Source organism: Dermacentor variabilis, unplaced genomic scaffold (assembly GCF_050947875.1).
Source record: "Dermacentor variabilis isolate Ectoservices unplaced genomic scaffold, ASM5094787v1 scaffold_14, whole genome shotgun sequence".
Taxonomy (NCBI): Eukaryota; Metazoa; Arthropoda; class Arachnida; order Ixodida; family Ixodidae; genus Dermacentor; species Dermacentor variabilis.
In genome coordinates, this window is record NW_027460302.1 from 2,602,539 (window position 1) to 2,674,627 (window position 72,089).

The 72,089-nt window shown below is 47.5% G+C and overlaps 2 protein-coding genes across 3 annotated transcripts; one reads left to right on the forward strand and one right to left on the reverse strand.

Moving 5' to 3' along the window:
• The first annotated feature begins 26,730 nt into the window (after positions 1-26,730).
• LOC142567758 (uncharacterized) lies at positions 26,731-27,705 on the forward strand. Its single transcript, XM_075677929.1, has one exon. The coding sequence runs from the start codon at positions 26,731-26,733 to the stop codon at positions 27,703-27,705; it is 975 nt and encodes a 324-aa protein (XP_075534044.1).
• A 5,110-nt stretch (positions 27,706-32,815) lies between these two features.
• On the reverse strand, positions 32,816-38,429 carry LOC142567680 (uncharacterized). Of its 2 annotated transcripts, XM_075677853.1 has the most exons (4): positions 38,298-38,429; positions 37,262-37,330; positions 36,127-36,207; positions 32,816-33,804 (listed from the first exon to the last, which is right to left on the reverse strand). In XM_075677853.1, exons 1-4 carry the CDS (start codon positions 38,344-38,346, stop codon positions 33,692-33,694), a joined length of 312 nt encoding a protein of 103 aa, XP_075533968.1. In that variant the 5' UTR covers positions 38,347-38,429; the 3' UTR covers positions 32,816-33,691. The 2 variants fall into 2 exon arrangements, 1 of the variants encoding a protein (XP_075533968.1); XR_012825212.1 differs by lacking the exons at positions 36,127-36,207; positions 38,298-38,429 and having other exon boundaries at positions 37,262-37,774.
• Positions 38,430-72,089: the final 33,660 nt, after the last annotated feature.

Consider the following 72,089-nt stretch of genomic DNA (forward strand, 5'->3'; position numbering starts at 1 on the left):
AAATAAATAATAGTGGAAATTTCAATCAAGAAATCAGTTGACAGTGCAGCTGCGTATTCATCTAGTCGTTCCTTCTGTGTCCATGTTCCTTAAGTTTTGCTGCTACAATCCTCAAAGAATAACCAAGTAGCCCAGTTAAACACCCTTTTGTCAATATATGATATTCTGTTGGCTGCTGGAGCATGTAGTGTGTATGTAAGTGTCGAAACCATTATTTTAAGCTGTTGTATTGCATAAGGATGTGTCAATATTTGCAACTTTGTAATTATGCATCGAATAGTGCCCTATTCGATTCGGTGGTCACCTTTTGTAAATGTGAATATTTTTTTCATACGTTTCGGGTATTTCAAAATGCCAACTGCACCCACATAAACACTAAATTGCAGAAAAGTACGGTAAATTTTCACCATGACAGGCGTGCTATAGCCATAAAACATGAGAACTTGCGTAGAGGAGCAGGCTAGGTTACTCAGGCAGCCACACTTTACAGGCTCTACAGTGATCATTTGCATCCTCTGAAGAGCCCTGTGCATGCGAATAAAGTACTTGTTTGCTCGTATGCTCAGTTTGGGGTGTTTTTCAAATACAATACTTAGTGAGGTACTATACTATTACAGAAATTTGCTAACTTCAAAAATACAGTGATATAAACATCAGTTTATGTTAATTATGATAATGGCTATTCATTTTTAGAAAAGTGTTCGATTCAATTTGCTTCTGGCACTATACTATTCGGTCCCAAAAACCCTTATTTGCTCACCTGTAATATTGCATCTTTTTTGTGCTGTCTTTCACATGCGCATTGCAAACAAGACTCAAGTAAATGTGCACTCAGAGCATATTACATATAACTAAAAAAAATTCCCAGTGGGCTAGTTGGTTTGACATAACACTGTTGCACAAAGTGACTAAAGGACAGGACTTAAGAGAGAAAAACAATGCACGACACCCAAGTGCAAACTAACAAGTGTTTTATTTTTGGAAAATGAGACCTTCATATAGCCTACTCGCATGTTCAAGGATGTTCTTCCCAGTCTAACCATGCCATCTATTGTCAGTCATTAAGCTAATCTCTTTGCTGACTGATATAGATGGCACATGGGGTCATCTTGATGTTGTAGGCTTCCATGACTTCTTTTTCTTTGGTTACTACATTTCAGCAAGATCCCCATCCTGTGGAAGATACGGCATGAAGCGCAGTGTATGGCAAGGCTTCTGGGTGCTTGTATCAGACTGTAGTTGTATAGGTGGTCGCACAGTCAATCATTTACGCACCTGCCTGTTTGGCCCATGTAATCAGCCCCACGTGTCAAAGGTATCTTGTAGACCATGTCTATCGTGCATTCAGTCAGTCCTTTAACGTGGTTTATAGTGCACGCATTCAGGGTATTCCTTTTGCTGGTCATTCCATTTACTTTTGAGCACATTTCCTTTAGCTTTTGTCGTGCTGAGAGGACCACTCGTTCGCTCGGTTAAACGGAGCGAACGAGTTCAGCAAAAGATGAGAGCGAAGGCAGCATGGGGCAGTGGGAGATTAAAAAATCGGCAAGTGAGAAGAGGCATGAGGAGGAAAGTGGATAGGAAGGTGCAGCATAACCATGAGGCAGAAAGGAGAGGAGTGTATGGCAAAAGTGTGCAAATAAAAGCGAAGTGCAGTGACGGTAGCTATGAGATGGTGCCAGAGTAGCACGCAATGTCTGGGAGGTTTGTTGGCGGTGGCTTCTGTGAACCACGCCCACGCGTCACGCATGTGCTGGCTCATGCGATCTCCAGATTGGCAAGGCAGTGGTGCCACACTTCGCTCCATTTGCAACATGCCACACGAGACCGATTGTCCATGCCAACAAAATGACAACACATGTAGAGCTGCACTCAAATTTCATATTAGGGAGTATCGTAATCGTCTCTGATTTTTTTCTGTCAATTGCATGTGCTCTGCAGTAATAAACATTGCAGAAGCATCGCTGATCGTTTATGCTCTTATGCCTCTCAATATAGGTATTGTATCAAAGCAGATTCCTTGCTTTGTACATGTTTGTTTCCAGAGCTGTCTCTGCACATTTTACACTTTATGAAGAGGGGAGGCTAGGGAACAGCTTAGAAGTTATATCACTGCTCCACGTATTGCAATCATTCATTTTGTGCTAGGTGTCATGTGCTGTAATGTAAGCTATGCAAATGCTCCTTATGCAATTTTTTGCACATGTGGCGACACAGCAAAACACCTTCTCTGCCACTGCCCAACTGTCGCATATCTGTACACGTGTACATGTGTGATAGAGTTTCCCTTTCTGTCACGCGGGTCATATTGCGATCACATCAACCTCGCTCACTATGTGTATGTAATCATTGGCCGCCAAGCTGTGGTGTACTTTTTGTCCTTATATTCCTTGGCCGTCATTCTGCCACGTTAAGTTGCTGCCATTCAATAAAACATGTTTCAAGTTCAGTCTGCCTCTTCGTTCACGGAAGCCCTGGAACACGACACCAACCTTTCACGCTAACAATGTGTTCTGTGAGCTGTACTCCATCTCAGTAGTTCCTTGCCGCACTGGGGAAGCTGCAGGGATCCCTAGTTAATAGGAAGGCTGAATGCCCCTCAAGGTGTCTTCATTGCACCGCACCGTCTGCTCGGTGTCTGCTTTCCGTCCTGTCAGTACATGCTCCATTGTTGGAGGATTGATGAAAAAAATGTTTTGATGCCATAACCAGAAGCTTTGTTTACGTGCATGCGACAGCAGAGCTTCGCTTCACCTGTACACTTTCCCTCCATTTACCTTGCAGCCACCTTAATGAACAGCAAGTATGAATGCCCTCATAAATGTTCACTTGCGGCACAGCGTCTGCTCGGCGTCTACTTGCTGGAATGAAAGCAGTTTAGGAAATAATCTAAAGCTATATTTTACTGACTACAGCATTTATCATGGATGTGAAGAGGGTGTTGCGACAGAAAGCCTGTGGTGCAAATTCAAGGAAATTTACTAGGATGCTGATCAAAAATTTTATAGTTGTATAGTGCAAAACCACATTTACATACAGGAATGACATGACACTGGCCATAACTTAAAGCAACGGTTCATGGGGCCCACATATATGGGCACATAAACATGATTCTCTATGCAAGTTTGCCAGTTGCAAGTTTGACTTGAAATGTTAGTCACTTTTTAGATGGAAGTGACATGATGACATACTGGTAATCAATGCCTGTTATTTCTTTATTCCCACAACGATCAGTTGTATAATACTTGTGCTCAGATACAATAACGCATCTCTGAATCACAGATATCACATCTTATCTGCCCTATGCAATTTTGCCACATGAAATGGGAAACTCGTTGATATAATCAGTTACGGATTATGCCAAAGTGTTGTGCGGTTTCTTGCAGTTTTGTCTTTCATGAGTATTTGCGTACTGTGAAAAATAGTACCCTGATGTTCTAAATGTTATGTATACTATATGACAATACTATTCTTTTTCCGTGATCAGAGGAGGCTTTTGTGTCAATATATAAATTGGAAGTTTTTTAACAAAGAATATGTGACAAGTACTTGCATGTGAACAAGCGTATGCAGCCTTCCAAAGGCAAGCACGGTTACGAATGTATCTTTTAGCCATATTGGCACAAAACTTTTCCATGGGCTTTTTTTTGCCTAAAGCCAACCACCCATCTCAATCTAGCAGATTTATCTTTTATGTGACAAGTGTCTGCTGTTTTCCTTGCAGCAAGTCCTTTTACATGTGTCCGCAAAACATTGGCCCTTCATTATGTTTGTTTTTTCTACAACTTTCATGTTTTTTTGGAAACAATTTATTTTGCATTTTTGGAAGCTCTTCATACGGCAGCCATTATTTCTTGGAAAGCTTCTTTGCAACGAGGCTCTAAAGTTGTTGATACACTTTTAAAGTATTTTTTTATATAACATTAGTAGCCTTGCATTTAAAACTTATCCTTTGTCCCCAATAGTTAGCTCCATTTCGCACTAGTTGATTAAGATGTAGTACCTAAATATACGGAAATAAATATTGCTACTACAAGTACTCACGTCGTTGTGTCACTATTCAATATTTGACACTTACTATTTTTGTTCAATTTCTGTTTGAAAAAAATTAACATTCGCCCACCTCACAATGCATGAAGAGGCGCCCAAGCCATATTTGTGATGCAAAAAAGAGGTGAGGCATGCAGACAGGACACAAGAGTAGAGAAGTGGACTTCTCTACTCTTGTTTCCTGTCTGCACACCTCACCTCTTTTTTGCATAAAGTATCCTTACCAACTAGCTCAGCTTTCTGTCGTTCTAAGCCATGTTTGTGCTTTCTGAAGTCTTACTTTGCTGCATATAATAGTGGCAAAAAGCAGCTTTTCAGAGAGAACTTGATTTTGTTGTTCTGCGTATTCTGTTCTTCTGCCATAAGTATAGTGAACTGATAACTATATCGCATACACACAGCCTCTCAATGGAACAGATATTTATTTGATACACATGAATTCGCACCCTGTTCATCTAGATTTCAAAATATGCTGATTGTGGCTAGCCTCTAGTATGTACAGAGGCATGTCTACGATGTGGTCTGAGGGTACATGTGCAGTGCTACTGTGAAGCTAGTTATAGTTCTCACAGCAATGCACCAAGTAAGGTTGTTGCTTCAATGTTATAAAGTAAGACAGCATCAGCTAGGCTGTAAGGGCGACGAAAATGATTTGTGCAATTCACCAAACATACAAACAGAATATAATATGACTATAATGCCATGTGCTAGTTAGTATACCAAGTGATTAAGAGAATGATGTAAGGGCTGTTTGGTTAATCTGGTTTAATTGTCGTGTTAAAACACAGGCTGTGAAGGTAACTTCAACATGTCGAGGTTGTCAACATGTCTAATTATTTACGAAATTGGGGAGGTGGCAGTGAGACTTCCTGGGAAAGCAATACCTCAGTTGTACTGATGGTATGGTTTGAATATATAATTTCATCATTGCTTGTTTAGAAATATGACGGTGGGTTAAAACCTATGAAATGCCACAACAGCAAGGCTGAACATCCATCCTTACTTCTCAGAGGCTTAAAGAATGATAAACAGTTATGCTTTAGAGCATATTTTGGTAACAAATATATGCCATCTTCATTTCAGTGGAATGGAAATAGGTGATTGAGCACAGCCATGCTATTGTAGCATGCGTGAAGGAATACAGGAGAGCCTGGGGGCTAATATATGTTAATAGAGTGAACGAGTAGCTGTGACTGGCAAGATTATTTTACTCCACAGAGGATGCTGCAGTAAAGTTTGTGCAACTGTAAGCAATACGAGAATTAGTGAAAGATTACTTGTAATATATGGATTTGTATGGCAGATGAGAATGTGCACCCGATTTGCCACTACGCATTTTTTCTATTTTATGTTCAGCACAGAGTGTGAGTCACTATGGCTTCTTAACTGGAAATTTCTGCGTTCCGTTTCACAGTGTTTATGGGGCTACCTGCATTCATTTGGCTACTTATGAAGTGATTGGATAATAGAACATGCCCACATTACAGATTTACACAGAACATAATATGAATTCATCATAAAGCTCCACCCAAGAAACTGTCCGTTGGTTATGAAAACAAAAAAAGGCAACAAACATTCCCTTACTTTCTTGTGCTGCCCCGCACATGCTGCTAATTAACTAATGTCTACGATGCAGACATTCTGTTCTTTCATTAGGGGTAGGTGCAAGTTGCCCCAAAACAATGAACCTGCATTCATTGCCTACAAGCTACGGCATGTTGGAATTGGTGTTACAGCAGGCATAGCAAATGTTCTCCCCTACTTGTGTCTTGTGCACCATACGAGCCAGCATTTCATTTCATTGTCGTGTACCTGTTTAAGCTGTTACTGATTCAGAAAGGCAAATATAAAACGACTTACTACATCAACTATTTCGCATGCAAGATCACTGCACTCATTGCAAAGCTTATTAGAGAGTTTTAGATCAGGGGGTGCAATCGTTGAGGCTCGAAGTACTAGGGGGCCTCAATGCTTGCGTCCCCTTAATGTAGATCTCTATAGTCGCTTGATAATGTTGCTTTGCTTTGAGATGAAGTATACGTACTGTGCACCTGTTTGTTAGCCTATGCACTTCTCTTTCTTTTTAATGTGGTTGTGCATTAGCTAGCTAGGTTGTCACTACATGAATGAGATTAGGGCCATGCCCAACGCTATCAAATAACATTACTTTGCTATAGCTCACTGACTGTGCAAGCTTCTTTTTTATCTAGGGAAAAGAATAAAAAGAGAATGCATGCATAAATGATGTTGACAGCAGCAAACGGTCTCAAGGCAATCATCCTTGATTGTCACCATTGCTGAGAGAGCAAGCATGCCTGTATTCACTTTGACCACAGGCTGTACACTGTTTAAATGCTGATAGAGGTATGGATAAATAGTGAAGGGGCAGCAGATTGGCCACCCAGGCCATTATGCATGGGCATTGCTGCCTTGTGTACCCTGTAAACCTCTGTCATCTCTTAAGGCATGAATGACATAACACTACTTCTATTGGCAGGGACATTTTTAGCACCAACAAGAAATGTAAACATTAGGTGAATTCACGCCTATATGTGGTGTCTTTTCAGCAATATGAATTAATATTTGTTTTCATGCAAACATTCTTCTCTTGAAAACATATCTGACAAGCATCTCTGCCTGAAGAAGTAACTGTGATATGTACATATCACTTTTATGTCTGTCATAATTGTAATCAATTGCTCAAGACGTAGTGATGGCTAGTTGTTTAGTCTTGACTTAACATGGCAGTGCACTTTGAAATAATGACGTAACATAGAATGAACAAATGCTAGCTCTGTGCGCTCCTGTACTTTCATTCGGTGTAACATCATTGTTCAGAAGTGCGATGCCATATTACATCATCTAAGTAATTGTAGGCTCACTATTAACTTGACAGCTACTAAAGAGACCTCAGCAGCAAAGTGCAACAAATCAACAAGCCACTGTTGATGATTCACATGCGTGCTCGGTGACGAAGTGACTTGTCAATCAACACAGCTGTATTCCGTGATAATAGAACCATCTATATAGGAGTATGTTAATAGATAATGCTGCGGCGCTTCAGCGTGCTACGCTGTTGCTGTGACAGATCCCTTGCTCATTGGCTTAGATATACCTGTGTGTTCCTGTATGCGCGTTCTTCTAAGCTGTTACGTACAGGGTCTGGCCCTATCCGTGAAAGGGATGTGCATTGGTTGGTGGCAGAAAACAGACCGAGTTTATTTTCTACAACAGATGCAGATCAGAGCCGCATGTGTTTGAGGGGGCAAACTCTCGATCCCTGTCTAGTGGCCGAGACACTGGGGGTGATGGAGAACTCTTGGAACTCGACTCGGGGCGGGATGGCTTCCTGTTTCGTCTGCATTGGTGCCTTATCCAGCCGAGGAGTGGTGGTGCATCGCTTGTACAAAACACTTGCCTCCCTTCTCAGATGGAGTCGCCGTAGTGATCCGGAGGGTGTCGTTCCCGCTGCGGGCATGACTCTGCAGTTGTGTTTGGCACGGTCTCAGGGGCAGTGCCGATCTCTGGTTTGGTCACCGATGATTGCGAAGGCTCCAGCATTCCTGAGAGAGTGGCCTCTGACGACGTGGAGTTATCTTCTTTTATCCCAAGCATAAATGGGAGCGGGACACTGCTCGCGGTTAGCGTACAGCCCTTATTCTGTGTCGCCGAATCTTCTGTGGAGTATCTCAAAATACCAGGCTTGATGTGGTCACATTGTCATCGCACTAACCTGTTGGGGCCTTTAATGAGCCACGATCTGTGGCCTAGCTTTTCCAAAACCATTCCCTCTGTCCAGATCGGATTCCCTCCAAAGTTTCAAAAGAAAACTGCTTGTCCGACAGCGAGTACTCTCGACTTTGTGTCCCTGTTGCAGTTGGTATGGATTTTGTTCGCTTTTGCTTGGGGCTGAGTGTACGTGAGAGCTGTATCCAGCTCACGCCCGAACACAAGTGCTTCTGGCATTTCACCCGTTGATGTGCAGATGGTGGTGTGTTGCTTTAGAAAAAGTGGGCCAGCCTACACGCGAATGTTTCGTCCTTGTTTTTGGCTAATGCTTGTTTTGTTTTAAAAGCCATCCTTTCTGCTTGGCCATTTGTTGTAGGATGGTACGGTGTGCTTGTTACATGGATCACCCTTCTTCTTTAGGAAGCTCTCAACTTCTACTGAAATGAAGGATGGCCTGTTATGCCTGCCTGCCCAACAAAAGTACCTTCGTGCACATGCCTTCATGACCACAATTATATGGTGGTTTGCAGGTGCGAGTTTAAGAAGGTAGTTTCTCGCCAAGGAAGCCTCTAACAAGGCACCCTTCCTGTGCTGAAAGCTCAGTCTCCAGTTTCCGGCATGATGAAAACTGTTCTTTTGGCAGTTTATGAACTTCAGCATTTGAAACAGCCTCCATCACTTGGGACAGAACTGAGTCCTCTCGAGTCATTCGTGCTATTTGACGCGGTGAAAGCTCGAAGCTGGGCATGGTAGCCAACATGAGCACGTCTCTTGGGGGATAAGGTTCATCTTGTGCCGGTAGTGGAAGTCAGCTTAGAGTGTCCGCATTTTGGTGCAGTAGGCCAGGCCTGTACAGCAACTTGTAATCGTATGTTGCTAGTTTAAGGCACCATCGCATAATCCTTGATGAAAAGACCCGGGATACTTGCTTTGTTTCACTCACGATTACAATCAATGCCTGGCAATCTGTTATGGTCACATGCCGGCCAGCTGTGTACTTATGAAAATGACTGATGCTGTAGATTACTGCTGCACTTTCTTTGTTGAGCTGGAAGTAGCTCTTTTCGGCACTTCCCAGTGTTCATGAACTGAATGCAATGGGTGCCTCTCGGCAAATAGCATCTTCCCGAGCGAGGACGGCATCAACGCCGTACGGCGATGCGTCCACAGACAAAAGAAGGGGCTTCGTCCCGTCGTAGTGAGTGAGCACTGTAGATGCACGAATCATCTCCTTAAGTGCCTCGAAATTGGCTTGATGCTTGCTCTTCCACTTCCAGGGTGTGTTTTTCTCTAGGAACCTATACAATTCCACCACGACCATTGCTCTGTTCTCCAAAAAGCAGTCGTCAAATTAAATAAGGCCCAGAAAACCCCTTAGGGATGTCTTGTCAGATGGTTTGGGTGCTTGAAGTATAGCCTCAACCTTTTTCTCGGTGTTGCAAACACCATTGCCATCAATTCGATGTCTCAGAAACTAAACTGACGTAATTCCAAACCTGCACTTTTCTTTCTTGAGGCGTAAGCCTTTCTCAGTTGGTCTCGACAGAACCTGATTCAGATGCTCTGCGTGCTCATTGCACTATTCCCGTTGACAATGATGTCGTCAAGAGGAACACTCACCCCTGGAATTCCAGGTATCTTTGTCTCCCTCTGGCACTGGAAGATAGCTGGTGCAGTGGAAATTCAGAACGGGAGGCATTCCACCCTGATTAGTCGTTTTGTGGTGTTCACTGTGAGCAGTGCTGCTGTTTTCTCATCAACTTTCAGTTGTTGATATGCTTGATAAAGATCCAACATTGAGAAGAGGGTTCCACCATGTAGGTTTGCAAACACTTCATCTGTAGTTGGTAGCAGGTAAGATGCCTTCTTCGCTGCTGCATTAACAGTAACAGTATTAACAGTACTCCTGTAGTCACCACAGACATTGAGTGTACTGTCGGTCTTCTGAACAAGTACCAATGGGGTTTCCCATTTGGTATGCTGCGTTGGTTTTAGGATACCTTGGCGCTGTAGATGGTCAAGCTTATGTTCCATAAGTGCCTGCAGCGCCACTGAAATTGGACGAGCCTTGCAAAACATTGCTGTCGCACCGTCTTCGAGTTCCAGGTGAACTAAAGGACCTGTATAGCTTCCATTGCCTTCCTTGAAGACACCTGGGTGTCATCCCACGACCTCTGTAATTTCTAGTGCTGGCTCTCCAATGTGGTTGATCCCCTTCACCTGAATTTGAAGTGCCAAAAACCAATCTCTTCCTAGGAGGTTGCACCAGGTGCCCGTCATAACCAACAACGGCAGCAGATAGTCCTTTGATCTCAACATCACATGAACTTGTGCGGAGCACAGGACGTGTAATTGTTTACCTGACCATGTGCACAAATCGAGCGGCTCGCATGAAAGCCACGGAGTGTTTTTCTTCCACCTTCTGTAGTTCGTGTCCTCGCTTATCAGGGAGCATGCTGTACCTGTGTCCACCTCAAACTGGACTGGCTTTCCCTCCACTATCAAGTCCACGAGCAACTTGGGGCAGTGTGTACGTACACTATCTGTGTGCAGCTTGCAGCAGGATTTGCTGACAGGTGGTGGCTTGACACTGTGTGCCCATTGCTGCTAGTTGTCGGAGTGTGGTTCCGTGTTTTTCTTTTTCTTTGAGATGCAGGCATGCAAGACGTGACCTTCCTTGGAGCAGAAACGGCACTCGGCTGTCTTGAATTTGCATGTTTCAGGGTCGTGCAAGCCGTCGCATCGATAGCAATGACGCGCTGACGTATCCTTGCCTCCTGGCTTGATTTGCGACGTCCTGTTAATTTCCTCCGAGTTTGCCACTCCCTTGATATCTCGCTGATGCCTTGACGCACTTTCCGCTGACAAGGCTAAGGCCACAGCGCATTGAAATGTAAGGCTTTTTCAGCGAACAGTGTCTGCGGAAGATGTTCGTCCCAGACGCCGCGCGGACGAACCTGTCCCGCAGCATCACATCTTGGGGCGGCATAGTTGGGTTCGCCGCTGAAGCGGTCGTTTGGGTGTCAGGTGACGTCGTCGATATTGTAGCGGAAGGCAGCGCTCCGAAGTTGCAGTCGGCTGTCAAGGTTCCGAGGGCCGCAGCGTAGCTGCTGATCGACTCGTCTGGCCGTTGGTCGGGTCTTTGAAACACGTACCGGCTCTAAAGCTCGGATGTCCTGGTGTCGAAGTGCCGCCTAAGAAGTGTCACTGAATCATTTAAGTTGACTTCTGCCGGGATCTTCGGCGCTATCAGCGCGCACACGGTGTTCGAAAGTGTCGGCTGCACAAAGCGTGAGGAGAAGTGCCCGCTTCTTCGCTGACGTCGCTCGCCACGAAGTAAAAGTCGAGGCGCTGGATCCACGATTCCCATGATTTGGCCGAGAAAGGCTCGACAGCGCCGTGCATTCGTCCTGTAGCCATGGCCTTAACTTTGGAAACTTATAGATATCTGCTTCGCAACTCCTGCCTCATCGCCAGTGTTACGTACGGGGTCTGGCCCCATCCGTGAAAGGAGTGCGCATCGGTTGGTGGCAGAAAACATACTGCGTTTATTTTCTACAAAAGACGCAGGCGAGAGCTGCATGTGTTCGAGGGGGCAAACTCTCGGTCCCTGTCCGGTAGCCGAGACGCTGAGGGCGACGGAGGATTCTCAGAACTCGACTCGGGATAATGTCGCTTCCCGTTTCTCCGCGCTGGTGCTTCGTCCAGCCGAGGAGTGATGGTGTGTCGCTTCTCCACAACACAAGCTTTCGCTAGCACAGCTACAAAAAGTGCGCCATCGCGCCGTACACAACCGAGCACATAGTGACGTATGTTGTCGCAACATTATGCGGTAGCAAGTAAATAAATAATACAAAAAGCGGCACAGGTGAGTCGACGGCACAGTGTTCTAAAGGTGGGTCACCACGTCAATGCCACACATGACAGTGCAAGAGTCGCGTTTTCACCATGACGCGGAAGCTTCAACCTACATCGACAAAAATATGACAGTGTCGTCTGCTGTTGGCGATAGTTGCCGACTTCGAACAGTGTTGCTCTGCGCACTGCCGAATGTTTACCAGCTTTCAACAGACGTCGCGTCCCCAAACCGAAGTGCGGATGCAGGCGCATTCGAACCGCTAGAGCTAACTAATAAAAAAATAACTAATAATACAGCAAACGTAATAATAATATCCAGGCACGATGCGAAATATTGCTGGTCGCCAGCACACGAGGCTACCAACTCGCTGATGCATGTTGCCAGTTGCTGGTTACCTATTTGGACAACCAGAGGGCGCATGCGAACCGCACCGCATCATGCGGACTCAGCGTAAATGCAATTTTGTGACCGATCGCGACGACCGCCCGTTTTTCACGAACCGCATGCATGCGGTGCGGCGTGCGGCGATGGGCGGTTTGAGCGTAAATCGGCCCCGATTTACGCTCGAGCCGCCCATCGCCGCAAGCCGCACCGCACGCGTGCGGTTGCGCGAAAAATTGCACGTATCCAGCACTTGTGCACAAATTACCATTTACACTGTGTGCACAGTGTATACCTTACACATTGTAAACCGAAATTTGTGCACAAGTGTTTGATACGTGCAATATTTCGCGCGACCGCACGCGTGCGGTGCGGCTTGCGGCGATGGGCGGCTCGAGCGTAAATCGGCCCTTAGCGGACCGATGGAAGTTTCGAGTGTCGTCGCTGCGCTGGCGCGCGCCCGTGTTCTGTACGGCGGGAGCGCTCGTGCGCGTGGTTTTTGCGATGCCGAGTGCGACCTCATCAGCCAGGAAAGGTGGCACGCAATACTGATGTGTTGTTGATTGCCACAGCAGCCTCGAAAACACGAAAGGTCGTACGCCGCCCGTGAAGTTCTACAGATTTCCTGGGAAGTGGTACGAGAAGGACAGACGACAAGCATGGATAACTGCAGTGCGCCGAGTCGAGTAAGTCTCATACTTTCGCATTCGCGTGTAATATCTTGAAAGTGGAATAGTCATATGCCTATTTTTAGTGCACGGCCGTTTGTTTAGTCGTGTCGCGTTGTTGAATTGTGGTGGGATCCGCCGTTTGTTAGCGGTAAATGCATGCGTGTTGCGCCGCTAAGCTCTACGACGCGTGCTCGATTCCCAGCCACGGCGGCCGCATTTCGATAGGGGCAAAATGCAAGAACACCCTTGTTACCGTGTGCTTTGATTTTTGTGCACGTGAAAGAACCCCCAGAGGTTAAAATTATTCCTGAGACTCCCCATTACAGCGGGCCTCATAATGATTTCGTGGCTTTGGGATGGTTTTGGCACTTAGAACCCCCGAATTTATTTGATTGCACTGTGCCTTCCCTCGCGATCGGCATGGACGAGCTCAAGAGAATTATTTCCCTTTTCCAACACTGCAACTTAAAGTAATAGTTGTGCAGGTAACGAAAGGGGCCGCGCGCTACTTTTGTGTGGTAGCAGACCGTATTTAATGCAAGCCGCGGTCATCGCGTGCGTCGGGAAGCGGCAGGTCGGAAAGCAGCCGATCAAGACGTGCGCGTTATGTTTGCTGTTTGGCCATGCTTTCTAAGTATCTAAGTGTGCAAGTATCATAACTTGTAGTAGTACCACTCTTGTAGAATAATATATGCACACAATAACAGGAACGTTACCTTTGCAAACATATTATTGGGAGTAATTTAATCCCCACAACAAATAGGCACACATACTGTTTCATTTATATGCGATGCAGATGGCAGCGGCGCCAAAGAGACCAATGGCAATCTCAACGGTAACACTGAACTTAGTGCCACGCATTACTTCCCCCCTCTTTTTTGGCTTCTGGATTGGATTGGCGCTGCTCGCTACGTGCTTGCGCGCGCTTTTCCGAGCGCAGATTGATGCGCGCCTGGTTTCTGCACTAGGTATTTACACCATCACTTTTCCGAGCGCAGATTGGTGTGCGTCTGGTTTTTGCACTAGGCTTTTATACGATCGCTTGTCGCTGCTTTCCTTTTCTCTGGTTTGATTCGGCGCGGCTAGGTGCAGGCACGCATATTTGGTGTGCGCCTTCTTTCTTGCGCTGGTCTTTGAACACATCGCTCGCTGCTCGAGCTTATATATAAGACAACGCTGCGTCGCTGGCGTACCGTGTACGTAAGCGCGCAGCAATGCCGGGAAACATTCATACAAAAGCAAAGGGTCAGAACACTGCGCTTTGTTTTTCACTACTTTGTCATGTACCTTCACACTGGGTAGCGCCGAGCGATCGCTTCTAACATGCAGAAATGAGTCTTTGCAGCGCGTGTGGCCATTAATTGACTACCCAACACAGCCATGTGAGGTGCGACTCGAGGCGGAGAGGAGGTGGCGCTTCACTTTCTGCATGCCAATAACTTTCCATTTTTTGCGTGTGAACGCCCGTGATCGGGTCCACAAATTTCATGCTGTCTGGTTTAGTTTCCCATTGCAGATTGAGGCTCACTCCGTTAGCATCCACGAAGTTCGGGATGCAGTTGTATGCGGCCCATTCATCACTGCAGTGTGGATGGTGGTCCCCGGTTCAACGTTGGCTGCAATAATGGAGCCTAGCGTCGCCGCGTCTCGTCTGTCGACCTTGAATAGTCGGAACTGCCCGGTGGTCACGCAGGTCATGCCGAATACCCATGGTCCAAGGTCTGCAATGCCGCCATGATTTTGCCGGCTCGGCGGAACCTTGTCGCCCGTCATCAGGCGGCCTCGATTGTGTTTTCGCTTGCCGCGAAGGAGGCATTCATCAATTTGCACAATCCTTCGGGGCCACCGAGTGGGTGTCGCGCCAGCAGCTCGTCCCGCACGACCTCACGAGCTATCACGGCGTCTACACGCAAAAACTTGCAAGTTAATAAGCTGAAGCGCCACCTCCTCTCCGCCGGCTGCGGGGTAACTGCACCGCTGCTGGAGTCACACCTCACATGGCTGTGGTGGGAGTCAATTAATGGCCACACGCGCTGCAAAGACTCATTTCTGCGTTTGTTAGAAGCGATCGCTCGGTGCTACCCAGTGGTAATTAAGGTACATGACACAGTAATGGAAAACAAGGCGCAGTTTTCTGGCGCGCTTACATACATGGTACGCCCGCGGCGCAGCACTTCCTTATATATAAGCGCGAGCAGCGAGCGATGTGTTCGAAGACCAGCGCAAAAAAAAAAAAGCAGGCGCACACCAAGTATGCGCGACTGCACCAAGCCGCAACGAATCAAGCCAGAGAAAAGGAAAGCAGCGACAAGCGATCGTGTAAAAGCGCAGTGCACAAACCAGACGCACACCAATCTGCGCTCGAAAAAGCGACTGTATAAAAGCCTAGTGCAGAAACGAGGCGCACATCAATCTGCGCTCAGAAAAGCGCGCGTAAGCACGTAGCGAGCCGCGCCAATCCAATCCAGAAGCCAGAGGAAGGGGGGAAGTAATGTGTGACACTAAGTTCAGTGTTACCATCACAACAGTCCCCTCAGCAGTCAGCACCACCGGTACATGTGCTTTCTTGCTGCAGCGACACAGCTCTTGAGCAGCAGCAAGACACGTGTGAAACAGACTCTAGAACATGCCTTTGTGAAGTGACGGAACCGTCAAGAAGCAGCCCAATGGATCTGCAGTCATCGAGTAGTATGACAACAGAAGTTCCTGCTGCCAGTATGACTTATGTTGTAATTGAAATAAAAGTGGCTAAATTTCTGAACATGGTGCGTACCTCTAACTCGACGTCGTCTACGATCTTGTCGGACACCTGTGACACGCACTTGGCTTTCACTCTCACATCACCGTCCACAATTTGTTCAACGCCGTACACGTTCGGAAGCAGACGCTCCCCTATCGTGAGGTTGCCGCCACGAAAAAAAGCTGTCGGCGTCGGCAACCTTCTTCAAACCGCACGGCAATCTTTGCATCGCTGTTGCGCAAGCAGGCGATCTGCCGCCGTCGAAAACGGAGCGCCGTGAGAACGAGCAGCGAAGAAAAGCACGGACGGCACAATGTAAACAAAGCGGAGACTGCGCCACGACGCGACCGTGCTGCTTGGCGTTTCCACATTGGGGCGCTGTCAGGAGGCGTAGTAGCTGTTGGATTTGGATTTTGTGGCGGATGGACGTGCTTTTCGGGGCTCCGTGGCGACGACGAAATCATAAGTTTTTGTGCGTGCTTTGAGCTTTCTTCTGTTTTTATTTGCTGTTTTTTTTTGCATTTAAATAGTAATTGGGCGTTCGGACGCTCCTGTGTCGAGGCTTCAGCGACTTCGTTCGTAGCTAAGTACTCTTTTTTCTTATTATTAGCTGATGTTTTTGAAGTGTTTTATTTTGCATGGAGCAGGAGCGCAAATTTTGAAATCGTGGTAAGCGTGGTAAACGTACCGGCTTTGTCTAGGTCTGGCGGTTTCCCTCGTTAGGCCTAGGTGCTAGGCGGGACCTATTTGATAGGCCTATTTAACTATCTCAGCTAGCTCTTCGAAGTGAATTGGCGGACGTGCCCGTTGAGCCTAAGGACGTAGGCCTAGCGATGAAACCAAAGAAAGGGAAGGCCGCGGGGGACGCGGAGCAAGTGCAGTGCGACGAGTGCCTGCGCTGGTGCTCCCTCGACGAGACCAGTTTCCAGAGCTTAGCAGACGCGGAGGAGTCTAGCTTTACGTGCAGGCTGTGCGAAGGGGTCAGGGAAGCAGTCCAAAAACTGGAAGGAAATTGGACAGCCAAGTTCGAGGAGCTGAAAGCAGACCTGAGGGAGGAGCGGGAGAGGCGGTTAGCTTTGCAGGCGAAAGTCGCCGAGTTGGTCAAGGTGGAAGCGGTGCAGGCCGCGCAATTAGTAAGAACCGTGGCCGAGCTTGGAGAAGAGAGGGAAAGGAGAGCAGAACTACATAGGCGTCTCGATGCGCTTGAGACGAGCGCAGCGGAGAATGATGGATCGGGACAGCAAGCCGGTGGCAAAAGCACAGAAAGTAGAGTAGACCCTACATGCGAAGTCGGGGGCAGGGTGGCAGAGCAAGCGGTAGTCAGCTCGCCGCCGGTGAATCGGCGTAGTTATAGCGAAGCAGCGCAACACGCCCCGCGGGAGGCAACGCTGCAGCCACAGGGGCGCCAGCGAGCGCGAGCAGAGGAGGGGAACAAGCTAACCCCAAGGAATGAGCTCATAGTCAATGATAAGCACAACCTGGAAGTTAGGAGGGAGGGAAAGGATGCCCTAGTACTTATCGGTGGTGATACAAATATGAGGAGGTGCAAAAGAGCTATAATGGAGCGTGCAAAGGGTGATAAGCGGGTAGCAGTCGGGACGTTCCCAGGCAGGACAATGGACGCAGTACTGAGAGAAACAAAAAGCGAGCTTTCTGAGAATGTTGCAGCGCACAATTTGGTAGTGGTAGCGGCGGGGCTAAATGATGTGTTGAATGGTGAAGCTGCAAAAGTAGTGGAAAGATTAGCGGAGGGAGTTCACGATTTAAAGGCGATAGGACAGCAAGTCCAGATCGTGGTATGCACAGTGCCGGAGGTGCAAGGAAGCAACGGAGCAATTGCCAAGGACGTTGTGGCTGTAAATTGTGAAATAAGAAAGCTAAGCCAGGAGAAAGGATTTGAAGTGGCAGACATAAACAGAGAAGTGCATAGAGCAGGCTTTGGCGGAGGCTTTACACGAGATGGCATCCACTTTAAGGGAAGGCTAGGAGCCGAGATCGGCTGGCGCCTGGCAGGTCGGGCAGTAGCTTTTTTAGGGGGTCCACTGCGCCTCAGGGCGTAGGGGTAGGTAGAAACAGTGTAGAAAGTGCAACAGTAGAGGCTGACGCCAATAAAATGACCACTAGGAGGTCCAGGAAGAAGACTACAAATAAATTTAACACCAGGATCAGGTACATAAACATGCAAGGCGGTAGAAAGAGAGCGAGGTGGTTAGAAATAGAACAGCAGTTAAAGGACGAAGAAGTAGGTGTATACGCGCTATGCGAAACACACCTCAGGGATCTAGAAGACCCACCGCTTATTGAAGGCTTCGTCTGGGAAGGGAGCAATAGAACAACAACGGAGAGGAAGGGAGGAGGAGTAGGTATGCTCATACACCAAGGAACAAATTGGCAAAGAATAAAGTTAACTTGCAAAGAACATGTCTGGGTATCAGGTACAATTGCCGGTAAAAAGGCATGGCTAGGAGTAGTTTATTTAGGGACAGGGGACAAATACAGGCAAGAGAACAAAGATATAGTGAAGTGTCTCGATGACGATATAAAGCAGTTTGGAGAAGGTGCCGATATTTGTCTGCTGGGTGACATGAATGGCCACATCGAGGATCTGGATGGATACACAGATTGTAATGGGAAGTTGATGCTAGACTTCTGTGAACGACACAACCTAGTTATAGTAAATAGATAAACTAAGTGTGAGGGACAAATCACGTGGGAGTCCCGTAACAGACAAACGACCATTGACTACTGCTTAATGTCGCAGGGATTGTATAGCAAGCTAGCAATAATGGAAATAGACGAAGAGGGGAAGTACAGCCTCGGAAGTGATCATAAGCGTATTAGTCTACAGTTGGGAGCCCTACTCAAAAGAGAAATGCAGGGAAGCCAAAAAGAGTACGCAAAATTAAATGACGCACAAATAGCGCAAATAGCGGCTGGCATAGAGGAAGCAATAAAGAAACATGCCATGGAAAGGTGGGATTATAAGCAGTTCGAACTACTCATTAGTACAAAAATAAAAGAGGTAAAAGGAGTAAACTGCTGGAGAGGAAAGGGGAAGCCACGAAGTTGGTGGAATAAGGAAATTAGAGAGGCCATCGAACAACGACGGTGGGCATCTCGGGAACACAGAGAAGCAAAGATGGCGCAGTTATCTGAAGAGGAAATAGGCCGAAAATGGGAATATTATCGACAAAAGAAACAAGTGCAGGTCCTCGTCCAGGCTAAAATAAAGCAGTCCTCTGATCGCTGGCTGGCTGAAGTTCGCGATGCAACTAAAGGGGGGTCAAGAAAATTCGGGAACCATATAAGCTGACTGGGTAAAGCTAATCACAGAAAAGAGGAACAGATTCAAGATGCCGAAGGAAATTGATTAGAGGGAGATGACGCTGCGAACTACATCGGTTCAGTTATAGCAGAGTCATTTAGGAAAGACGATAGGGTAATCGCCCCAAGTGAGGGAGCAACACAGAATAGCATAATAGAAAACAGCTTAGAATTGACCAATCTTAACTGGAAAAAGGCGGAAGCAAATGTTCCAAAATGCACGTCCGCGGGGATAGACGAAATTCCAATCAAGTTAATTAATGAACTTGGCCCAAGAAGCAAGGAAACGCTGATAAAAGCATTGGAGGCAGTCATAACAAATAAGCGAATTCCGCACAGCTGGAAACAGAGTAAAATGAATTTGATTTATAAAGGGAAAGGTGATAAGAAGAACATAAAATCTTTCCGACCAATTACGATAACATCAGTTATATATAGGCTGGCGATGCAGGCGGTGAAATTAAAAATGCAGTCATGGGTAGAAAGTAATAGAATACTTGGAGAACTTCAGAACGGGTTCAGAAGTGGTAGGCGCTTAGATGATAGCCTGTTCGTGCTTACCCAGTGCATAGAAATAGCTAAGGCGGAAAATAGACCTCTGTATTTAGCCTTCCTGGACATAAGTGGTGCATACGACAATGTGAACAGTGAACTCCTGTGGAACATATTAAAAGCTGAAGGTATCGGTAATGAGGTAATTGATTTTCTACAGGTACTATATCGAGAAAATAATGTTGAAATAACATGGGAAGGAATCAAGAGTACGACAACTGTCGAGGTTCACAAAGGATTAAGGCAAGGTTGTCCTCTATCACCGCTGCTGTTCATGCTTTATATGATAAGCATGGAAAGAAGGTTACAACGAAGCAATCTAGGGTATAATCTGTCGTACAGATTAGGCGAAAAGGTTGTTGAGCAACGACTACCGGGTTTAATGTATGCGGACGATATTGTACTGTTAGCAGATAGCCAGGAAGATTTGCAAACTCTGGTTAATTACTGTGGGGATGAAGGAGACAGTTTAGGTTTCAGTTTTAGTGCAGCTAAGTCCGGTGGGATGTTTTTCAACGATACAACTGATCAGGAGCTTACAATTTAAGGCCACGAAATACCCCGAGTGGCCGAATACAAGTATCTCGGGGTATGGATAAACAAAGGGCAGATGTACACGGAAAAGCACGAACAGTCTCTAATAGCAAAAGGGCGAAGAGATGCCGGGATAATGAAACATAAGGCATTTTGGGGTTACAACAGGTATGAGGTACTGAGAGGCATTTGGAAGGGAGTAATGGTGCCGGGGCTTACTTTCGGGAATGCGGTCCTGTGTTGAAGGGCAGAGGTTCAGTCGAGACTAGAAGTAAATCAGAGAGCTGTGGGAAGGTTAGCACTAGGTGCCCACGGGAAAACCACAAACGAAGCAGTACAGGGAGGTATGGGCTGGGCATCATTCGAAGCACGGGAAGCACAGAGTAAAATCCTATACGAAAAACGTCTGAGGAAATTGGATGATAACGGGTGGGCAGCTAAGGTGTTTAAATACCTATACAGAAAGAGCGTTGATTCACAATGGCGGAAAAGAACTAGGAAGCTAACCAGTAAGTATGCCAGACACGAGGACGAAAAAGGACAGAGCATTAAACGACAGGTTAAAATACGGAAGGTAAAAATTGGATAAATTCAATGGAAAAGAAGCATAGTGTAGAACTATATCGATACTGGAAACAGCAGATCAGGAAGGAAGCGTTTTATGATAACTCAAGAGGCAGTGCCCTACTCTTTGAAGCTAGATCAGGATGTCTTAGAACGCGGAGCTATAAAAAGAAATTTAACGAAGAAGACACATGCACTGTGTGTGGTAAATATGTAGAAACGATGGAACACCTCATACTAGAATGTGATGGTATCAATCCCGATGTCGATGCGGCCACTGTCACCCTTCCTGAGGCCCTAGGGTTCAGAGATGATAGTCATGTAAATAAATATGCGGTGGAAATTAGCAAAAGGCGATTGGAGGTTTGGTGGCTCAAAAGCAGAGAGGTGCATAAGGTTAAAAGGGTAGGAAGACGTACTTAAAGAAAATCGAGAAATTCAATAACACACAACACAGATAAAAATAAAAGGCAAAATAAAGATCTGAGCATGGTGGCAACTGCCATCGCCCTGTTTCAAAGGGGACGCTCCTACCTTCCATCCATCCATCCATCCGTAGCGCCGCCTGGCCATGGTTTTCTTGTCTATGGCCGCGCTCCGCGGGGTGCCAGTGCGTCCGGCGCGGCGGCGCGTCAAGCGAAGCGGCGCAGGCGCACACGGACCCAGGGGAGGTGCTTCGCGTCGTCTGCTACAGCGCTGGAGCGCGCCGACTCTAGCTTTGCTGTAAAGTGCACTTCGCTAGACCCAGGTGACTGAGTGCCCGAGGCGGCATTGCGGGAACGCGCATTTCACTAACTGGAGCATTTTCCAGGTGGTTCCGTCTACAGCTTATGAACAGCCTGCTTAATCAATATACAGAAACAGAAACAAGCTTCTCACCACATAAATCACTTAGCATGTTTTTACAAGTGATAAGGGTAAAAATACAGTCATTTTTTCGCTCTCTTTATTAGGCTGGGGCGTACAGGCGACGCTTAATAGTCGTGTCAGGGACGCCACCTAGCCTGAGGCTGTTCTTAATTTCTCAAACGGTGGAGGTCGGGTTTGCAGCAGCCGCCGCAACAACGGTCACTCTTTGCCGGGCTTTACGAGGAGCATCCGCAATTCTTCCATCCTTCTTGTAAGCCTGGACGATTCTATTTACAGTTTTCAGTGGCCTTTTTGTCATCTCCGATATAACGCGTTGAGAATAGTTTTCTAGGCACAGATCTACAATGCGTCGTCTTTCTTTTTCCAGTACCCGCGACATGGCTAGTTTCCAAAGTGCACCGGGGAAATGAAATTATCCTGCACTGTTTCAGAATTTTATCGAAGTGCCATGGCCACCAGCAACCGAACAAAATGCAATTCATTATGCAAGCCGACGGAAATGCGTTTAATGGAAACACCTCTGGTGCCTTTCGATTTGGCGAGTCATCCCACAATCTTTAACACCTGAGCGGCCAGTCACTCAGTTGAGTAGTCGTTGGCTGCACCGCATCATCAATTACGCTAAGATGGGGTAGCATGACCTAAGCAAAAAAACAAGAAAGGCTCGGCGGTTGATCGGGCTGACGCCCATGGTCAGTTAAAAAGTAGACTGGCCCGACCACAGAAATATGGCTTGGGCCCGGCTTAGCTTTTACAAATGGCGAGCCCGTTTGCCGACCACCGGCATGCTGTGGGCAGACGACACCGGGCCGGCCTCATGACCACCGGTTTGAATATCGTGGCCGCGTTCGTCCAACACACGGACCAGCCACTTCCCCACGACGGCAACAGCATCGCTTGTCCGCGGCAAGGGTTCCAGTGCCGTATTCGTATTTGTGTTTTACCCACTCAGCGCAGCCCACCGCCGCCTACCCCCTAAAAGAAAAAGAAATCAGTTCCTCCTAATCTCCAAATTTATCCGATGCCAACCTCTATGGCGTAACGCAGAGGCCATGTGTCGCTTCGGGACGTATACCGCACAATTAACAAATTTTTATATGCTGGTGAGAATATACATATAGCCCATTCCGAGGAAGTACTGAAATGAAAAAGAAGGGAATAACGACTTAATTACCCATCAAGACGTAATTTAAGCTAGAAAACAGACATGTAGATTATAGATTTTCCACTCCAATTACCTATTCGAAACGGACGGAAACAGCATTCGCATGCGGCGTGCATTGACTCCAAGGAGAAAAAAACAACCAACCAAAAAAACATCGGCACCAAATGCCTTACTTCACCTAATCAATGTAACCAAATAATTGACCGATGATTGCTCTAATGAGAATGAGACTTCTCGCGTCAGGTAGCCGTCAGAGGACCGGCACCACTTCGGTGATTTTACCCTAACTGTGACAACAAAAATACATTTAGTTTTTTTATAGGATGTACAAAGAGCAAAAGGGGGGGGGGGGTAAAATTGCCGTCAAATCGGTTGCCATGCCGGGGAGAGCACTTTCCTACATCGCGTAAAGCGCTCCATGTTCTCCTACCAGCGACATTAACGCGTCAATAATAAGAGTGCGAAGCAGCGGATATCACTTCTTAGTTGCTGTCGAAGTAATAGTATTGCCCTCCTTAATGGTAAAATCCATGGCAAACATGATGATGCGTGATTGAACAATCGCTCTCTAACTTTCTGCGAAATTTATAGCGGGTTTCGGTCCTTTTTTAAGTCAATTAAGCACGTTCGTTCTTGCATCAAGACATGCGCGAAACGGCACGCTAGGCTCATCACATGATGACTCCAACCAAGAGCGCGCCTAATAGGTTTCTCGGTATGCACTACACCAAGTGCTGTGAGAGTAAAATAAAAGGGCCCCAGCCTAATAAAGAGCGCGAAAAAATTACTGTATTTTTACCCTCATCACTTATAAAAAACATGCCAAGTGATTTATGTGGTGAGAAGCTTGTTTCTGTTTCTGTATATTGATTAAGCAGGCTGTTCATAACCTGTAGACGGAAACACCTGGAAAATGCTCTAGTTAGTGAAGTGCGCCTTCCCGCAATGCCGCCTCGGGCACTGAGTCACCTGGGTCTAGCGAAGTGTACTTTACAGCAAAGCAGGAGGCGGCGCGCTCCAGCGCTGTAGCAGACGACGCGAAGCACCTCCCCTGGGTCCATGTGCGCCTGCGCCGCTTCGCTTCGATGCACCCCTACCGCCGCGCCGGACGCACTGGCGCCCCGCGGAGCGCGGCCACGGTGAGCCGTGTTCACCCTAAGTGGACGAGACTGTATACATAAGCAACTGGTTTCTCATTTTAACGCGATAGCGTTAAGGAGCTCGTGTCGCAGAAAAGCCGGTGTCGTCGGTGTCGGCGGCGTTGGCCGTGAGCGATAAATCACGGCAGGCACTTCATAAATAAAAAGCAACTTCCAAGATCGGCTGGGTGGGAATCGAACCAGGGTCTCCGGAGTGTGAGACGGAGACGCTACCACTGAGCCACGAGTTCGATGCTTGAAAGCGGTACAAACGCGCTTCTAGTGAACGCGGTGTTGCCTTAAAAACTTGCCGTAGAAAGTTATACTGCGGTGTATATCGGTAATTATGAGCGTGTAACTTACAGAAGTCGCATTTCCACGAGTAGCGAAGTACGTTTCCCCTAGATTTCTTCTGCGCTTACCGCACACGCAGAGCCATCTTGCGGCAAACACAGAAGACCCCCTCCTCTCAATCTACGGCGCTGTCCCGACATGTGGCGCGCCATGCGCGCATTGGGGCTGTGCGCGGACCGGTGCCAGGCGCGTGGCAGCCCCGACTCCCTCTCCCCTGAAGACGCTTCGCCGTGCTCCCACGCGGGTTGCAGAATCAAGCGCCGTTCCTTTCCCACATTTGTATTCACCCACTCCTGCAAGAGCCCTTCCGGGCTGCAGTATTTGTAAATAAATAAAATAAATAAATTACTATCTATCTATCTCTCTGCCCGTGCCGATCACGACGTTTGGCTGGCGTAGATCGTTTCCCCCTCCGAGACACCGAGTTCTTTGGTTCGTTCCGTTTGCTCAGGCGCACGTTTCGTTGCCGCGCCGAACGCTGAGTTGCTCGACGCTCTCCGTGTGATAGGTGGGCGCAAAGTCCGATGCGGGGCGCCTCGTAAGTGATCCCTGCGCCGTAGCGCATTGTCTTACACCCCTTGGCGGGTCGATGGGAACGCTGTCGCGTTCCACTCTTGAAGGCGAAGCTTAAGCGTCCTCCAATTTTTTTCCCGTTGCCATCTTTGTGTAATATACTGGAAGTAGTCGGACAAACTTGTCAGCAATCACACAAGCTGTGCGCCTTGTGTGACCAATGCCGACATATTCTGGGCACTTCAAGATGTGCGATTGTTCAAGGTATGGCGTAACGAAAAGTTGCAGCACTTCGTGCACTTTCTTTCGCGGAAGGTGCTTCGCAGCCGTTTCGAAAGCCACAATTTTGTCCAAAAGTGCCGAGAACATGCGATTTGGATAGTGCAGTCCACTTTTTTCCCCATTCGTACAATATAGCCAACAAAGGATCCCCTTTGTAGGCAACCTCAGCTCGAAGCCTTTCTTCATTATGGCAAGGTAGCGACTAGCTCGGTGAGCGTCGTTACTGTTGGTTTGTGTTGAAGCACTTTGTCTCTCCTCGGTTACCTCGTCAAGGGCACCAAAATCTTCATGAGCAGGCAACGGTGACTGCTTTTCGCTTTGAAGAATTTCCATGAGCTCCATGGTCACGACATGCAGGGTCCTTACGCGGTCTCTTTGCAGCTGGCACCATGACCATATAGGATGGATAGAATTCGAAAATGGTCGGTACAGCTCCCGCAAGCTACTTCCGTATTTGGCATCCGGGAACATAATCGCTTTCATTGAAATGTTTGCTACACACTACAGTTGATGCGGACATGTCGTTGATGACGAGATTTTCACGGGAAATGTTGTTTTCGCCACTTCGAGAACAGTTCCGCATCGCTAGGAAATTCGTGAAAGGAAACGCCGGGCGTCTTCCCCTACTGAGATTAGTAAAATGACACGCAACAGTTCACCATGGTGACAGTGATAGCGTTTGAGGTAGCAGAAAAAAAAAAAACCTTTCGCGTTTGCAACGATCCCACGGAGAAAGCTAACAAATTTAGCTGCAAAAGCTGGCACACAATAGGCAGCACGTGAGGGATCGGCGGCATAGGCATCCTGGGTCAGACGCCGCCGTCAAGCACAGAAGTGAGGTAACTGCGCCAACAAAATCAGACCAGGGTTGCAGGGAGGAAGCCAACGCTCATATCGTGGGCATCAGCGGACAAGTCTGACGAACGTTGTACGCGAAGAAAGTGACCAATCGGGACAGGAGCTACTCAAGAAAATGGTATGTAGAACCACCGCGCGTGCCTGCGTGCGGCAGACACGTTAAGGTTGTAGCGACCTCGTGCGGCGAGCCATCGAGCTACTCGTCAAGAAAATGTTCCGTGTACTCCCGTCGCATTGCGACGGGAGTACAGGGAATTAACACGGGAGCGGAGGAGAGAGTAGAGTCCGGCCGTGCCGCGGCGGTGTTTTCATGGCGCATGCGCGTCTTGCATATACGCGTGGTGTAGGGTAGCGCGCCCTTTTTCTCCTTCCGTGCGCTATTTGACTGTTCGGCTAAAACGCAAAGCTTTTGCGACATGGCGTTAACTTCTCCTGACAGCCAGAAGATCGCACTCGTATTGCTAGTGCGTCGGCTACGTCGGAAATGGAAGCGGACCATGTACTACCGCGCTCAATATGAGTTGCAACGTCGGAGCGCTGACCGGAGCTCGCATTGCGACAACACTCGCTAGGAATTCTGGGAAAAAAATTGAAGGACGCTTAAGCTTCGCCTTCAAGAGTGCAACGCGACAGCGTTCCCGTCGACCCGCCAAGGGGTGGAAGACAATGGGCTACGGCGCAGCGACTACGCGCCCCGCATCGGACGCGGTGAGCGTCGAGCAACGCAGCGTTCGGCGCGACAACAAAATGTGCGCCTGAGCAAGCGACGCACGCCTGAGCCTTAGAAACAGCTCGTTTCTAAGGCAACACCGCGTTCACTAGAGGCGCTTTTGTACCGCTTTGAAGCATCGAACTCGTGGCTCGATAGCTGGAAGAAGAAGAGGCTTGTTCGAACGGCCACGTTTGCGATGAGCTCCGCTGATAACAGCGCATCGGCCCTTGGCCGAGGATCACACCCACCGTCATCTACCGATTCCGGTAATTATAAAGTCGTTCTTCCTCGTCTGCCGACTGGCAACACCGTCCTCAATTCAGTTTTCCTGCATGCTGACCTGGCAGGGCGGCCGTATCGAGCCCCGGACTTTCGCGATGCTCTCCTTTCAGTGCTAAATGCAACTGAAATACTCGGCGCTGGACAATACCAGATGAGCCATTTGTGGTTGGTGACATGTGTTAATAGCATCGCGAAACAGAAGCTTGTCGACAAAGGCGAGTTGTTGGTGAAAGGCCTCAAGTGCCTTGTCATTGACCCGGAATGCAAGAATATCAAGATGAAGCTTCTTTGGCTTCCCCCACACCTCGAACAGAGGCGGATTGTTGAAGCGCTAGAGCCATATGGCACAGTGCTGTCCATCACGAGAGAAATGTGGCGGTGTGACGGCATGGAGGGCTGGCAAATGACTAACCGAGACGTGGCGTTCACATTGAAAGATGGCGTTTCTGCCGGTAATCTGCCTCATCTGTTGAGCATATATGGCCACCAGTGCCTTATCTTGGTACCTGGCCGACCACCACTTTGCCTCCGGTGCAACAGAGTTGGGCATATCCGGCGACAATGTCGAACACCACGCTGCAGTAACTGTCACCGTTACGGTCACCCTGCAGATGCATGCGTCGGAACCCACGCTGACAAGCTTCGTGGAAATAGACCAGCTGAGGCTGATACCATCACCGATCATCTCATGGACGTGAGCGAAGTTGTGGATGCAACTGGAGAAACACTCCCTGAGACTCATCGACAAGAACAGATTAAACCGTCATCGGCTGACATTAGCCTCAGCCAGAAGCCTGCGAGCGAGGAGGAGACTAAGGCACCTGACGACGAACCAACTGTGTCTTGGGCAGAATCTCCACCAGTTCAAGATCGCCCACTGTCAGTGGAATCTGGATCGATGTGCGAGACCGCCAAGAAGCGTCCAGCGCCATCCGACAATCCATCGCCCTCGGCAAAGGAGGCTCGCGTTCCCAAGGTGTCAAAGTTGACAAAACCGCTCCGGGGAACACCTACACCTGCTGATGTCCCTTGTGTTAACGTGCACCAAAAAGTCCATAGTGCATCACCTCATCAAGAAGGGAGTGGTGCACCTCTGGAGCAGTGTTTAGACGCTGCACCTACATAGGTAATCATGGCGGGCGCTCTTCCCTTCCATTTTGGCACTTTAAATGTCCGTGGCTTACGAAGTAAGCGAAGGCAAGTACAGCTTCTTCATTTGTAACGCAATAGAAAATTAGATATTGCTGCTATCCAAGAAACAAAGATTGAATCCGACGAAAACACAGAAGTAGCTCTATCTCCATTCATGTCTGACTATATTGTTTGTGTCAGCCATGCAGTAGGCGTTTCCGCAGGCTGTATGTTATTTGTTAGCAAACATTTACAGTGTGATTTCCTACATTTGTTTACAGATAGGGAAGGGCGCCTAATCTGCTGCGATATTGATATCAGTGGCACGAGCTTTAGATTTGTGTGTGTTTATGCCCCGAACAAGTTACGTGAACGCGAGTGTTTCTTATCTCTAGAAAACCATTTCTGTACTGATCGTGCATTGGTCCTCTTTGGAGACTTTAATTGTGTATGTAACGCGCAAGATCGTACGTCACTGAAGCTGCGACATGATCCAAGTAGCGATGCGTTGCAACGCCTGATATGTGATTATCAGCTTGTGGACATTGAGGAAAATGAAAAGGCGGGATGTCGATATACGCACTTCCACACTCTAAAAACTAAGGGAGTGCCGGGCACTCTCTTTGAGGGAGTAGCTGCTTGTCCCATATTTCACTCTCTTTTCGAGAGTAGATCGACCCTCTTTGAGAGAGAGTAGGTGAACTCCTCCTGACAGAGTTTTGTTACTCCACCGCAAGGCATTGCTAGTACTCTTCCGCAGAGTGATAATACTCTTCCCACAGGGAGTGCTAGTACTCTTCCGCAGAGTGCTAATACTCTCCCCGCAGGGTTAATAGTACACCGCCAGACCGAGTACTTCTACTCCTCGAAACAGAGTGCTTGTACTCCTTCAGAACAGAGTGCTAGTACTCTTCCCAATACCCTCTTAGCCAAGTCCTGGTCACGCATGCTGGCAGGAAATCAGATCAAATTAGGGCCGCTTGATATACTGTTCCCTAGGCGGCTCCTCAGACACTGGCCCGATTCCAAGCGGCCTTCAGAATAGGCGTGAGCAAAGTTATGCAGGATTTTAAAGTCATTTTTTCCTGGCTATTTGCTGCCTACCGTGAGGCGTGACTGCTCTGAAGCGGCCTATGCGTATGCGTCACGAACGCCACTGAGGAGAAAAAAAAGCGAATTAACACTTAATTTGCAAATATCTTCGCAAATTTCACAATCAGGAGTCACACAATCTAATTAGAATACAATTGTCAAGGGAATCACATACTTATCAAGAATCACAATGCTCTATACATCATGTGAATTCGAATCCGCGTACACTCGCATTTGTACAATTCAAAACACACATCATAACCGTGACACCACAGCGCCGCCACGCCCAGTCGTGTTCTTTTAGAGGTTATATATATGCCAAACGTATTTGATGAATCGGCTGTGGTGGGTGGGGTTTCTCTGCAGTGTGCTGTGCTGTTGTCTACTGGAATACGTGTGCGTTTGCATCATTTCCATTCCTTGCTACGACTAACGAAGGAAGACAACGTAGACGACAACGTGAGAACTATTCACGGCTTGTCGTCACCGCAGGAAAATAACAAATGTGCCGTTCAGCTCATGATCGAGTGCTTCTCCAGTCGATGTTCTCCAAAATACGCGGATACAAAGTATTGCGGCAACCATCCACGTATGTGAATTTAATTGGCGCGTATACTGGTGAGCAACTGCGACGCCAGTACCAGGCATTTCGACGTGCCTCACGCTGCCGTGTAGGCGTTCTTTTCAAGTGCATTAGTTTAGAGTTTGGTTCAGTCCGCTGTGAGCTGTTGTCCTGCATTAGCAGCGGATCGTTAGCGTTTTGAAGCACATGCATTCCAACATTTGGAGACTGCTTATGCCGATAGCCGCGTCAAATGCATTGGCACGCATGTTTAAATGACTAATGTGTCCACTTGTTACGCGTGCACTGCTCGTATCCTGTGGCAGTGCTCTTTCTAAAAGCTTCGAAGGCCATCTACACTCATGCGTGTGTTCAATTTATATATGCACAGGATGGACTTGCCGGCTAGTTGGTTGAGCATTTTAGAAGAAACAGCGCAACACAAGGACGACGCAAAAACATGCCACACCACGAAGCGCTGGTGTGGTTGATGCTTTTTTTCGTCCTTGTGTTTGCGCTGTTTCTTCTCCCACGATACAAGCACACCACAGGTACGCGAAAGTTTTGGAGCATAAGTGGTTAACTCTGTTTTCCCCGTTTTCTCTCGGTGTCAATGGCACAGTGCGTTGCCCGGAATTGTGCACGCTTACCCCCATATGCAGAAATGCATCATAACTTGAAGCCCATGCTTGACTTGATCTAAACGACGCAAGTCGTGAACGCACCAAAAGAAAGGCAGTGAGCGTCTTGGGGGACGTTCGCACCAGGCGTCGTTTATATCAAGTCAAGCATGAGCTTTGTATTAAGATACATTTCTGAATACGGGGGCTAGACATCTGCTTCTTCCAGAAAATGTCGAAGAAGCGCCCGCCAAAACCAGGCACATTCGTAAACTTAACTAGGCAATACGAAGCTCCATAGAAAAAAAGAAGAGTGGTATTAAAAGCTTTCAGTATTTTTCTTTACTCCAAAATAGTAGCGCTCTTGTGGCTTCACTGTACAGAGATAGTGCAGCGTTAGCTAGAAAGCATGAATTTCCTAACTCCATGCCAAAATAAGCTTGTAAAATTATTTAGGTGCTAGAATCCAGGGTTTGTAGCGATCCTTGAAAATCCTTTATTTCTAAAATGCCATTTTCAAGGCATTGAAAACCCTTGAATTTTTAGAAGTACTGGAAAGTCCTTAAACTTGTACACTTGGCTAGACTTAGCAGACATTGCCAAGCGCTTTTTTTCCCTTCTGTGACACTCTTTCGCATGTCACAGAAAATTGTCTCTGGAGGTAATAGAAGGAAAGCGACATCCTTAAAGTTGAAATTACAAAGGAGCTGCAGATACCAGTTTTATGCACATGGAACCGGCGACAAATGTGCTTGGAGGAGCAGAAGCAGGAAGCTCAACAGTTGAGGCATTCGGAGAGAAGCCGTGAAGAGTAAATTGAGAGCGACAGACACAATAAAAAGAAATTAGAAATGACTATTGCTTATTTGATGGTGAAAAAAGCTGAGGCAACAGATGACATCACATACACTGTCAAACCAAACAGTATTCAAAAACTGCAAATGTTGCAGGTCCAAGTAGTTAATTGTGCTATTGCAGAAAAACTGAGCGCTTTCTTGAAATGCTTCCTTGTGTGCGTTTAGTGGTCGGCGGTGAAAGGCAAATTAGCAGTCTTTCAAATGTTTGAAATCACTGAAATGCGATTTGTTTTGTTTTCTTTTGTTTGCATTAAAGTTAACGGTGTTCTTGAACAAGTTATTGCCTGTCCAAACTACTACACACATTGCACGAGGTCCTTGAAGTTACTGTGTCGGGGCCTCGAAAGTCCTTGAAAACCATTGAATTTTTTTCTTCAATATTGCTACGAACCCAGTAGAACAACTGTCATGGAGTAAAAACCTTGGCTGAACAGGGGCTTATACGCAGAGCACAGGAAGACTAGAAATGCAGTAGTAGGCATAGAGGGCCCTGAAAAAAATGTGCCACATCCGCTCGTCTGCCTTATGTTTCTGCACCGACTGTCGCATTTTTAATAGAAGTGCACTTCCTGTTCTACTCCAATCAACGCAACATTACCAACTCCAGGGTGGGGCAGTCCTTCAGCCAGTGCAGAACTTTTTCTGTAGATCCGAGTCAGCTCTGCCATTTTTCCAGCATTGTAGTACAAGATTTGTTAAACTGGTTTAGCAGAATATGAGCAGTATACTCTTAAATTAGCTGTTTATTTGTATGCACAAGTTCAGGTCCTCAGTTTGGTTTCATGACAAATTGCCATACCTCAATAGATACAAGAAACAATTTTATTACAGTTTAATAAAATCCAAACAGTAATAATCACAACAATATAATGACATACATTTGTTTTGGTACGTATACAGCCCATGTCTTGGCAGTGTATAAATTCAACTATACACCGCAAGTACTGTGTCCTGACCACTATTATTCACATGTGTAAAACCATCACAGCAATTCAACAAATATCACAGTAATTAGTGACATACACTTTGTAACTGCTTTACATGAGCATAATGTATACAAATGGTCCCTGTGTACCTACACATGACTAGTGCCACCCGAGTACTATTACTCACAGGTGTAAAACCAACAAAGCAGTTCTTTAAAAAATATCACAGCGCTTAGTGACGTACATGCTGTAACTCCCTTGTAGAAACTTAATACAAACACGTGAGGACACAGAAAGCTAGCAGTGGGCATACATGGGAATACCACCGCCTCAATACTAATTCACAAGTGTAAAACCAACCAAGCACTTCTTTAAAGAATATGACAATGCTTAGTGACATACATTTTCTAACTAGCTTATATAAGCTTTATACAAACATGAGAACATACACAAAGCTAGCGGTGCACCCGCATAGAAGTGCGGCCATCTGAACACGATTATTTGCAAGTGTAAGCTCAACACAACAGTTCGTTATAGTGACGCACATTTTGTAACTGCCTTATACAAGCTTAGTGCAAGCACAAGAATGCAGAAAAATATAAATTAAGATCTTGCTCTATGCATACACAAACAGATCAACACAAATGGTAAACACCGCTTTGAAGACAAATGTGACTGTGGCAAAGCGCAGTGCTGTGCCGGTTGAAATTGCCACTCACAAAAGTATTGAGCAATGCTTAAACCACAGGCAATAAAGTGCTGAAAGACTGCGTCTCTAACGTAACTATTTTAATTCAAATTTCTTGAATATAGGGCTCGCTTGCAGATAAGGCATCTGATCCAACTGACCTGATTTTACACCTGCTACATGCATACAATGCACTCAGATATAACTGGTAATAATAATTATAAAAGGCATTTAAAAGCTTGATAGTATGATGAAGATGCATGACTAGAAAAGTTCTGTCCCCCTCGTACTTGTTAAAAAGGTGTAAGTACGACACATGTTATTTTTTCCCTCAATTTTTGCACTAATGGACACCCGGGAACCTCGAACCGACACAAAAAAAAGATACTGCTATGTTAATAGTGTTATGAATAATTTTTTGTGAAAGCTTTTTTACAGACAAGTTGCAGTCTCGTTTCTGGAGGTTGAGCTGTATCTTGCAAAATAACTTGAAAAGTGGTCACATGGGTGCATGACACTATATCATAATGTGTTTCAGTTGACTCTCTTGCCCTACAAGTCGCTGCTCACTGTGGCCAGTGATGCAACAGCAGTGTCTGTGTGATTTTCATCACACTTCTGTCCTATGCCATTCTTACCAGAGTTGGCGGCACATAGATACCCAAATTTCGATAGTGTTGCTTTCTCAGGTGGTTGCTTTTGATTTGCTCAATATCAGTTGGCACTTCAGCTGCATCAAACTTCTTTTTTACCTCTTCAACAACAACATCAACAACAATCTTATGACACATGTGTTGTCCTTCTAGTTGCCTACAAAGACCAGTCAATCTAGCAACAACACTGACAGTCTCTACTATCTTGTAATGGGGGAGAGGTGTGTCCCACCATGTGTTCCACATTGTTGTCACTATGTGGGCTGGCTGGGGAGGCAACAACTGTAATATGTTTGCATTTGCATATATTAAAGTGATGCTTGTACTGTGTTATAACACCTAACTTAGTCTTGCACTTGCTGCACAATAACACTGGCTCACAGTCGTGGTGAAAAGCTTTTGTATGTTGAGCAAATGAGTTGTATCCACTACAAAAAAATGTCAGTGATAGCACACATGCTGCTCTACCAGGCCTGGTGTGGTTCCTTCTGACACTGCTGCTGATGCTGGCGCGCTGCTGCTTGCCTCGTACACTGTTGCAGCTGCAGTAGACGTGGCAGTCTCTGTATCTATTGCTGCCGTGTCATCTGTCATGGTAACTTCCAAGTGGTACCGGGCTCACTTCTGCAACAGAGATGTTGTTTGCCCCTTGAGGGCTCTCATGATCAGGGCCAATAATTTCGTAGGCATTGTCTCCTGCATCGAAGAACCAATAAGAACAGCATGAATTAATAAACATAGCTCTAAAAAGTACGGACATCAAGACTTAACCACAAGCTTTGCACATAAGTGACCGGGCTTAATGAATAATACTTGCAGGAGGAGTTACAATTGTTTGTGTATATTGCAGTAAAGCCTCATCAGAAGATATTCAAGAGGCACGGGAAACATGTCTCTCGAAACCAAAAATTTTGAGAAACTGAGGAGCCAGACTAGATCACTTTATTATGCATCATCACTAAAGTATGTTTTGATATATCTGAAGGAATAAATGCTCAGGGTGGCTTAAAGGGCCCCTAAACCACTTCTCGACATTTTTTGAACATTTCAAGTAAACACGCGTATCGAAATCAGAATGCCGTCACGATCGACGAAGCCAAATGCCAGAGTGCGTAGCACTGCCGGAGCACCACAATATGAAGAAAATGACCCCGTGCTCCTCTCTGGACGTATCCTGCACCCCCCAGTTTGTCCTGACGTCACCAGGCTGTCTCTGATGATGTCACCAGTTTCCGGTGCTGTCGATTGGTCGAACGAAAGTGTACGACTGCCGGCAAGGCCTGCAAGCAAATACACACACTCCTTCTTCCTCGTCGCGTTGCGCGCGATGCCATTGTGGGCAGCCAATGGGGGCAAAGAACAGAAACGCCAACAGAAGGGTCTCCCTACGAGGCTCTTCAACACGAGTCACCATATAGTTCCGTTGTATTAGCGCCACCCCTCGCAGGACGACGGGCCAGCGCGGCAGCAACAGAGCTCTTTGGTGTTGGCCTGTCCCGGAACATTTGGAGGTGTACTAGGCAAGGAAAAGACGATACTGTCCATATGGCGTGTACCAGATGAAAGAGTAAAATGATTGGGGACTACTTTTCGATAATCAAACACACGTAGCTCCACTATTACTGCACCGTTTCGAAAAATTCTCGTGGCTACCTGTTCATTGCCTTATTGTGTAGAACTGCAACACCGCAACTAAATTTCAACCTCGGTAGTTTAGGGGCCCTTTAAAGAAGACATTCACAGCTTTTTAGTGACTGTAGATTGTGTTAGCTTCCTTCCCAACTTCTGGAATTTAAACACTTCACTTTGCAAGCCTTGTTGCTCGCAGTACCTTTGAGGTGCTCTTAGACGCTCGTCAGCTTCAACTGCCGACACTTTCTGCCCTGCACTCTCCTCGTTGCCCTCCTTTTCTGGTTCATGCTAAAAGAGACATGCACGATTTACTTGTGTAAGGATTGTGTGATCTTTACGCCCTTCGGAGCACACAAGGTGCACAAAGTGAATGTGTCTGGGTTGTGTCCCTTCGAAGTAGTGAATACTTAAAAAGTCATCCTTAGTAACAAAGGTGTCTCTTGTATACAGTATGTTAACGTGGCAAACATCGGAAAACCAACCAAACCATTTTCAGATGTCTCTTACAACCAAGTGCATCTTGTAATGAGATTCTACTGTACTGAATATTTTTCAACTATGGATCATCTGCATGTACATATAGTCACAAAGACATGTGTGGAATGGCGAATCGGGAAACAGTTCGTACTCTTACTTTTTGTCCCTAACATAAGCAGCTGATAACAATATGATAAAAAAGCAGGCAATGAGGCTAGAATGGAACATAATCCTTCAGCTCTAAACAGTTTTTTGGGCCCACATCATTCCCTCATATGACATAAGAAAACAACTTCATTGAAGTAATGGCTGCATGTGATCTGAGTTGATTGAAACAAACTATACGTAAGGTTGTCCTGTATGTAATTTTATCAGAGTGCTTTTTAGATGTCCTGCTGGTGATCCTGGCTGCGCGATGCTTCTCATGCTTTTTGGCACGATTCCTTTTTTTCCACTCCACTTTTTTTTTCAGATTTTCTCCCCTTTCCCTTCCCTTTTGTGTAAAATAGCACACTTGAAGTATCAAATCTGTTGAACTAACGTGTGTATCAAACCTGTTAACATGTGTGCTTCTCTGTGGTCTCTGTTGTATTTTTGCGCTGCACAATTCAAGATGAAAAATGGAACGTCCCTGCCTTTAGTTTAATTGTGTGTGTGTGTGTGTGTGTGTGTGTGTGTGTATATATGTCTCTCTCATGTTTTGAAATATATGTACATTCAGGAGTGCCTGCATGCGCTTCTCTCCTGCTCCAGTGACGAAAAGGAGAGCCTGTTTATGTACCATAGTAAAAAATTCAAAGGTTTTCGCTGTGCCCATTACATCCCTTATCATATGGATCTGTCACAATACAGAGTAGCTGTGGTCCATAATACTAGCCCATCCCAACATAATTATAAATTAACACATACCGACATGCTGCGAAACAGCTGTTGCAAAGCCGCTGGTGAAAGCAATTTCCGCAGCACTGCAGTGGTACAGCCGAGTTCCACCTGTATAGTGACAAATCCATATGCGTGTTAGCAACTCAGTAGTTGCTGATGGTTTCATAAGCTTTACACTACACAATAAAGTAATCTAGACAACTTTGTTGGAACAAATGCACATAATTAGGACACCACTTAAACACTAACACGATTAATTGCCCCCAATCTCTCACTCACTCAGGGATAATACTACTGAAACATCGGTGGAGAGCTCAGATTAACACAGCCCATAAAGGACAAGCGTTCTTTGAGGAAAACAGCTATAACAGCGGTTAGTTTTCTTGATCATTTTATGTGGTAGCTTTGATTTAAATGTCATGTAGTACTATAATATACGAAGTGCCGCATTTCTAGCAGCAGAAGGCGTCGTCAGGCTCATGGTACAACAGATTTTTGCACTGTTTGTCAGTGAGCCGACACATACGAAGAAAACCGAATTCACACATACATATACAGTGTCAAGTGCACTTCTCCTTCTGAAAACGCAGCCACCAGTTCCAATGTTGCTGAAAGGAAAGGTTATATAAAGGGCGAGACTGCATCGAACTGCCACTTATGACTGTAAATGTATGGTCTGCTGATTGCAGAGGTACTCACATGCTATTTCTAGTCTCTTTTAGAAGCATTACTAAAGAATAAATTAAAATCTATTCATAAGTCACGAATTTCATGCATCCACAGTTTGGCTAAATAACCTGTGAGAAAAAGACATGTTTACCTGGAATAGCAACCTTTTTTCCTGCTGCAAAACTTTCCTTCGAATTAATGAAATAACTTTACAGCGTCATAATGCGTTTCTCGCAACTACTTGCCGGCAGTGGCGAGTTAGTGTTTATATCCGACTCATTGGGCGACAATACTGCCAAACACAAATGCTTCACGAACACGAGAACACGGCCCTCGCAGAGAATAGCAACCATATATGCCTCTGTGAGACATGATCGCACCTTTGTGGTCAAAATGTACATTAGAACGACATCACCATCTCATTTAAAAAAAAGCCTCCGTACAAGGCAGCCGCCAACTGCATAATGTGAAATTGCAACTGATGTCCACTTACTGGTGGCCTGTGTTTGAGTCACTTTTGGCAGTTGACTGGGTGCTGAGAAATGCACGTCCTGGGTTGTCCCTGCAAAACATACAGGGTTATGTCAAATGTTGAAAATATATATATGCCGGCATTTCATCAGTCGCAAAACAAACGAGTAAACTAATAAACAACTGTAATGTAAACAGAGTACACATCATAAGATAGGCTGTCAACTGTTAAAGCATTACGCAAAAAACCTGATGCATAGGAAAGACTATATGTATACACACGAAACTGACACACAATTTAATTCACTCTAGGTTTTTTCGTGCAGTATATTCAAATTATTATGTCTCGTGGTTAGAGCAAAATTAGTGTAAATTACGAACTAAATTATCTACCCTGGAAACGTTTTTTCAATATGCACCTGTGCGCGCTTCGAACAAGTAGTGTTGTAAAATTTACGTACATGGCATTTAACATAGTTGCTGAACACGGATTTCCTTTGCCCTGTGTCGTGTACAGTGAGCTACATATATCTGCCCCCCCCCCCCTTTTTTTTGTACTAGCCATACTGCGTGCCACTGCACCTATACGCACGTGAATAAACCTCACGACACAGAAATAAAAAAGCGCCAATCACCCATGCCTGCATGTTGTAGTGGGCCTAACCTAACCAAGCATGGGCTGTTGCTTTTTATAGTAAACACAGGCACCATGCTCATTGCCAGTATGTATCATGTCGCTAAGCAAATATGCAATTTCATAGTACCACTATTTTTTTATCACATGAATATATCTGTTGAGAGGCAAGACAAAAAGCAGTCACTTCTCAGAACTAATCAGCTTTCTTAAAACACATTTTTAACTTTTCAATGACACTTGCTGCTATGTGTTTGTCTCCAGAGAGCATACTTGATTTGACTTTCCAATCAGAGACATTACATAAATATACCATGTTACGATGACTGCCTGGAGCACGTGAGAATTTTCATCTTCGTGTAACATACTGTATCTTGATTTTGTTGACATTTGGTCAAATGGTACACCCAATATACCCACATACTAGTTTTCTTGTCCAAATAACATGCCAATGTATTTTGATTTTTTGGCATTGGCTCCTCTGCACTACGTGAAGTCGCGCTGCACTGGCTCTTTCACATCCTCGTGTCGTTGCAGCTGCCTTCATGCGTTATATAAAGCGGGTGCCTGAAAAATATCGTATGCAAAAGTCAACACAAGGGCATGGTGCAAAACAACATCAAGACAGTCAAGGCCATGGCAATAAAAGTCATAGAAATGCATGCAAAACATCCAAATGACTGCAACAGTCAACTGCTAAACTAACTTCAATTTTTAGATTTAAGCAAAAAAACAAATAAACCACAATTCATCCTTGTTTTTCATGAATGTTAGAATACTCCTGCTAATGAATAGAATATTGGTCATTTTCAGACGACATAGGTCTGTCATGAGTCTGGTGTATCGCAAACACCACTTGTGACACATCCTAAGCACGTGCCCAGTGTGCCCCCCCCCCGCACCATCCCTGGTTGTGCCACTGCTGAAGCCATAATTTGGATTATAGCTGCAAACATGATGCTCAGTAGGGATGAAAATATTGTCCTTCAGCTCAATGGATATATGGATGTGCCTATAAAAAAGGGCAACAAGGCTTGTTATGGCAAGCTTACCCACATTTCAATACTAACAAGTTCACTGCGGCCTGCATCTAAGCTTACTAAAAGGCATGAACTTATTTTCATGCATGAGGTGCGCAGTGGAGTTCATTTTTGACAGACCCGACTACTGCTGCAGTTTGAAATCTAGCATTTTAGATTCTTTTAGGCATGTAAAAGTTGCAGTTAAACCGCAGTTATTAGTTTATTACACCAACCTATTGTTCTGTGTACGACAGACTGGTAACACGGAATTAAAGCAACATTTTATTTTGATATTTTATTTCTCTACTAAAAATATTCAAGCGATAAACACATCTTGATCTGCCATGCTATAGCAAAATGCACACATTACGCTTGTAACTCCCAGAGGAAGGCTGATTTAGCTGTTCATATGACATAACTCTGACACGCCAACTCATATTAGCAAATGCACAGGCATGTTCAAAACGATAAGCGTATGCAAAGCGCCCCTGCAATTGTTTTTCTACACAGCAGCCGTTATATTCGATGCCGATGCGTAACTAGCTGCTCGACAATTCACCGAGTTCGTAGACATAAGCATCCTTTCAGTTTCGCACCGTGCACGAAAACCGCAACAGGAGACAAAACCAGACCTATAATCACACCATTTCAACATGAGCAAAAAGAGTTCAGTCTTAGGGATAAACACTGTGAGAGCGATTTAGTGCGCGACGGCGACGAGCGACGGCTCCGAGCGACAAAACGGGCCGTCGCTTGAACATATGGCTCGGTTCTGGAAATCTAGAAATCGTCGCTCGTCGACCAGAAGTGCTATGAGCGACTAGCCAATAGCGCGAAGCCGGAACTGGATGTACTGTACATACATCGCTCAAATACTACCGATTGTCGCGCGGAACGAGCAAATGATTCAATTTTTATACGTGCAAGGATAAGAACGTACTGCAAGACCTCCGGATATATTTTATGCTACTTTTTATAGTAAAATACATCGACGTAAATTACTAAAGCACGCGTCACGCGTGACTGCAGCCCTCATGCCGGCAACACCGGGGAGGCGTCGCTCAAAATCGTCGCTCGCACGGAGTACGACTAGTAGGCGACGAGCGAACGCGACAGCCATCTCCGTCGCGTCGCTTGTAGCTGCCGCGCGCAAGATCGCTTATATGGGGGTTTATACTTTTTTCAGCATAAAACATGGATTCCTCATGCGTTTTCAGTAAGTTCAAGATAACGCGCCCAACTGACCTCTTGCAGCAGGCAGCTGAATGCCTGCGGCAAAGTTTCTAACTAGCACTGGTGCTGCACGTAACTTCAGTGGTCGCAGATTCCCCCTGCGCGAGACACCGTCAAGCGCGCGGTTTATTTATATAAAAAAAAAGCATGCTGCCAGCAAAATGACGTTTTCTGTTATGTGATTCCTTAGTTCAACAGCGTTCCGTACACAGTAGACTGCCAAACTGAATAAATTCAAACACACAAAACGCACGCTAATCACGCTCCGCATAGGCTCGGAATCACGGGCTGCTGAACTAACCATTTTACCGTCCTCTCGCCTGGCGTCTTATTGAACATACCATAGTTCTGGCAGCGTTTGCGATTTTTAAAGCTCTTACTGACAACGGCAAAGTGATAAAATCACATGCAGTTATCGCGACGACTGGCTTTTTCGATTGACATCGAGAGACACAGGGCGTATGCCTAGTCCTTTGTCAATCGCGTCGGCTAAGCGCAGCGACGACTTCCTGGCGATAGCATGACATATACGGACAATGTGCACCTAAGTTAGAATTCACTTACCGTGGAGGATTTGCTGTTATATCCAAGGCATGACGAACGACAGTCGTGTTTTCGTGGCGACGCGAGATGGCTGACATACGATCTTCCTTGGCTGGCCTTTGCTGCTGAAATGCATTGGCTGCTGTTGTGCTGCTCGGCGGACGGTCACCTTTCTCCGGTGCTGTGTTGTTCCGCGATCTTGAGCGCGCGCGCGCGCGGTGGAGCAACTCCGAGTGAAAAAGTAGACCGCTCGCTACGCGTTCCGTTGAACTGCGGCGGCCTGTTCTCTTAGAAGCAAAACGATGTGTTCTTTGCTCAGCGTGCATGAATGATACATTGCCATGTTCGGGGCCAGCCACCTACAGTTGAAGCAGAAGATTACGCTACGTTTTGTTTTCTATTGCCGCAAGAGTCTCTCTTTTCTAATGTCGCAAGAGTCTTTTCACTCTCTCTCTCTAAAGGGGAGAGTGAAAAGCACATTTCACTCTCTCCTTGGTGACAGAGTGAACAATGCATTTCACTCTCCTCGACATTTTGCGAGAGTAAAACGACGCTTTGAAGAGTGAACCGGCAGCTTCACTCCTGCGATACCCTTCGTAGTTTTTAGAGTGCAGGGTACCTCGCATGCAAGGCTTGACCGAATTTACGTTTCACTTAGCGCGCTACCTCTTATTGATGGTTACACTGTGCATCCTATATTCTTTAGTGACCATTGCCTAGTCTCAGTATCTTTTGGCAGCCGTCGGTACCAAAGTCGGCGTATGTGCTGGGAGCTGTGGAAGTTTAATAACCAGTTACTTCCGCGTGAGTGTTTCTTAAATCGTATTACTGAGCTTATAGCTCATGTGTCTTGCCGCAAAGACTTGCCACTCTTTGCTTTGTGGGAATTATTCAAACAGGAAGCTAAAATGATAGCTATCGAAGAATCATCAATATTAGCCTTTGAAAAAAAGAATAATTACAAAGCATTGTATAGACTTTTGAGTGAGTTGCATGAGCTTGAATGCATACATCCGGGTCAATATATTGATGATATTCATAAGGTCAAGGCACAGTTACAAACTTTGAACGCAGAGAAATACAGAGGTGCACTAGTGCGGGCGCGAGAGCAGCGTTTCCTGGAGGAACAGCCTTGCAGTAGGGCCCTTGATGATGAGCGCCGACACGCGCTGTCTAAACAAATACTAGAAATAGAGTATGGTGGAATCATTGTTAACGAGCCCACTCTAATAACTAAAGCATTTCTTGAACATTACCAAAAACTATTCCGAGACCATATGCCATTGGATACATATGCTGCCAAAAAAATTGTATCGTTGCTGCCCCAGTTAAATCAGGATGAGTACGATTATACAAACGAAAACATTGATATCAATGAGGTAACTTCATGCATCGATTCGTTAGCGAAGGGCAAAACGCCCGGCCCGGATGGCCTTACTGCCGAATTTTATCAGTGTTTTCGTTTCCTCTTATCGCCATTATTACTTCAGGTGTACCGAGAGGCCTTGGAAGTAGGGTACCTAACCGCCACAATGTACGAAGGACACACCGTCCTTATAGCCAAAACCGATGATGAACAGAAAGTGCAAAACGTTGACGGCTATCGTCCTATCTCCTTATGCAATGTGGATTATAAAATTTTTGCTTAGGTATTAGCTAACCGTTTGCAAGTTGTAGTAAGATCTGTGGTCGGTGATCATCAAACGTGTGGCATCAGGGGACGGTCCATTCAGATGAACATTCATGTTGCGAGATCGGTGCTAGAGTGTGTAGCTGAGGGGATTGGACAGGTGGCAATGGTACAGCTAGATCTGGTTAAGGCGTTTGATAGGGTGAATCACTCATTCCTGTTTACTTTACTAGAGCATATAAATATCGGATCTCTGCTCCTTAGAGGCGTGAGGATATGTTATGCTAATGGCTCAACGCGGCTTATAGTGAATGGCTCTCTCTCCGATCCGATAAGGCTTTTATCATCAGTACGACAAGGATGCCCCTTGTCACCGCTTCTGTTCTGCTTGTATTTAGAGCCACTTTGTATGGGCATTCTTAAAGAACAAAATTTCCAAGGGTTTAAATTACTGACTAATGAGGTTCGGGTTCTTGCGTATGCAGACGACGTGGCCTTTTTCTGTGCCGATAAAAAGAGTGTAAACACTGCTCTTGCAATTACAGAAGAATTTTGTGTTGCTTCTGGTGCAAGCGTTAACTTTGAAAAAAGTTCAGGTTTTTGGTTTGGATTATGGGCCACAATGCCATCACATTACGCAGGAATTCAATGGAAAGAAGATCTGCGTTATTTAGGTGTGCCTCTCTCACAATATAGAAATAGCAACGCTCATTGGTCGGGAGAAGTTGGCAAAATTCAACGTAAAGCGAATTCATGGCGAGGGCGGAATTTGTCAGTGTTCTTTCGTGCTGAAGTGTGTAACGTTTTCTTAGCTTCCCGTCTTATGTATGTGCTCCAAGTACTGCACTGCTCAAGACTTCGCCTTCAGGCCCTGCATCGCGTATTTGCAACATTCATTTGGAGTTCGAGATGTGAATGGATGCGGCGCGACAATCTGTTTCTCCCCCTTGAACGTGGTGGTCTAGGATTAGTACACCTCTTCGTCAGGCAAATTGTTTCTCGCCTGTTTTTCTTTCGAGACAGTGACCATCCGTTCTTGCGTGAAATGTTGCAACTGCGTTTAGTTCATTATGTTCCTAACATAGTAGTGTCATCAAATGTCAAAGATGTCCCACAGGCTCCTTGGGGCTTTCTCAAGGAGGTTGTTGATACATTGCTTTTCTTGAAAGTTAGATTCAGCCTGGAGTACGTGTTCACAGCGAGTCGAAAAACAATTTCTGCGGCACTGGTTGACTCTATTTTCCCAGATACTTTGTATCGTGCACCTTATTTAAATCCACCTTATCAGGATGTACTTAAACGCGTCCGAAAAATGTGTGTGCCTCCTGGAGTAAAAACTTTTTTTCTTTAAGTTACATTCGGAAACACTCCCTGTTAAAGCTTGGTTGAATTCGAGGGGTTGCTTTGTGCCGTGGTCCACAAACTGTCGGCTCTGTCCACGTGCCCAAACCATAGATCACGGTTTCATAGACTGTAGGGACGCTGTATTTTTTTTTGGGACATTCTCCAACGGCACTTAAAAAGGACATTGACATGACTCCATACTCAATTAGGTTTCTGCCGTTTAAGGTTACAGGTGGTCCTCCCTATGACATGTTCATTGTACTTGGTTTGTATAGCCTGTGGAGAAGTAGACTCTGTGATCGCCATGCCGAAAGCCCACGAACTACAAAATCCTTATTTCGCGAAAGTGCTGCGTATGTAAGAAGTGTGTACGCCGTGCAGGACCCTCCGCCAGACTGGATGCACTTGTTGGATGCATGTGTGTGTTTGCCTGAGTTTTAAGTGTGTAGTTTTGTCCACTTTGTAATACTCCTTCAGTTTTCTTTTCCATGTAATAAAGAAAAAAAAAGAACTCGTGGCTCAGTGGTAACGTCTCCGTCTCACACTCCGGGGACCCTGGTTCGATTCCCACCGAGCCCATCTTGGAAGTTGCTTTGTATTTATGAAGTGCCTGCCGTGATTTATCGCTCACGGCCAACGCCGCCGACGACACCGGCTTTTCTGCGACACGAGCTCCTTAACGCTATCGCGTTAAAAGAGCTGTTCCGGGAAGTGACCGTACCCCCCATCAGGAAAACAGCTTGCAGTCTCTGGCTCCAGGGTTTTACAGGCGGCCTCTTTCAGCAGATAAAAAATTTTCTGCTCAGAGCCCGAATTTGCCAGCGTCACTTTATTACAAAATTGAACTCACTTTAATGCAAACGGATTAAACGCAATTCAAGCATTATGCGCAAGCAGGAAACGGTTTTTGAAGCCCAGTTTCGCTATGACTACATGATCTCACATGGAGTCACTACTGATTCCTGTCACGAGACCACATTCAGGAGGTGTATTTTTTTTCTTTTTGCTCCCAAGGCACGACACATGTGTAACGACTGGGGTCTCAACGCCCTGCTTGGCTCTGAGCGTGACAAGTTTACATGACCAAGTCGCTAGACATTTTGGTCACCCGACCACCTTCTGACATGCTGCCCTATTTCGTACCCTGGCTTCATGTATGTCAACCGATAAACGTTCAGTCGAGTGCACTGCTCTTGTAACCAGGGATGACGCATATCAAACGAAATGGTTTTCGAAGCCCGGCTCTGCCACCACAATGATGAGGTCACATGAGCATGTCACTAGTGGTTAGGGACGCATCACCATCGTAACGGGCGGTGGAAACTTCTCTATGTAGGCATGACGCATATCAAACGACGCGCATGGAGAAGCTCTCTTCGAATACCAGAGTGACGAGTTGACACGGACAAGTCAGTAGTGATTCAGGTCACGTGACTACTTTCGGGCATGCTGCCATATTGTGCTCCGTGGCTTGATGCATATCAAACGAAATGGTTTTTGAAGCCCAGTCTGGCTATCACTAAATGAGTCCACATGGGATGCTCACTAGTGATGTGGTCACGTGACCAAAGTTCAGTCGAGTGCAGTGCTCTTCTACCCGGGGATGATGCATATCAAACGAAATGGTTTTCGAAGCCCGGCTCAGCTACTACCATGATGACCATGAAGAGGTCACATGACGAAGTCACGCGTGATTAGGGACGCAGGATAACCATATATAGCGCTGGAAACTACTCTACATACCTATGACGCATATCAAACGACGCGGATGGAGAAGCTCTGTTCGAGTACGAGAGTGAGAGCGTTGACACGGTCAAGTCAGTAGTGATTGAGGTCACGTGAATACTTTCGGGCATGCTGCCATATTGTGCACCCTGGCTTGATACATATCAAACGAAATGGTTTTTGAAGCCCAGTGTGACTATCAGTAATTGAGTCCACATTGGATGATCACTAGTGATGTGGTCACGTGACCAAAGTTCAGTCGAGTGCAGTGCTCTTCTACCCGGGGATGATGCATATCAAACGAAATGGTTTTTGAAGCCCAGTCTGGCTATCGCTTCAATGTGGCTTCATGTTGTCGCTAGTGACTCTTATCACGTGACCGTATTCGAAAGCACTGCACTCGTTTGTATCCTGTCCTGATGCATATCAAACGAAATTGTGTTGGGAGCCTAGTTCGGCTATAACTCTTATGAGCTCATTCTAGGTAAACTTCCCAAATAGCACACCAGCATTGGTCAAGCATGGCCCAATCCTGGCAGAAATTGGTACCAATTTTCAACCCATATTGGCATATTGGCAAAGTGCCACACAATCCAATGTTGGCCCAGGATTAAAGCCAATATTGGAACAATGTTATGCCAACGCAGAAGCCATTGTGCTGCCAGCATACGACCAGTGTTGAGCCATATCGTTGCCATTATTGATTCCAGCTTTGAGCCAATACCCTGTTCATCACGAATATTGTAGGTACGCTGGCTGTAGCTGTAGAGTACGCAGCTATTCTTACTGCGAACCTTTTGGTAGCGGCATTTTTGATAGTAATTGTCCCCATACTTTCTTCCTCAATAGTAGCCAGAAAAGCTCGACAAAAAGATATGTCAAGAAGCAGAAGTCCTATGTAGTTGCAAATAATAATAAAATAATACTGAAATTCAGTTTACGACGGTTCATTGGCGAATACATTTGCACAAACAGGCATTTCCCGTCGACCTAGATGGGTGACGCTTGCTTATGTTCGAATATTTACAGGCCGCGCCCTCAGGATTGGAAGTGGGCAAGGTGCCCAGCACAGTGGGCTGGCCAACGCTTTTAGCGCTGGGAACTGACATCGGTAGGCAGGTTGGTCAGTGCTTGGAGGACGGCGGGCTGGGAAGGCCCCCTAGGACCACGATAACGCGGTGGTTTCGTTGAATTTGCTACCACTTCCCATAGCGACTTCCCCATTACTTGGAGGAGATGCTTGCACTGTAAAATAAAAATAAATATTATCAGAGATGTTGGTATGACAAATGTATGTGGCAGTATTCTCATTTGAAAAATCGCCCTACCGCAAGAATATAATCTTGAGCAGAGAGTTCGAAGGGGTAAATCAAGAAATTTTCTTGCAAGAGATTTTTCAGCTAGCACTCATTATTATTTCAACATATATGGCATATTTTGTAGAAAGTGTAACAGAGAATATTTAGAACACAAACAAAATGCACAGGAACCGTCCGCCTTGTTTACACCTCACACCTAGTCACCGGAGCACTTCATAATTAAAAAAGATGCTGCAAAAACTTGCTACAGTACAAAACGCCTAGTTTAAGATAGTGTAGACACAGTGCGGCCTTCGTGCGAAATTTGTGAAGTCCGAGAAGTTCCCTCAGGGAACACTAGCAAAATTGTCGTTTACTATAGGAAAAGAAAAAAGGAATACCGGCTGGAAACAATCCTTGACCTAGAGCAGTGGGAATAAGCGCGCGTCCTCGGTATGACTAGCAGGATCAGGCAGCGCGCTTGGCTTCATAAAAGCAAAGCCCTTGAATTTGGGTGAAATTCACAAACAGATTTACACGTGTTCCACTACGGGCGCCATTCAAACGCTACGAATAAGAAGAACTATGTAATTGCAGGCACTCTACATTAGCCAGGGCTGTTTCAGTATTGTATATACCGCGTGATTTCGCTTGGGTTGGCAGCAGTTTATAACATTCATTCTAAAATATCACAAAAGAATTGTCGATTCGGCTCACAGTTTTTCTGCTCAGTAAAAGTTGATGGGTCAACATGAGCAATTTAGCAGCACCTAAATTTCCACAGGCAAGAAATGAACAAAATAAGAAAGCGTATTTCAGAGATTCTTTCGGCTGTGTGCTAACCTACTGTTATCGCAGCATTTCCCAGCTGTGAGGACCACGATTTCATTTTAGATTGCCTGCTTGTTTATGAAATAATTGCGTTCTTCCACCTCAGAGAACTCGACAACGATCTGGCGGTAATATCAAAATGTATTCATTTAAAAAGTCTGCTGAGAAAATATGTATTATCGTATCTGAAATGTAACTGCTGCACATAAAAACTGTTTTAAATTTCTAGTCAACCTATAGTTATGATGCACACATGAATGGCCCAAGCTTATAGCAGGCAAACGCAATATAACGTTGCAATCGCCACCACACATTGTTCTTTGATCCATCCAAAATCGATGCAGTCCTGAGCATGAATGGGGAAAAATTCAACGTTAAAGACGCAGCGAAACCATGAGAAATGTTAGAACGTCAACAGTAGTATACACACAAATCGTCGAATTAAAAAGTGAAGAGAAAGAGCGTTGAGCAGCTGGACATAATTTTAGAGACAAAAGTGTCCTAAAATTGAGGCCTTTGAAACAACTTTACTTGTAAAACACAAAACTTAATGCGTCGTTTCCTAATTCACTTCGTCTGGCTCCTTATAAAAGTTATAACATGCGCAAAACAAATGCACTCACCATTGCAAGATCCACGCTTCTGTGTATCCGAGTTCATCCCACATCGAAGACAGTGGCCACCAGCGCCGACTTTTTTCTGCTTGTTGTTTCGCTTATAATTAATTCTAAGACTCACAAACATTCGTGCCCACTTTGCTGGGTATTTCAAGATGTAGACTTCTCAGTGGGAATGACGACCGCAAGCGATCATGTTTCCCGATAGGAGTGCGCTGACAAGAACGGACAAGACTGCAAGCACTCAGGTGGTGTTACGCCCAGTCGGTGCTAGCTATGCACAGTTAAGGCCAAGATATAGTCCGACGTGCTCGGCGCACCAGGCCGCGGCAGGCGAAGTCGGAAACGCTGCGCTAGCGACGCCAGGGGTGCGAGAAATTTGCTTCCTCTACAGTTCGGCGTGCGCGCGCAGCGCGAGGCTGGCGCCATCTCTGCGTCCGGGAGCGCAACTTCACGGCTGCGGCGAATAGCGCGCCGTGCGGGTAGCGCGCGCGCTTTTTCTCCTTCCGTGCGCATAAAACAAGAATTTTTGCGGCATGGCGTGAACTTGTCCTGACAGCCACAACACCGCACTCATATTGCTAGTACGTCGGCTACGTCAAAAACGGAAGCGGACCATGTACATACGAAAGGTATTCGACAAGCGCCCTCAACTCGGCGACTACCACCAGCTAGTACAGGAACTGCGACATGCAGCTTACCTGTGGAGAGACCACACTGCTTTCGTATAGCTTCCCACGCGTTGTTCTTCCGCTCTGTGTCGCGGTAGTCCATGCGTTTCACATCGTATACACATGGATGATTGCGAATCGCTTCAAGCAGGCGTCCTCACTCGCGCTGTCATCACACACGGATGTTGAAAAAACCACAGCCACACTGCCAGTACGCGCACCGCAGGCCGCCATTCTGCCTCCTGCTCGCTGCCGCTACAGCGCGCAGTGCATTCTGGTCTAGCGTCAGCCGCGCGAAATAGAACATGCCCTATCTCCACGCCGGCGGCGTTGAGTTCGCCAAGCGCGCCTGGGCACGCCGGCTACGCCGTGACGCCAGACTGTAGACTGCGTGTTTTTCACCGACGTCGCTTAACCGCGACGCGCGTGGCCGCGCGCGCGCTTTACGCCGGAGTATATCTTGCGCTTTAGGAAGGGTAAAAAGAAAGGGTGAATGAAGAAAATGGCACTAAACGCCACACTTTCCCCCGCTGGACCTAGCGCGACCGCGTTCTTCAGGCGGCAGCGACGGAGGGAGACAAAGACGACAATAGTAACCCCGCCGCGTTCACCCCTGCCTGCGAGAGCAGCCAATCCGACACAGCAGCTTGTAGGTGTCTGAGCGCTTGATTGATAGCATTGACCAGGCTCACGCGGGTGCGTCACGGAGATGCAAATAGGGGCAAAAAAAATCGGGAATGGCGCCGTGCCAAAGAGAGGCAACGACGAGAGGGTGTTGACACGGACAAGCACAAACTTCCAACTAATTTTTCTTTCTGTCAGGGGCACTCATAAAGGACCTTACTACACATGTGCGAACAAACAAATTTATTGGAGTAGGAGCATGACGATAATGTCACTGCAACTTGCCATGCATGCTAAACAAAGTTTCACTAATACATATGCGCTCCATCTCAATGCAATATAAAACGGTTCCATCAGCTCTGCGGCACTATAGTTCTCGATTCTCCTCAGAAATATGATCCTCTGAAGCCGCGGAGCGCAATGCAAAATATACAATGTGCAGGCAAATGCGCAATACGGTTGTTTTTTATGCAAAGCTCATGCTACCAAGCATGACCAATAAAGCAGCGGCTAGTTTGCCCGTTATGCCACTTGTCCTGCTTGCTACGTCGTGCATTGGCTTTTCTGTTTAGGGGCGCATGTCGGTGAAGGCGAAGTGCACAAACGGCTGAACACCACGCATTCAGTTGACATGGATCAACCACAGGTGGTTAGTACAAATCTCGCCCCACCTCGCCCCTACGACGCGCCTCATAATCACATTGTCGTTTAGGCACGCATAACTCCATATTTTAAATTTGTATTGACATTTTTAAGCGTCACTTAAGCTTAACACATTTGCTTACTTCAAGCCCTGCGTTGTTCCGAGAAAGCCAGCTTAGTAAACCATGTTGGCAAATCAATGCGAATGTCGGTCCAATATTTCCCGTCTTTTTGAATGGCAGGGCTAATATTGTGTGTTGCATCTCTGTAACAGTGGCACATCCAATGTTCGATTCAAGCTATTTATCTTAGACCATCATTGGGCAAGCAGTCAAAATGGCAGAACTAATATTTGAACCACGCTGTTAACTTTAGGCTATCATTGGGCAAGCAATCAAAATGGCACAGCCAATATTGGAACCACGCTGTCAACTTTAGGCCATCACTGGGCCAGGAACTGCCAACACGTACCGAACGTTGGCCCGAGCTGACGTGCAGCATCGGTAGTGACTGCGATAAAATTACCACATTGCAACAGAGTGCACTGTTTTTCTGACCCAGGGCACGATGCATGCCATACAAAATTGCTTTAAAAGCCCTTGTCAGCTGTCCTTTTGATGAGCTCACGTGGGGCATTCGCTAGTGATTAGTATTATGTGAATGTGACCGGGCATGATGCACTCCTTTACTATTCAGTGTAGATGCACAGTAATCTGGATAGTTTTAAAGCCTTGTCCAACTAGCACTATAATGAGCTCACATAGGGAAAATTTTGCGAATAGGATTATGTGAGAGCATGTCTTAGCATAGTGCGCTCTTCTATCTACATATTATATGTAGCAAAGAAGCCATTCCTTAAACTTTCTTGCGCTATCATCACATAATGCTCACTTTGGAAATTCGCGATCCTTTGCCTGCTCATTTTACGTGGTTTAACGTCTCAAACCCGACTTAGCATATCAGGGATACTGTGGAGCAGGGCTCTGGGATATATAGACCATGTGGGGTTCTTTGACGTGCACTGACTTCGCACAGTAAACGGGCCTCTAGCACTCCGCCGCAATGGAAACGGAACCGCTGCCGTCGCATCGAACTCGCGTCTTTGCATGCCACCAGCCGAGCACATTAACCACTGAGCCACCGCGGCAGTGCAGGTTCGCCAGTGATGGCAGTATCCTGACAAAGTTCGATCGTAGTGCATCATTTTAGTTTTCAGTGCCCTAGTTCCACTGGCCGCAGTCACGGATTTCGTCGGGGTTTCTCCCAAGTCGCAGCGGAGCACGGAGTTACAGTGTTCTAGAAGGCTGGGTACTATTCAGAATGCGGCGCGCTTCGGTGGGAGGCGCTGTGTCAGAAAGGCGGTTGGCCGCGCGTTGCTCTCCCGTCGAATAGCGGAGGAGAAATGCTGGCTGTCTGCTTCGCCGCGTTGCTGCTTTGAGCAGGTTTCAGCGCTACCGTTAAAAAAAAGGGAGCAATTTCAGCTGGCTGCAGTTGCGAGACTAAGAAAAGCACAAACAGTATGCCCGGGAGATTGCAATACTACACAAATTATGACAAAAAACGGGCAGCGGTTCCCTGTCACATGTGGACATTGCACAAAATGCCGCCCGCGAAGACGCGGCTTCAACGGGACATCCTGAGGAAGTATATAGAATGAAAACCCATTGAAAATGCAATGCACTGCAAGTCAGGAGGCCAGCGAACGCGTAGTAGCAGTGGAGTGACGAGGAGGGCAAACGAAGGATGGAAGGAACGAAACAGTGGAAGGGAGGATTGCAAAACCATTCAGGAAGGACTCAGGAGGCAACGGTTCAGCAAGAGCGAAAAGGTGTAAAAGAAGAGGAAGACAAAAGAACAGGAAAAGGGAGAAATAGAAGCAAGGTGCGAAAAAAAATCCGTGAGAATAAAATGAAGTGTCAATAAATTAAAGGGAAGAGAGGCAAAGAAGGAAGCAAGAAATCTTACGGAAAACGACGAAAATAAATGTGGGTGAGCACTGCAGGAAAATGATTCACGAAGTTTGCGGGAGGAGGAGGAATAAACTTTATTAGTTGAAATGAGCCGACGGTAAAATCGTCCGAGGTGGGCGGCATGCCTAGTCCAGGGTGCCGTGGGCCTGAGCTGATAGCTTGGCCCTGCTCACCAGGCGATGCTGGTGTTCAGGGGTCGAGCTTGTCAGCTGTGCCTCCCACTGCTCGACGGTTGGTCCGGTGATGGGCGCTGTCGATGGGTTTTGTTGACATTCCCATACCATGTGGTAGAGGGTATTGGGCGTAGAGCAGAAGGCGCATTTGTGAGTATAGCTCGTAGGATACATGGCGTGTAGCAGGGTGCCGTGCGGGAATGTGCCGGTCTGTAGTCTTCGGAAGATCACCGCCTCTTCTCTTGTCAGCTGGGGATGCGGGGGTGGATAGATCCTTCTACCCAGTCTGTAGTGGCTCAGGATATCGGCGTATCTTTTCGGGACGCTATCTTGTTGGTCTACCGGTGCTCGTGAACCTGGTGGGATAGCCCGGAGAATGTGATCTCGGGCAGCGGCATTGGCCGCTACATTACCCGCCAGGGACTCGTGTCCCGGGGCCCAGACAATGTACACTTCTGGAAAATTGTCTCGTTTTTCGAGGATGCTCAGGGCTTGTTTGGAAATGCGGCCCTTTTGGTAATTTCTACATGCTGTTTGTGAGTCGGTGATAATTGTGATTAGATCTTCCTTTCGCTGTCCCGTAGTGGCCGCCAGGGCTATCGCCGTTTCTTCCGCGCAGTCGATGTCTGGAGTGATTACCGAGGCTGCTGCTACCTCTTGTCCTTGGCCGTTGATCACGCTGATAGCGTGAGCCGCTCTGTTCTTGTACTTTGCCGCGTCGGTGTATCGGACTTCTCCTTGTTTTGGTCCTTCGTAGGCCTTACGTAGAGCTTTCACTCTCGCTTGCCTCCTTTCTCTGTGGTATTCAGGGTGCATGTTTCTCGGGATGTTGGCCACCGTGATCTTCTCCCTCAGGGGTAGAGGAACCCACTGTTTTGTGGACTCATATTCGACTGGGTAGCCCAGTCTTATTAACGTGTCCCTACCCGTGCTGGTGAGCTTGAGTCGCTCTATCTGGCTCGTCTTTTGGGCCTCTACTAGTTCCTCCCAAGTATTGTGGATGCCCAGGCTGAGTAGCTTCTCCGTCGACGTCATCGGTGGAAGCCCCAGTGCCAGCTTGTAGGTCTTTCGTATTAGGGTGTTCAATTTGTCTCTCGCTGTTCTTGAGCCCTAGGTACGGGGTGCCGTAAGTGGCTCAGCTGATTATCAGGGCTTGTATCAATCTGATTGTGTCCCGCTCTTTCAGGCCGTGCTTCTTGTTTGTCACTCTTCGCACCAAGTGCGCGACTTGGGTAACTGTCGCTTGCAGTTTTTTAATGGCGGCGAGACCGGCACCGTCCTTCTGGAGATTGAGGCCCAGAATACGGAGTGTGTCCACCTTGGATATGTTGACTCCATTTAGTGTCAACGTTGGGTCAGGTGTCTCCTGCGGAGGCCGCCCTCTTGTCCTCTTTTTGAGGATCAGGAGCTCCGACTTTTCCGGCGCGCATGAAAGACCGCAGCGGTGTAGATACTGCTCGGTCCTGTCGATAGCTTCCTGCAGGGCGTCTTGTTGTTCGCCCGCCGATCCCGTGCACGTCCACATGGTCAGGTCGTCTGCATACATTGCGTGACGGATACCCCTGATGTTCTCAAAGAGGTTAGGCAATCCCTTCATCGCTATATTGAACAGCAACGGAGAGATCACCGACCCCTGGGGGGTTCCTTTCTGCGGTATTTGGAACTTCTCGGTCCTGAGATTCCCCAGGCCTATGGTCGCCGTTCTGCCCGTCAGGAAGTCCCGGACGTAGTTGTATGTCCTCCGTCCGCAGTTGGTATGTTGTAGGCTGTTTAGCACTGCTTCGTGTGAGACGTTGTCGAAGGCTCCCTTCACGTCGAGTGCCAGGATGGCACTCTTGTGGAATGTGCTGAGGCCGTCGATGACTTCTTCTTTAAGCTGAAGTAGAATGTCCTGGGTGGAGAGGTTAGGCCGGAAACCGAACATAGTGTTCGGCAGGTGCCCATCTTCTTCCAGGTAGGGCGAGAGACGATTGTGGACCATGTAGTCGAAGAGTTTTCCCGCGCATGACGTGAGAGAGATCGGACGCAGGTTCTGTAGATTGATGGGCTTGCCAGGTTTCGGGATCATCGTTACGTCCGCGTGCTTCCAGGAAGCATGTATACTGCCGGTCTCCCAGCTTTCATTGATATACTTCAGTAAACTCTCCGTCGCCCCGTCGTCCAGGTTACGGAGGGTCTTGTTGTTAATTTTATCCCTGCCGCGCATCGTGTTTCTTGTAAGATTTCTTAAGGCTGCCATGATCTCCGACTTGGTGAAAGGTTGTTCTAAATCCGGATTGGGTTCCCCCTCGTACTCCGGGTGAATGACTGGCTGCGTCTTCCGTTGTTGCTCGTCTCCGATGTATTTCCCGGTGATGGCTTCGAGCGCTTCTTCTTCGGTTCCCTGGAAGTTGTGTATAAGTCTTTGTATGTGTTGCCCCGTGGCAGTTTTTGATTCCGTCTTCGCCAGAAGGGTCTTTAGAATGGCCCAGGTCTTTCGGTTGCTGAGGGTTCCCTGTAACTGGTCGCACACTTGATTCCAGTTCTGACGTCCGAGTTTTTCAGCATACTCCTCCGCCTGCCGCGAGACTGCGGCAATGCGGATCTTGAGTTTGCGGTTGCTCTTCTGCTTCTTCCATCTCTTCAAAAGTCCTCGTCTGGCCTCCCAGAGGTGAAGTAGGTGTGGGTCGACTTCGGGATTGTCCGCAGTGAGTTGGATGGTTTTTGTGTACTTGGTAACCAAGTCCATCACGTTCTTGCTCCACTCACGAATTCACGAATTCAAGAAACAACTAAAAGATTACATTCTGTCGAATACTGATGCCTAGTCCATACTCACAACCATTCTTTCAGGGTGCCTTCATTTCATTTACAATGCCATAAAGTTACGTTTCTGTTTCTGCCTCACATATACATTCGAGTTAACTAATTCTACTGTGTTCTTAACGTCATCTACGCAGTTACTTTATCAGTTGTCTACGAGATTGTGTTACAGTGCTCTTTTTCATGACATTTATGCATATGTAATTCTTCAATCATGATATTCATACTAAAACTTCTAATTTTTCTATGTTAACAATTTGTTGAAAACTGCTGTACTTTTGTTTTATTACGTGTACTTTGTAAAGGAGGTCCCATTGCAGTCTTTGACTCCGGGACCTCCTCCTGAATATTAACAACTTGTAATCATTCTAATGATATCAATAAAAACCGATTCTGATTCCTCGATGTCCTCTAGGCTTCTGGGGTGTTCATCTTTCCGGAAAGCAGGCCAGTCCGTAATTTTGGCCTGACCTAACCTCACGGGAGTTTTGTGGTGCATGATTTCGGTCTGGATGATATGATGGTCGCTGCCCAGAGTCTCGTCCAGTCTCGACCACTCGACTTACCTTAAGCCAGTGGAGAAGGTCTGGTCTGGGGTGTCTGGAGACACTGTTGCCGATTCTAGTTGGTATTAGAGGATTGGTCCACAACGTCAGCTGGTGGTGTTGTGCCGCGTTGTGCACGTCCATACCCTTCTTGCTGGTTGATCGGTAGCCCCAAGCCACATGTGGAGCGTTAAAGTCACCCACCACGAGAAGTTTTTGACCGTTGGTGACTTTCTTCACTTCTCTCAGGAACTTGACCAAGTCCTTTAGTGTATCGCGCGGAGGACTGTATACATTCAGGATGTAGAGGCTCTGCAGGGTTTTCTTGGGAGGAACCAGCTCAATCAGAGTGTGTTCGATTCTGTGGTTGATTTGATGCTGCTGCGTCGTGTAGTGCTTCTTGATGAGGACGGCGGTCCGGGTCCTTCCTTGGGCAATGTGCGTTTTATAGCCGCACATCGTAATATTATTTGTTTCTGTTTCCTGTAACGCGAAGACGTCAGGTTGGTGTGGGGTGCATAGGTGAAGTAAATTTTGCCGTTTCCGATTTATTCCCCTGCAATTCCACTGCCAAATTTTGAGGGTTTCGGTCGCATCTTTCTTCTTTGCTATCTTATTCGCCATCTTGGCTTCCCAGAGTCTCGTTCATCTGGGCTTCTCTGATGGGGTATTTTGGCTTCTTCCTTGCCTGCTCTTTTTCCCTTTCTAGGATGGAGATGCGTTGGCTGAGCTTGTTGCCCATCTGGGGGATCTCCTGGCGGAGCGTTTGTACGGCTGCTTGGACGGCGGCTGCCATAGATTTGCTTATGGTGTCGACGGCCTGAGCCAGTTCGGCTCGGAACTCATTTCTGAGTTCGGCCTTGGCTTCGGTTCGGGCCTTGTTCATCTTGTACTCTATTCCCGATTCTAGGTCCTCTATCGGGGGAGTATGTTCCCTCGGCGGCGTTGGTGTTGTGGTCGGTTTCTGCTGTTTTTGAAATTGGTCAATGAGATGTTGGAGCTTCCTTTCCAGGGCTTCTTCCCTGGCCTGAGCTCTTCTGTCCCCTTCCTCCTGACGTCCTTCTTGCTCTTGTAGACGCTTCATGAGCACTTCATTCCGCTTCATCAGGTTGGCGTTTTGCCTTCTGAGGGAGGAGATGGTTTCCTCGTATCTCGAATTTCGCTCTTGTGTCGGCAGTGAGGGAAATGGGTCGGTTGTCGACTTGGAACGGGCTATCACGTCCGCCCAGCTGATCTTTTGCTGTTCTTGCTGTGGCTTACTTGTTCCATATTGTGAGGAGCTTGAACTTGTCTCCCTTATTATAGGTGGTTGTCGGCCTCTTGATTTACTTCTCTCCCTCACGTACAGGGACGGGGGTCCTGGCTTGAGCCTTTTCTCGCACTCCTTGCTTGCCGTCTCGTGAGGTAGTCCACATAGTTTGCACTTAAACTGGCAATCATGATCTGCTTGTGGGTTCGGCACCCCGCACCGGTTGCAGATATGTTTGTCTGGGTTGGGGCATACGTCCTGCCGCTGGCCGATTTCTCCGCAGGCCTTGCAATACTGTACCGATCTGCGGTATGGGCGGCAACGTGTGTACGAGCCGGCCACCTTCACATAGAAAGAGATGTGCGGACCTTCGAAGGTGATAACTGCTGAGGTGGATTTGCCGAGCATCCTCGCATGCAGGATGCCACAGTTGTTGGCTGCCAGTAGTTCCACAAGCCGTTTCTCCGTTGTACACGCAGTGATACCGTGCACGACTCCACGTACTGTTCCTGGGAGCGGTTTGATGTACGGCGTCATCTCGTATGTGGCCGCCCCAAGTTCGATGCTGCTGATGGAACCGAACTTCAATGCGTAGTCCTCGTCTGCGGTGCTGGCAATTATCAGGTTCTGCTTCCACTGCGTTTGGATGGTTACGTTCGCGCAAAATTCTTTGAAAGGGGAACCACTTGCCTTTGCAAGTCCTTCGGTGATATTCTCGTCTGGCCAGCTGGACAGTTTCATGCCGGTTCTTGGTCGGTATACCACCTTGTAATCATTCTCTGGCAGCGGCGGCGTGACGCGTCGCGGCGGTGGCTTGCCGTTGGTTCGGCTTCCCTGATCTTGTTGCCGTTGGTGGTTGCTGTTGGCTTGCATGCTTGCTTACACTCTCGGGTTGCTCCTCGCGTTCAGTCCTCGTTGCTGGTTCTGGGGGTTACCTTGCTTTCCTCCCTCACATAAATCATTCCACTTCATAATAAAGTTTCTTCTCTCTCTCTCTCTCTTGTATGCGGTCCTCGTTCGACGCCTTCTTGTTTTTTATGCGAAGCATATTACTAGAGCTCAACCCAGCTCCTCAGGCGCGGCGGTGTCGCCTTCAAGGCTGACCACGTGACACCGTGACGTCACGACAGAGGAGAAACGGGGCTGCAACTCGCGCCGTCGCTCGCGGCGTCGCGGCGGTATATAAGCAGCTGCGCTTGTTTCTAGGTGGCTTTGGCTCAACTCTTGCAAGATGGGCTGGGTGGGAATCGAACCAGGGTCTCTGGAGTGTGAGACGGAGACGCTACCACTGAGCCACGAGTACGAGGCTTCAAAGCGGTACAAAAGCGCCTCTAGTGAATGCGGTGTTGCCTTAGAAACGAGCTGTTTCTAAGGCTCAGGCGTGCGTCGCTTGCTCAGGCGCACATTTCGTTGCCGCGCCGAACGCTGCGTTGCTCGACGCTCACCGCGTCCAATGCGGGGCGCGTAGTCGCTGCGCCGTAGCCCATTGTCTTACACCCCTTGGCGGGTCGACGGGAACGCTGTCGCGTTCCACTCTTGAAGGCGAAGCAGAGTAACGCATGAGTTGTTTCTTCGTCTAGCCGAACCAAATATAGCCAAGCAACAGCAGTTCACCAGACTAAACAGTGGTTCAACAACTAAAATAAAGGCTAGTATGCTTCGCATCCTGGGCTTAACCTTAGCTAAGCCACGGCCATTTTTTCTTGCCTTGATTGCTTGGAACCATGGGCCAGTTTGACTCAGCGTTTTGCCGCTGTTCTCATCGAATTCCAGGGGGGGGGGGGGGGGTCGCTGCGAGCTGTCAAGGATAGTGGACGCATTTCACGTTGGCTCCATCGAATCGATGTCCTGCCGCCAAACATTTGTTCTGCACCGCCCGAAACCAGTTGGACTACATCCGTGAAGTTACCAGGAACCCGTGAACATCATTATTATCCAGGTGGGCCAACTTTTGGCAGTTCTACGGGACTCTATTCTTCAACCATGCGAACGCCGTAGGCGCGGTAGCCGCGGACGCGGCACCAGACGCTGCCTCCATGACTCTCGTACGGGGCTATGACCCAGACAGCATGCGAGAAATGGAGCTTTCGACCGCGGAGACGCCAGTTTTTGATGAAACTACGGAGTATACCATCCAGAAAAAGTTAGAACAGTGGGAGCGAGCGACCTCGACGCGCGCCCGTTCCGAACATCAACGCAGCCACGGTGGCGGCAGTGACGGCCACGTCACCACTCTGGCTCTTGGCAAGCACGCTCAATGTAAACGCTGGAAGCCACATGTCATGCCGAAATTCGGAGCGGACGACGCTGTGGTCATCATCAAGCCAAAGGGAACTCTGAACCTCGCACAATTTAAGGGCAGCAACCAGATCGGGGAAGCAACGTACGCTGCTGCCGGCATTCCGCGGGCGTCGCAGGCGCTCGCTGTTTGGCAGGCCTGGGACCAGAATATAATTATTATTGGCATCAAGAACGCCCAACTTATTCGTCAGGTCCTTACGATCGGACAGCTCCAACTCGGAGGACAGGCCCGAGCGGTTCAAGCCTACCTCAAGTCATCGGACAACACAAGCCGTGGTGTTATTCAAGTGGATCCCACAGCCACTGAAGCGGATATTACTCAAGCCATTTATTCGCCAGAGGCTCCAGTAGTAGGAGTCCGAAAATTAGGAGAGACCAACGTAGCAGCGATCACGTTCGAGGGCCGGAGGGTGCCTTTCAACATTTATTATTGGGGCGAAGCTGTGCCGGTTCGCCTCTACCGCAAGACGACGCCAGCCTGTCCCCGCTGCGGCACGATCGGACATCGCGCCGATGTTTGCCCTAATCCACAGGCCGGTCGATGCCAGGCTTGCGGCGAGACGGATCTAGAAGAGGGCCACGAGTGTCAACCCAGCTGCCTCATTTGCGGGGGCCCTCATGCCACGGGATCAATTCAGTGCACGCAAAAGTACAGGAGAGGCGGTGCTGGAATTGGGGCCAAGCAAGAAGCCCGTCAATGGAAAAGCCAGTCAGCAACATCACTCCAGGAACGCTGGAGGGAGCGAAGCCACCGACCTGCAAGCTCGGACGCAGGGGGCGACCCCTTCGCCTCGACCGCATGCAGGAGCCTTCCGGGGGGGCCCTAAAGGAGGCGGTCGTCCAGCAGACAAGCACGATGGGCCAGAGCCAGAACACAGTCCCGGGAACAAAACGAGCAGCAACAAGGTGAGCTGAGCCAGTGTGGTTGCCTCCCCTCCCCTCACGTTGTCTAATGAGAGACTTAGGGCTGAGAACGAAAGGCTCAAACTAGAAATACAACAACTTAGAGAGAAGACGGCAGCGAACGATACAGGAAACTCTAGAGCACTTCAGGTACCCTCAGCTCAGGCGATGGAGGAGGACAACCCTGCCCCGCTGCCGTCAGGTAGTGCGACTAAGTCACCCCCTCGTATGTCAGAATTCGGCCGAGGAGCGTCGGGCGGCAGCGTAGCGTTGGCGGCTGCACCCTCGACAGAGGAGTGCACGACACGCACAGATGTGGACGCAATTACAAATAAATTCAGTTCATGGATGGAAAGCATGGAAAAGCGCATGCGAGAGGAAATCGAGAAAATGGAATGTCGCATGCTACCAAGCCTACAGGCTAGCGTAGAAAGAATTGAAGAGACGATAAGCAAAAAAATTGAGCAGAACTTACAAGGAATGACAGAGCAGACAATTAATAAAATGTTAGAGCCACATCTCTCAAAACTCCATGCTTACGAGATTAGGATTGACCGTAAGTTACAAGAATTCGCTGAATGCTCGCGCACTAAGACACCCAGGTTGACAGGAAAAATGGGCACCAGGCAGATTGCGTCTGATGATGCGCTTGACCTGAGTAAAGAACAAGGACTGACCTCTTCCAGCTTGCAATATGGCTCGTCAAACTAAGTTAACAATATTACAATGGAACTGCAGGGATTTTAAACGTAAGCGGGAATCTCTGCAACAATATGTGGACTGTCTAGATGAGAGGCCGGATGTAATCGAGTTACAGGACGTTAATGTCGCAGTTAAACTCAGGTCGTACACTACGCATCAAACTAACACTTCGACTTGCATACTTGTACATAAAGACAGTACGGCTTCAACTATAGACCTCGAACTTAATGCTGAAATAGAACATGTGTTTATTCGCAGCCTCCCTAACACTCGTTCCAGTAAAGGGGCGTACGTACTTAACATATACAGCCGCCCTAAACACAGGACAGCAGTCTTTGATGAAATTTTTCGAAAAGCAATGCAGGCTGCAAAAACTGCGCCTCTCATTATAGTGGGGGATTTTAACGCGCACAGCTTTCTTTGGGGTTACAACAACGAAAACGTAAAAGGCAGGAAACTGGCAGCAGCAATGTCGGATATGGCTCTTACTATTCTGACGGACCCGCAGCATCCTACAAGAATAGGCAATAGCGTTTCAAGGGACACATGCCCAGATTTAACGCTAGTCAAAAATGTTAAAAATTGCGAGTGGCAAAATACGCACGAAACCTTAGGCAGTGATCATTATATACTCCGAATTTGCCTAGACCACAACAAGCATCGTAAACACAGGGGACAAGCTCGGCTTACGAATTGATCGCTTTTTCGAGAGTCCAAGGGTCCTCAGCTCGACTCGCCTATTGAGGATTATGAGCAATGGGCTGAATCACTTCTAGCTGCCAGAGAGAAAATTACGAGAACGCTGCACACCTCAGAGGATGTCCCGGCAGTCGACAACCACATTCTCCACCTCTGGGAGCCCAGGAGAGGCCTCACCAGATGGTGGAAAAAGCAAAAACACAATCGCAAGCTTAAAATCAAGATCGCTGAAATTACACGACAAGCGGAGGAATACGCGTGGACCTTAGCCAAAAACAACTGGATAATCAAGTGCGACTCAGTAAGAGGCGGGCTTGGCGTCAAGTCTACGTGGAGCCTCCTGCGATGCCTCATCGAACCCAGCAAGACGAGCGGAGAGCAGCAGCGGAACAGCAAGAGAGCCCTCCACGGCTATTAGGGTACGGATGAGCAGCTGGTGGCAGCCCTGACGAGCAAATACCTCTGTACAACCAAAGATGACGAGCCTGTGTTGCAGTATGAAGGCAAAAATAATCCAGAACTCGACAGAGACTTCGAAGTAGAAGAAACACAGGCGGCGCTACTAACCATGAGAAGAGGTACGACGCCAGGACAGGACAAAGTTACAGTCTGCTTGCTCGCCAACATGAACAAGAAGATGCTAGGCCAGCTGACGGATTATATCAATGAGTGCTGGAGAGCTGGCAAGCTGCCCCTGGCGTGGAAATCGGCAGACGTCAGCTTTATCCCTAAGCCGGGCAAAGAGGTAAATATTAACAACCTCCGTGCGATTTCGCTCACGTCATGTGCCGGCAAGCTGATGGAGAAAGCAGTGCACGCCAGACTTTCAGCGTATTTGGAGGAAAACGATTACATGCCCCACACCATGTTTGGCTTCAGGGAGCGCCTATCCACGCAAGACGTACTGCTGCAGCTCAAGATGGAAGTTATTGACCCACCCAACAAACGCAGTAGCAGAGCCATCTTAGCCCTAGATCTCAAGGGCGCTTTCGATAATGTGAAGCACTCAAAGATCCTGGAGAACCTGCGGAAGACACAGTGTGGAAGAAGGACTTTTCAATACATCAGAGACTTCCTACTAGACAGACAGGCTCATGTAAAAATTGGAGATTTTAGGTCCCAGCCAATCCCTATGGGCACCAGGGGTACGCCACAAGGAGCCGTCCTCTCCCCTCTGCTCTTCAATATTGCTCTTATAAATTTGCCTGAGCAACTCGATCGCATAGAAAGAATTCGGCACGCCCTCTATGCAGATGACATCACGGTCTGGGTGACGAAGGGCAGTCTGGGGCAGATGGAAGAGGCGCTCCAAGAAGCTGCTTCGACAGTCCAAAAATATGCCGAGAAGTGCGGACTGCGCTGCTCTCCGGAAAAATCGGCACTTCTAATCATGCGCTGACGAGAAGATGAAGCCCCGGTCAAAATTAGGGTGCACGACGCTGCGATCCCTGAAGTGGAGACAGCGCGTATCCTGGGATTACTGGTTAACAACAAGGGTGTCAACGCAGCAATGATTACTCAACTCCGTACATCATGCGAACAAGTAATGCGAATGATCAGACGTATCACCAATAAAACGAAAGGGATGATGGAGAACGACACTCTTCGGTTGGTCAAAGCCTTTATACTCAGCAGAATTGTGTACGTAGCTCCGTACCTTCGGATGAGGAAGTGCGATTTAAAACATTTCGATGTCATGATCAGAACAGCATATAAGAAGGCACTAGGACTGTCGGTTAAAACATCTACAGAGCGCTTACTGCAGTTGGGTGTGCACAATACAACAGATGAGATGATTGAGGCCCACCTATTAAGCCAATATGCCCGATTGGCAGGAACGAAAACAGGACGCAAGGTACTAGAGGACCTAAATATCGGCTGTCCTTACTATACGGCAACAAGACAAGACGTTCCGAAAGAGTGGAGGGGCAAATTCGCGACACTGCCCCTTCCTAAAAACATGCACCCAGAATATCATCAAGCAAGGAGGAGGGCTAGAGCCAAGAAGATGGACCAGATCTATTCTAAATTAGAGGGGGCCTTCTTCGTGGATGCTGCAGGTCCGGTGGGAGGAGTCTCCACAATATCGGTGGTGCATCAAGGGCAGACGGTCAATGGACTTTCTGTTCGGCACGGGGAAATTGCAGAATTGGAAGAGGCGGCGATCGCCATGGTGGCTTCGCATCCTAGTTCAGAATACATCGTTACAGACTCGCAAACTGCATATAGAAATTACACGCGGGGCCGAATTGCACCGCTAGCTTGCAGGATCCTCAAACAATCTGGGGTCTTCGCTTCGCGCAAAGAGCTGATTTGGGTGCCAGGTCACGAGGGTGTAGAGGGAAACGAGCGTGCACACGCTGCCGCCCGAGCTTTTCTTCCCCGGGGTCCCTCCTCCTCCCTCCCTGAAGACTCGGACTTCCCAGTGCCATTAATCACTTATGCAGACGTATTACAACACTTGCGCTTATCGCGACGAAAATACCCGGGCCCAGTTAAGGGATTAGACAAATCATAAGAATGCCATTTACGAAGGTTACAAACCCTGTCATTTAATAACCCAGTGAAGCTACATGCTATTGAGCCACAATCTTTTTCGGCCGAGTGTAAATTCTGCGGGCAGAAAGCAGATTTGTACCATATGGTATGGGCCTGCCAGGCTAATAGTGCCCTAGAAACTATAAAACAGCCAACGTGGGAAGGATGGGAGGCAGCCCTGTCCAGCTCAACCCTCAACGACCAGCGAGCCCTCGTGGAAAGAGCTAGGGCGGCGGCCTTAGCCAACGGAATTCCGGAATAGGAATCCGACCACCCTTCTCCTAACTCCCCTCTCCTTTTTTTTCTTTAGATAAAACGTTTTCATCATCATCATCATCGAATTCCATGTTGCTCTGGACCGCTGTGGAGTCTTGGCTATTGTTCTCTATGTCCATTTCGTGAGCACTGCCGTTCGTTTCCCCTGCCATTCTCGGCGCTCGCGAGGCCACGCGGGCCCGCTCCTGGGGCGCGTGCGGCGTTCGGAGAACGGTGTTCGAATATGTCGAGGTGCTCGTTGCTCGGTGTGTCAAGGTAAACAAATGCACTCACCGCGGCAATTCTGGTTTGCGGGAAAAATGTGTTTACATTTCTATGATAATGTTTGATACAACGTTGTCTGGCAGAAGTGCTTCGATGAGGCCTAAGTTCTCTGGTAAGGCAGCTGACACTTTTCGCGATCATAGAGTAGTCTTGTGAAAACGACATGCCGCTGCAGTCCCCGTTTTAAGGAATGGTACCGCTGATAAGATTTCCAAGATGAATATCAGTCGAATGTACGTGGGCCTAGGAGGCAGTTTTTCTGTGTATATATGTGAAGATAACTAGTGGCTTTCATATCAGTGAAAATGTCCCACTAGACGGGGACATAATGTGCGTCGAAGACCGAAAGGCAATGATCCATAAATAGTGAAAGTTGGTAGCAATTTCATCACAATTACCAGTACGTGGTCTTTTAATTTATTTCCGCTGTTGGTACTTTATTATGTTAAATTTGAATGGTAGCTAGCAGTGGTCGATCGCTAAGGCGGTGCTGGAGGGACGTGAAGCTTATAAAGTGCGAATTAGTATCATCGAAGAGCTAGCGGCAGCGCGGGTTGGCTCAATAGCCAGTTAAATGAGCTTTCACAGCGAACTCAGCTACGAGGTATGCCCAATACTTCGGAAAATGGTGATCTATCGGGCGCCCATGCATGGATGACTGAATCATCTTTAATTGGTGATATTTAGAGGGTGTTTGTGGCCGTCGTATTTGCAGCTAATCAGCTCCTAGCCCGCAGACTTACGGGAGGCGCCCCCTATACGTGTCTCGCGTCTTTTCTGCTTGCGATTACGTATCCGAATTATGAAACAGTAGGTAAAATATACTAGCACATTACATAAGGCATTTCATGCGTGTATATTGTCGTACAACTTCGACGCTTTCGAGAATCTACAATCATACCTTTTCAGATGTATTTGAGGGGTAGGTTTCAATACGCAATTTGTTTTCGTCTTTTTCAAGTTGCAATAAGTTTGTATCGCGACCTACGAGGTGCTCTGTGACTTTATTAAATCCTGGTATTGTACCTCTTGCTTTGATCGCCACAATGAAAAATAAGTCTCAGTGCGCTTGTATGTTTACATAGCAGACAAAAAAATATAGGATGAATGTAAACAAATTATTTGCGATGTCTTTTGTTATTAATGTGTACGAGCATCGGAAAGCAGAACAGTCGATGTCACCTCTGGACCCATAGCACAGTAATACTGCTTTTATTTGCGCGTGGGGGTGGGGAGGGGGGGGGGTATTGTCGCTGAGATTACTGAAAAAAAAAAGAGCAAAGAAAAAGCTCGGAAGAGCCAAGGTCGGCAGTTTCCGCTTTTTCATATGAAACGCGCTTTCAACCAACTGATTTCCTTTTAAATGACTCAAAGTCAAGGGTCAGCTTGCTTTATGCGTCTACATTAGCAATTTAGTAGTTATAAACAAAAAATACGGTAGTGATGTGACACTGCCACAGCAAACAGCGCGACTATGCGGTCGGACCCCTGCAGCCTTTGGGAACACGGGGAACCCCTCACGGATCGGTGTTATCCCCGCGCCTGTCCAACATAGCCATGATGTGCCTCCAAAACGCGGGTGGAAGGCGTTCAACACGCGTTATATGCAGATGACATTGCAATCTGGGACCACATTGCTTCTCTTTCATTTCCCCCTTAGCCAGTCAAATTCTAAAGCTGGCTGCCACTGATCCAACACCGAATCGTGTCATTCGGGCCCCTGGCCCACCAGGGCTTACGAGGTGATGAGGCCACTGACGCGGCTGCCAGAGCACTTACGCACCAGGATCCTCCTAACCCCGGTTATTCTGGCTCGGAGGCAAACAAACCGCTGCTGCAGTTCAAGGAAATCATAATACATTATAGAGACAACCGCCGCTTTTTCCCGGCTCCTACAAACGGGCTAAGTAAGGCGGAGGAGCGAATATTAAGGCGTCTGCAGACAAGTACTCTACTATTTCCTGCAAACATCAAACATTTTGATCCTAACACGGCAGGTTGGTGCGCGCACCGTGGGGAGACCTGTGATATCTTACGCATGGTGTGGGCATGCACTCAATATCCCCACCTCTCCCCTTTACCTAACCCTTCCTCAGAGGCAGGACAGACTGCCCTCTTTAACTGCTCCTCGCTGGAGTTCCAAAGGGCTCTGGTGAATGGGAGCGAGACGAGACGGGGCCTCGTCATGCGGTGTCCCGGAGTAGGTACGCCGACGATGTAGCGGGCTACTTTGTGTTCTCCGAACTTTCTCGATCTGACCGATAAAGGTTTTCACGACCACCACCGCATCAGCGCTGATTTCTGCTCCAGGAGACTACTATGCCAGCGCCACACCGCGACGACCACTTTCTCAGCCTCACGGGCAGAGCGCCGCTTTGGCCAATGCCGATGGTTCTACACTACTTTAAAGGAGCCCCGCCCCACTGCCACTTCACTCACGGCCTGCGAGCTGCGCGCGAGAGATCGCGTAACGAGCAGCCGACGAGACGGCCAAGGAACATTGTAGCCAGGGTATCTCGCGCATTGACACCACCCTTAAGGGTTTACCCCTAGCAGTGGCATTGCTAGGTCGTCTGGCACCCGGGGCCCATAGATCCTATGTCACCCCCTCCCTCCGCGTTGTGTTCAGGAAGAACTGAATACCGAAAACTTCCGGGGAGTTGTGCGGGGTATGTTTCAGAACCAGCACAGCCGCCTTGGATACGCCGCCCCCCCCCCCCCCCTCTTCGCTTTTATTCTCTGAAATCGCGAATGAAGCAGGTATACACGCTGTTTTATTTTCTGCACGAAGTAACACAGGGTGCTGCGTCGATAACTTATAATAAGCGCATTTGCACATGCGCTGTCAGAATGTAAGACGTAGTGGAAAATGTGGATGACAAGTCACAAAAATATTTCAATAAAACTTTCATTGGCAATTTCAGAGGCTATATCGCATTTGCACAGTTGAAGCCCGACAGTCATGAGTTGCCCCACAGCAACTCCACAAAAATCGTCGTAGGCACTACCGCGTGCAGTATTTTGGTTGTGCGCAGCCTTGAACCGGGGCGAAAATTAAATAACGCGTCAGTGACGCGGATCTCCTCACCCTATTAGAAAATGGCACATGCTTCCCTGTGGCGCACTTGCATTACGCTTACTACAGACTGGTACTTATCCTTGCTCACGGAGACTGAACATGTTTTATCCAGAGACGTATACAGAGCCTTATTGCCAAGATTGTGGTGCTTTAGCCACGCTCGAACACATGCTCTGGTCTTGTGAAAGAATTGAAGACTCGGCGATCAAGGATGCGTCCAGGTGGGAGGCTGCACTTCGTAGCCCGGACCTGGATGAACAATTCTGGGCTGTCCAGCAGGCTCACGCCATGGCCGTGAGGCTTGGCCTTCCGGTACCGACGTGGGAGCGGCCCGCTTAGTGATTAATTATCACTACTTGCAGGACCAAATAAAGTTTTCCTTCCTTCCTTCCCTGTGGCGCGGGGGTCCATGCTATGACACTTACGAAGTCTGTCATTCTGATCCATAAAACCTTTCTTTATTTGCTACTATTGGCGAACGTCGTTAGCCTATAGCTGCGCTACCGCCTCAATGTTGGGAAAGAAATAGAGCCCGCTCAACGTCGATTCTTGGCGTCACCACGCAAAAAGCGAGAAGGCCGCGATGGAGCCCGCGCCAGCGAAAGCATGAGCTACACTTGGTCTGCAATCGTAATCGAGAGGATAGAGACATTGCTGTCACTGGTGCATTATTTCATATTAATTTCGGTACTGCCATACTGGGCTGCCCGCATTGCCAAAGCATTGCATGCTCTAGAACCCTAGACGATATTGCGCAGAGAAGTTTTTGTTGAGTTAATAATATGGCTTTAGGTCCTCAATTCCCGAATTGCACTGTTTCGTCTATAATTGCTAATTAAGCAATTATTTAAGATATCATATTTTAGGATAGCGCGGACTGAAGCGAAGAGGGACCCAAAAGCCACATCGCCATACTGTTTATTTGGCGGTGCCCGCCCTGTGCATGAGTACACCACACTAGCGCACCGCACATGATACGTCCCGATAAGGCGAGTAGCATGGCGACCACTTAGCGAAATAAATGTTTTTAGCCCGCGCATTCCTGCAATTATTACGTAGGATGTTGATAAAGGTCTAAACGACAATTGTGCGGCATCTCCCATTCCGGTATATCCGGTATATTGGCTGCATGAGCTCGCGCTGCTGGTTACGGGAGCATTATTTACAATTTACGTACACTCAAGCCGGCGAAAAAAGGGGAGTCTTCAGACATATATGGCACCCCTCACAACTGGCAACTGGCACCCCCCCCCGCCCCCCGTTACTACGCCACTGATCCCTAGATCTAGGGCTTTACTTCTCGTTCAGGGAATCACTATTTTTTTTGGAATCTAGGGATTTTTGAGAGGCTCGATAGTTGTCACGTTAAGTTCGTTAATGGCAGGTGTAACGATTATTCCCAAGTTTAAAAAATTGACAGTAAAACAGCCAAATTACTGCAGCAACTTGTTTTTATTTAAAACAGCTTTGCTGTTGTGCCGGGCCGACAAAGTACCAGGGGAGTGCTGGTACACTAGATTATCGACTGCTGTACACCGAGCGGAAAACGAAACCTTACTTTGGTGATTGTTAAATTGGGACGCACTTATCATCTTTAGCGCCGCGAGTGACTGCTGTTCTGCGAAGCGAAGACTGCAACTTGCACTTATGCCCGGAAAAACAAGCTAGGTTAGCACTCACCTTGTACCTTCATAATACAAAAATGTTGCAAGTCCAGAACGGAAACTTCAGGAACAGGACACAATGAGCAAGATGCGGCAAGCAGAAAGAAAGCGATAGTATATGACAAAAAATATCTCGTCAAATAGGAGGCCGATTCCAAGCACAAAGGATGGCTACCAGACTGTAAAATATGTTCCATTTGTTTCTACTAAATGCAAAAAAGAGCTAGGGTTGCGGCTAATAATCTTTTTGCCTCTAACAGACGCAGACCAAACGAACTAAAGAGCTAAATGCGTTGAGACTTTGTTGAAGGAGAAGGGGTCACAATAACTACACAATAATTAAATCCTGGGGATCTTACCTCAAGCTAGATATTTTTGAAGCGCGCCAATCTAAGGATAAAACACTCACTTCAGCTGGAATTCCTGCGGTACAGCATGGGGCGGCGCCGATACGCGGGAAGGCACTGCCGGCCTCGAGGGGAGCGGGTGCTCTTCGCGCGCACTCTCGCGATCAGCTGTAGGGCAGGGAAGAAACTGCCAGGCGCATTCATCAGTAGGTGCGATATTCTCTCTGGTTAATGTCACAGCAAAGTTTAGCGATGGTAATCAATGCCAAAGCAGTTACTTCCCATTTGACTGACTATGCAAATCGCTGTATATTTTTTAGCAAGGCATGATACAGATTTGAAGCCACGCACTCTACAAGGCATCCCACTATCACTAAAAGAAGGTTGGGAAGGCAAGTTCAGTAAAGCCCTTCGTTACATCCCATTGTTCTAGCATAACGCGCTCTTTCTTGATGGCACTGATAGCCTCAACCTCCCCAGCGCCTCCACCCATTCGCCCAGAGCCTTGGCAAATTGATTGCATGACTTGCACACACGAGCGTATGGCCGCAGACCATAACGGACGTACGGCGCTGCCTACAAGCGACGCGCGTGAGATTGATGTGGAATGGATTCGGCTGTCCCAGAAGCCAGCTGCATGCCCGTGTCGTCTTCTCAGCGCTATATGCCATCGTCACTGCACGCTGATGACGGTGCGTTTAGTGTGCCTATGTATACATAGGCATGCCGATGACATAACTACGAGTTACCAAAGTGCGTCACGGGAGCGAGCACTATTCAGGAAAAATTCTAGTTCATTTAGCAACAAAACGCCACTGCATTGGCATCTTTATTTGCCGAAAAAAACATAAGCAAAAGAGGTGTAACGAAAGCCCTCGTTTTGAAGAAGTAAACCTAAATGGGGGAAACTGGAGACGTTCAGTAGCGTGTCATCCCTCCACGCGCCCTAATCACCTCACGCATCCTCGAAGGAAGGGACTCGAACAATGCTTCAATGAAGCAAGTGTCCGCTCGAATGGCATTCCAAGCTTCTTGGACGGCGACCCACAAGTCGTCATGGGATGCACTGTGGAGACCTTGCTTGGACAGGGTGCTCTTCATTCGGCCCCAGACATGTTCAATAATGTTCATGTCCGCACCCTTTGGGACCCATTGAAGCTGGGGCACACCGCGATCGTCTAACAGAGTCTTGACCCGGTTTGCTGTGTGGATGGGGGATAGGTCCTGCTGAAAATAAAAGTTTCCATCGGGAAACGGCCCATCCAGGACATATGGAATCATTGTATATATAGTCCAAGATGTCGCAATATATCTCACACGTCAGGGCACCCTCGATTCGGACCAGTGGACCCAGTCCTTCGGCCGACACGGCTCCCCATACGTTTACAGCAGTCCTGCCACTTGTAGCCACTTCCTGAATATATTCAGGGTCGTATCGAGCGTTGTCCGGACGCCAAACACGACGTTTCTGGTCCCAGACTGTGGTGAATGTCGACTCATCTGAAAATAGCACTCTTTTCCACTGGTCAACGCTCCATCCAATGTGATCAGTTGCGAACTGGAGACGGGCCGCTTTGTTTCCCTCAGTCAACCTTGGCTTCTGCACAGCAACCCGGCTCTTTAGACCCGCTTCCGCTTGTCTTCTTCTCACCATTGCAAGTGATACAGAAACACCTGCAGTATCGGCAAATCCTTTACAATCACCGAATGGGTTAGCACGCGCTGCAGCGATCAAGAATTCGTCTTCTTCTGTTGAAGTTGCCCGTGGGCGTCGGTCGTGTGGAGCATCTGAAATGCGGCCTTGTTCGCGGTATGCTTGCACAATTCGGTTGACTGTGTGTGTAGACCGCCCCGTCATCTCTGCGATCTTCCGCTGAGAATAACACCTCAAAGAATGCTCTACAATCTTCATCCGTTCGCTTTCTGGAACCCTGGCCATATTACCAGGATCACTGCACTTGGACTTGGACCCAGGAGCACTGCACTCAGATCGCTAGTGATACAGTGATCGAAGCGCGATTTTATCGCCACTGGCGCCAGTGCGCCGCTTCACCACGTAGTTCAGTTCAGTATCGTCTGCCTGCGACGTGGTAGCAGACGACACTGTGAGCAGTACGCCTAGCAGAGAGTTCGTCTGCGTCGTTATTACTTATTGCGCGTTTGAAACACTGGTTATTTTTAAAGCGACAGCGTTTCTGGCCTCTTCGAGCGTGTTTCGCCGTGTATGAGAGTAAGACTTTGAAGTTAAGAATTGATACCACGTGACTCGCTGCCGCTGCACCGACCGCCACCTCGCCAGATGTGTCTAAGTGACTAACTACGTGACTCGCCGATCTCTTGAGAGGCAGACGGCGCCGTGATCTCTACCGCCTCGCAGTTTTTCGCTATATCCAGGCCAGTGCTTCAGTTGAGCCGTCGTGAGATGGTAGAAAGGAGCGTGTACGCTGGTCCATCTGTGGCGAAGTTGTCTGCATGGTCCCAGTGGCGAAAGCGGCAAGCTGAGTCGGACGATCCTCCACATATC

What these genes read in the sequence shown, in the direction of transcription:
- LOC142567758 (XM_075677929.1), top strand. Translation starts at nt 26,731, where the DNA reads ATGAGCCATTTGTGGTTGGTGACATGTGTTAATAGCATCGCGAAACAG.
- LOC142567680 (XM_075677853.1), bottom strand. Translation starts at nt 38,346, where the DNA reads ATGCCAAAAAATCAAAATACATTGGCATGTTATTTGGACAAGAAAACT. An exon ending in TTATTTGGACAAGAAAACTA is followed by an intron (nt 37,331 to 38,297) that starts GTATGTGGGTAT and finishes TATGTTTTGCAG; the next exon opens with GGACAACCCAGGACGTGCAT. An exon ending in AGCTGTTTCGCAGCATGTCG is followed by an intron (nt 33,805 to 36,126) that starts GTATGTGTTAAT and finishes TCTTCGATGCAG; the next exon opens with GAGACAATGCCTACGAAATT.